Source organism: Cucurbita pepo, chromosome 2 (assembly GCF_057944985.1).
Source record: "Cucurbita pepo subsp. pepo isolate OVF chromosome 2, ASM5794498v1, whole genome shotgun sequence".
Lineage (NCBI taxonomy): Eukaryota > Viridiplantae > Streptophyta > Magnoliopsida > Cucurbitales > Cucurbitaceae > Cucurbita > Cucurbita pepo.
Window position 1 is genome coordinate 6564152 of NC_141799.1, and position 72089 is coordinate 6636240.

At 37.2% G+C, this 72089-nt stretch overlaps 3 protein-coding genes, 1 long non-coding RNA gene and 1 pseudogene across 6 annotated transcripts; 3 read left to right on the forward strand and 2 right to left on the reverse strand.

Annotated features, from left to right (window-relative positions):
• Positions 1-9680: 9680 nt before the first annotated feature.
• Positions 9681-11945, forward strand: LOC111785994 (putative rRNA-processing protein EBP2 homolog). Its single transcript, XM_023666353.2, has 2 exons — positions 9681-9884; positions 10899-11945. The coding sequence occupies exon 2, from the start codon at positions 10906-10908 to the stop codon at positions 11812-11814; it is 909 nt and encodes a 302-aa protein (XP_023522121.2). The 5' UTR covers positions 9681-9884; positions 10899-10905; the 3' UTR covers positions 11815-11945.
• A 1580-nt stretch (positions 11946-13525) lies between these two features.
• On the forward strand, positions 13526-15370 carry LOC111788881 (uncharacterized; annotated as a pseudogene). Its single transcript, XR_015420063.1, has 2 exons — positions 13526-13650; positions 14763-15370. The product of XR_015420063.1 is annotated as an uncharacterized LOC111788881 (transcript).
• Positions 15371-16153: 783 nt separating this feature from the next.
• Positions 16154-18735, forward strand: LOC111786473 (Restriction endonuclease, type II-like superfamily protein). Its single transcript, XM_023666723.2, has 2 exons — positions 16154-17869; positions 18155-18735. Exon 1 carries the CDS (start codon positions 16413-16415, stop codon positions 17322-17324), a length of 912 nt encoding a protein of 303 aa, XP_023522491.2. The 5' UTR covers positions 16154-16412; the 3' UTR covers positions 17325-17869; positions 18155-18735.
• Positions 18736-48154: 29419 nt separating this feature from the next.
• On the reverse strand, positions 48155-48902 carry APC11 (anaphase-promoting complex/cyclosome 11; the record flags this gene model as incomplete). Its single annotated transcript, XM_023667802.2, has 2 exons — positions 48155-48459; positions 48779-48902. Coding segments are annotated over 2 exons (240 nt in total), but the record flags the coding sequence as incomplete, so codon positions are not given.
• A 72-nt stretch (positions 48903-48974) lies between these two features.
• On the reverse strand, positions 48975-50147 carry LOC147793432 (uncharacterized). Of its 2 annotated transcripts, none has more exons than XR_015419557.1 (3): positions 49867-50147; positions 49121-49739; positions 48975-49010 (listed from the first exon to the last, which is right to left on the reverse strand). It is a non-coding gene; the product is annotated as an uncharacterized LOC147793432 (long non-coding RNA). The 2 variants fall into 2 exon arrangements; XR_015419562.1 differs by having other exon boundaries at positions 49262-49739; positions 49867-50146.
• Positions 50148-72089: the final 21942 nt, after the last annotated feature.

A 72089-nucleotide genomic window follows, 5' to 3' on the forward strand; every position in this document is an offset into this window, starting at 1 on the left:
AAATGGATAGGAGTGATAACTGATCAGAAACCTCTAGTTCTCCCATGAAGCTATAGATTCTGTTCACACAACTTGCAGGCTAAGAACACTTCTAAGGTACTTCACTTGCTGTGGTGATCTGTTAGACTCCTAGGGAAGGCATAGATCTAAACTCAGTGACTTGTCACTCTAACCATGAATCCCGAGGCTTATCATTATAACGATTCCTAAACATTATCATAGTGTGCAAACAACAAGCATTAACCTAGTGTGCAAACATCAAGAACTAGATATATCAAACATGCTCAACGGGGCCATAACATCCATCATCACCCGGAACGCAGAGTTCACAATTTTCTCATCCTCCTTTCATCATGCATAAGTAGATACATACTAAGTGGAAGCATAAACCATGGTTAACTTTTCATAGTACATACAATATGCCACCTAAGCTCATAACATGGAAAAATCTAGTCAACTAAGGTAATTATTCTAGCATGCATGCATACCAGAGCGATTCCTATAAGCATTTCTTCCTAAATTTTGTGTGGTGACTTACATGGTTGATGCGTGCCCTTTCACTAGCGTTTCTATGCAAGTAGGGTGTCCAAAACTATTGATTTTTCTAAATTAAGTCTCTATTCACATAAAAACATTGTTAGAATTGGAATCGAGACGAAAATCGGGCAAACATAAGTCAAACAGGTTAAAAAGAGCCTTACATACGTCGGCCACGCGCCCTCATGCGTAGGGAAAACTCCTACTCGCAAGCGGCACGCGCGAGTACCATAAGCGGGCGGAGGTTCTGCAATCACGGGTCAGGCACTCTGGTTTGGTTTGATTCGGGTCAATGATTCAATTCACTCGGGTGGCCCGCGGGTTGGTTTAGGCCGACGGGTTGTGTGTCGAGTCGGATCTACTTGCAGATCTGGAACCGGTTAGGGTACGTAGGGGACACGTGTCTCCATTTTGCTGGGGCCGCATTGCTCCAGTCGTCATCCTACGTGTAGCTCCAATCAATGTCTGACGCATGTCGCTGCCTTGCCAAGTTGCGCTTCACCGGTCACCGGTAGACACCAACCCAACCTTTATAGTCTGGATTGAGTTGATCCAAGTTGTTAGGTTGTCGGGTTGAATGTACATCCTTACATAAATGTATCAGGTTTTAAAAAAAGAATAAAGACTGAGTTGGACATACTTCAATTGAAATCATAATAACCTATTTGTAGCATCTATTTACCTCCGGCTTCCATATTTATTTTAAGATAAGAATTGAAAGAGGATTTCTTCTATCTAGGAATTAAATTTAAAAAGATTAATCTAAGTACGCATGATTCTCTTGGGCCTACATGTCTCTCAGCTGTTAACATCATCCTTAAAATTACTTTCATTTGGAGTTGGCTTAGATCGAACATTTTGATCTTATGTTTTAAATTTTCTTAGTATTATTATTTATTACCAGTTAAGATTGAGAAGCTCTGATATTATAAAAATTATTAGAAAATATTTTAGTAACCAAATCCAAAAAATAATATATATTGGAATGTTAGCTCCTCAAAGTAAATTAAAAAATTGTTCACTAAATTCAACCAACAAAAGCTTGAAGGTGAAGCCACAAAAATGGCTAAACCAAACCATGAAAATACTCTAACTTAGCAACAAATTTAAGAGATAGTTATATTTTTTTTAATTTTATGTTTGATTCGATGAAATTGACAAATCAAGCTAAATAAAAAGGTCAAAAGATGAGTTGAATTTAATTTGGCATCAAATTATCTCGTCTCCTACCTATCACAACCATACTTTCTCAAGATTTTACAGAGCCATTGTGTTACATTCACTCCCATTAACAAGCAAGTCAACCAATCCAAATTTGTATCCCCATTATCACGAACTATGTATACTCGAAGCGTCTGGTATTTTAAAGTAATTTGCTATCAAGCAAACAAGGGACAACTTGATACACATCATCCTCACTCTATTATTTTATAGCCTTTCAAATCACTTCCCTAAACCTCTACTCTTTTTTCTTCTCTATATAATTAAAATGGTCTCTCTCATGGATCATGCCCATACCCTGAAATTCTTTGTTTTAATAAACCCCTGTTGCCCCATAACACCCACAAGCACCCACATTGTCTTCTTCTATCTTCCCCATTTCTCCTCTCTAAATCTCTTCTTCTTTATATATACTCATACTAAAATCCTTTTCTTCTTCAATGGGAAACGGACGTGAAGTTTTGGTGGCAATATGGTTGCTAATGCTGCTTCTCTGCGTGGGCTTCACCCATGCCTCAAGATTCAACCACCTCTTCAATCAAAAGCCTCTCAAATTTAGAAGCAATTCTCCAAGCCTTGTCAATGGCTTCCTTCCAAAGGCCTTCCCAGTTCCTCCATCTGGCCCTTCCATCAAACACAATGGCATTATCCCCTTCCACTACTATCCTTGCTCCCCTTGACACCAACCTTTTTTATATTTCTTTTTTGGAGAAGAAAATGTTATTGATGGAAATGGAGAAGGAATGAATTTTGTATATTAATAGACTTTTATTTATGAGTTTTTTTCTTACTTTTTGGGTTATGGATGGTTATAATGGATTCAGATGTCCCACCTTGGTTGGGGAGGAGAACAAAATACCATTTACAAGGGCGTGGAAACTTTCTCCTAGCAGACGAATTTTAAAGCCTTGATGGGAAGTTCGAAAGGAGGACAATATTTGCTAGCAGTGGACTTGGGCCGTTACAGTTGGTATCAGAGCCAGACACTGGACGATGTGTCAGCCTTCTCGCTGTTCCCCGAAAGGGGTAGTCACAAAGCAGTGTGTCAGTACAGACACTGGGCCCCAAAGGGGGTGGACTATGATGTCCCACATTGGTTGGAAAGGAAAACAAAACACCTATAACAGTGTCGAAACTTTCTCTTAAAGCCTTGAAGGAAAGTCCAAAGAGAATAATGTTTACTAGCAGTGGACCTCGACCGTTTCATGGATAATGAAATGAAATGTGAATCAATGTCTCTATCTCTCTTTTGTTATGTTTAATTTTTGGTGATATGATATGATATTTTGATTTTCTGAATGATAACCTAACTGATATTTACGTGAAATGTTTGCAATGTCAGAGAAAAGAGTAGTTTGGAGGACACCTTTAGTACCACCTACTTCCCTACATAGATAACACCGACACAGATATGCTTATTTTTTCATTTTACCCTATTTATTACAAGAAATTTATCAATTTTAAGAGAAAAAAAAGTTATAAATTGTATATATATATTCATAAATTAAGAATAAAAAGGGATGAAGAATTATGGAATGAATGTGCATGAACATGGTCGAGAGTGAAAGAAGATTGAATGCGTGTAAAAACAAAATTACCTTTTCAACTGTTGGAGGTGACAAGAACGACAAGACATATTACACATCAATAAATAATGATTTATTTTGTGTTGGGTGACGTATGATGATGTCAATATATTGTTTTGTCTTTGCTTTGATCCTGAATTTGTGTTTCCATTTTTGTTTCACCCCTATTGGGCTATATATAAATAGCTCAGTAAATGCCTTTTTACTTTACCCACTTCCATTTCTCTACTCTCTTTACTTTCCATTTTCAACCATTTCTTGTGTGGAAAGTTACATTTCAAAAGTACCATTTGAGTTAAATATACGACCCCGACTAGGGATCGAGATACAACCAAAATACAAACAAAAACTATCACCTAACTAAAACAAAAACTAGACCAGAGACTAAGAAGGGGTACTATTAGGTCTGAGTTTATGTCCCTAATAGAACTAATAACGTACCAAAGGGAATAGAAAATGATCTTGGCTCTAGTAATAACATTCATGACTACTAATAGGCATGATAAGCTATCTCAAGTTCTCCTTAATGTCGTGGTAGTAAACTAGGTACTTAACGACATCTTAATGGTTATAACGTAAGTTCTTGTTTTCTAGACTTTCTAGACTAGCTCATGAGGCTAATCATAATCTATGGGCACTAAAGTTCAATTCTTTGACCATAACTCTTGATCCATGGGTGCTCGATTCACTAAAAACGTCTTGACATGAGTGAAACTATTCTAGCTTTGGTGTCCTAATCTTATAATAGTTTTCTTTATGCGGATTTAAATTTATATATCACCTAACTCTTAGTTTCTGAAATCAAAGTTTTAGCATGGCAGAAATCTTCGTATAGCATATAGCAGGATGAAAATCTTCCTATAGCGGGTAGCATTTAGTACTCACGTGAGGAGCATATTGATCTTTTGGCATGCAATTGTAATGCCCCAATTTGAATATTTGGAATATATATATATATATATATATATATATATATATATATATATTTTGTAAATGATAATAATAAATAAATCGAGCGAAGGGAGCTTGAAGACGTTTAAATCGAGTGAAGGGAGAAAGTCAAGAGGGGAAATGATTACAAAGTCGATATCTTCCTTGATTCTCCATGAAACTTAACAAAACTTGCTCCATTGGATTCGCCTCGTAGAAATCTATCAATTTGGTAAAATTCACAAACTCTATCATGGTCTGTAGTGTTAACGATATTTAGCTTTGAATTATGGTTTAACATATGTATCATTATATAAGAATATCTAGATATTTGTCTTCTATTACGAGACATCATATTTGTCCTTTTATTATAAGCAAATATCTAGTTCTCGTATCATTTGTAATTTACCATAATTTTCTATTATGTAAATGATTATAAATAGACAACTTTTACTGCGGAGAGTGATTTTAGCAAATATTCTTAATAAGTCTGATCTTTTCTTCTCTATGGCTTCCGAATTCTCTTATCATCAACAGTTTAATTTATATGATCACCCTCAAACTTTCTTCCTCCAATTATCTTCCTTGTAAAAGCTAACTTCTCCCTCTCCGGATAATCATTAATTTTCAAGATCTAAAATAGTAAATATATGAAGGGTCCCTTGCCTTGTTGATGATCAGCAATAATATTCTTAATGCAACCAAATGGTTTAAAAATTTACCAAAATTTTCAAGTATCGCTCACAGGCCATGTGTAATCCAAAAAAATAATAATGTTTTTTTAATGAGAACAATATAGACCGCTTAGAAGGGAAGGAAATTTAGAGAAAAATATAAACTTCTTTCCAATTTCTCAAACAATTTTCTAATTTTAAATTCAGATTTGATAATTCTAAATTATCATAGAAAAATCTTTAAAAAGATAAATCTACTTCATTAAATTCTACAACCAAGATTTAGGATTTAACTTAATAATATCTCATTAGATAATGATTTTATTAAATCTAATTTACTCGAATTACATCTCTAACAAATTCAATTCATACCTATTTCTATATTTTTCTATAATTCCAAGTGTTACATGTTCCAAGGACGTTCGTCTTGGGATTCTTAGTTCATCTGCGACCATGAACATAGTCTTATGCTTATGAGGTCTTAAGTTATTTTTCTATCACACTGTTCACCACTTTCCATTAGTATTTCACAATTAATTTATCAATAATTCAATAAATGTGAAATACGGCTCTAAAACGGCCTTAGATACCTTAATCAGGGCCGAAAACAGGTCTAGGACGGTCGAAACAGTGGATATCGAGCTGAAAACAGGGGAGCTGAACCGAACAGCTGCAGGGAGCCGCCGAGCCGTTTGCGCCGAGCCGAGCCGAGGGACTGCCTGCGCTGCTGCGTGCCACGTGGTAAAGCAGAGCGTGCCACGTCATGCGGTGAGCGTCGGGTCAAGGCGCGGATCGCACTTCGGTTCGGGTCGACTGCTGCAGAAGGCTACTGGGTCGGGCTAGTTGTTGGTCCTCGGTTTACTGGATTGGGCTGCAAGCGTTTGAGTTGCTAGCCAGTTCGATTGGACTGTGAGTCTGGTCTTAGGTCGGTTCAGCTGAACCGTGGCTTCTTGGCTGGATTGAAGTTTGGGCCACTGTAGTTGGGTTGGGCCGAAGGTAGAGGCCGAGGGGAAAGAAGTCGGGTTGCTCTATCGGGTTTTGGGTTCGAGTTGACCCGGATTCGTGGATCTCGTCTTCCTTACCCGACTTCGGCCGATTTTTTGGCGCGTTTTCTCTCTCCTTCCCGCGGCGTTTCCATTGTCAATTTCGGTCCTCTTTCTTCCTTTTCCTCTCTGTTTATCGTCCTCTTTCCTTCCTCGAAGTTTAGTGGCCCAAAAGTTCCTAAAACCACATATCTAAGAACGTTTAGGAAAACCCAATTTTCTTACATCGGTTACAGACGACGGCGCTTATGAAAATGCACAAAACATACTCTGAGTTATTGTGCTTTCGTTAAGGATCCTTCTCGGGGTGGTAACTGAGCCTTTGGCGTCGATTTTTGGGTGGTTTGGGCTCGTCGGAGGAACTGGAAACTCGCCAAATCTCTCTTTCTCTCTCTGTAACGACCCGAAATTTTCTACTTAATTTAAGGTCGCTACTGTATACATACCATAAACATTGAATGCGGAAGACTTCATTTAAATTCCATCAAACATAACATTTAACTTAAAAACACAGCCATGGACTTACGTGTTTCGAAAACATCTTTAAAACGACACAACAAAAGACCCGAAATAAAATAAATAAGCGTTTAAGTTTAAAACATCCTATTCTATCCTAAGTCTAAGAAAATAAATACCACTATCCTATGCATGTGCCATGATCTCGAGTTGCGATGCCGTCGTCAGCCGTACAGGAATGCCTTGCCTTAACCTGAAAAATGTAGTAGCATATGGCCTGAGTATTTAAAGAAATACTCAGTAAGTGACCCACTATTGGAGTTAAATGCAACAATCACATGCAATGAAATGATGGGACCTATCTTTCATTTTGTTTCGTTTCATTTCGTTTCGTTTCGTTTTGTTTTCCCTACGGTGTAATCCTAACAGGTAATCGTGGACGTGTACCATATACTCTACACGCAGCCCATACGTGCGAGTATGGGCTCACCAGCTAATTCGCACACCGCTGGGCCACTGTCCCTAGCCGGTGGGCATGCTCTGGGGCCCACTGGGACCCGTTAAAACTAAAACCGTCACGGCAGCGCTATGCAGGGCATAACGATCGTTGTCCTGCCATTTGGATGTACGCGTCCGTACCCTCGTGATGGGATAGGGGTATCTCCCCAAATGCATGATCACACAATATGCATGAGGTCCCACTAGTCCTACAGTCATCATTTAATGAACATAACCCCGTGTCACGTTTTCATGCTTACATGTCATTCTCATTCTCATTTCGTTACATATCATACATATTCCTAGCGGGGTTATGTATCATGCAATTTACCGTATTTCATGTCATACAATTCATTCAGTTACATTTCATTACCCATACAATAAGCCATAATCGTACAAGGGCCACACATCGTCACATGCATTCATATCATATCAACTAAGCAGCATAAATAACATACATTCACGTTCACATGATTTCGTACTTAAGCACAATAATCTAGCATACAATGTATCATATCATAACCAAGTCATAACGTAAACACTTCATAGTCATATCGTTCTCTAACTTACCATAGCCTTAACATTCTTATACCTATCGCAGACATATCATTACGTGACGTACCTTAGTCATGTCATCACCAGAACGTATCCTAACGCCATCGTTCTATCAATCTATCACAAACCTATCCCTTTCTACCCATAACCTAACCGTATTCTTTCATCAATCTCTCCTATCCATAGCACTCCGGTATGTAACCTAACCTTAACGTTTCGTGAACGTATCTTACTCCTATCGTACATTTTGTTTTGTGCATCCTTCTCGTATCCTATCTCAAACATCTCCTAGAGCACATCATACCATAATTATTATCATACAATCCACATATTATATAACATAACATAACATATAGGAAGCATATCGATCCACAGACAATTCACACATATCAATATATATGACACGTGCAGAACCACAGGTCACGTGTCAACATCAAAAAATAACCATGCCGATAGTAAGGTCACTTACCTGGCTAGCTTAAGTCGTTGTCACAAATATATCTTTAATGAAAGTTCGATTCCGTCCTTTGAAATCCGAGTCAACCTATATGAGTTCATGACATCAGTTTCAAGTTTGAACTCTATAAAATTATTTCTCTAATTTAGATTGGCCAGCGTAAAATTCTGATATTTCGGGTTAGACAAAATTTAAAGGAGCTCACTCTACTCTGATATTTCCTGTTTTACTGTTAAATCCTGTTCAACAAATCTTTCCTCAATCTTTCCTCTTCTTCTGTAATTATTTTTAAGAAGGTATTATTCAATTTCGTTAATCTATTCTTACTTCCAAATCTTCCTTTTTTATTTTTATTATTATTTTTCTTTTCAGTTAACAGTGTTCAGTATTTCTATCTCTATCTCATTTTTTTTTCTTATTTCCTTATATTCTTTCCTATAATTCATATAAAATTACAACCTAAATCATTGCAACAATTTAGTAGATCTAAATCATTGCAACAAAGTAGATCTAAAATATAATTGGTTTTGATTTCTTAAACTCATATAGAATTCTTTTCATTTAATCTCTAATATAAAACTAAATAATTGTAACCAAATTAATATTATTTAATAAAATAAAAGAAAGATTTAATGTACTGACCTCTTCAAATGACATATCTCCTCCGGGTAGCTAGTCTGCTTAAACCTTTTGTTTTCTTTTTCTATTTGTTTTAGTAGGAAGGAAGAATTCTGGGTAAATCTGCATTGTTTTTACAGAAAAAGATTCGTGATTTGTTGCAAGATTTATTTTTAGGGAAGGAGTGGTGAGAGATTAAAGGAAGGAGGAGGGATCGGTTACTAAATGTTTTTCTTCTTTTAATTTTTATTTATTTCTTTATTATTTTATTATTTTAACTTTTTTTTTTTTAATTATTTTTATTTGTTTATTTCTTTATTTATTTTTGGGCTATTACTCTCTCTCTCTCTCTCTCTCGTATTTTCATTCTTTTCTCTGTTTGCACGTATTGTGATTAATTCTGGGAGTCGTGGGCAGAAGGCTGAGCGAGGTGTGGCTGTCGTTTCGCGTGGGGTTCGTGAAACTCGGCAACTGAGATTTTTTTTTTTTACTTTTTCTTTTTCTTTTTCTTTTTCCCGGGTTGTTACAATTCAGACTAAATCCGCCGAATTGAACTAAACATCATATCAAACTAAATAAAATTGCTCAGACAAAACAACTCACCAAATCAAAACTACAACAAATCAAAGCAACATGTGTAATCTCTTGTAGTTGTGAATCTAGGGCTTACGACATTCAAGCATTGAGTGTGCATCAAACGATCACCAAGGCACGATAGCGATCAATGCTGATAACGAAGGGGGTAGCTAGAGGCAAACTGGTTGAGGTTAAGAATTTGTCCATCAATATAATTAAAATGAAGTCATGGCAAGCTTAGCAAACTTTTCCTTGAATCATTCTTTGAAAGAACATAAATCATCCTTCCATAAACATTTGGTATATGGAACTAAAATCAAAATATAAATTTTTTTTCAACCTTGGTAATAAAATTAATTTATGAGGGTAAAAATGGAAAGGTAAAAGTTTTTCTATTCTAACAAAATTAATTTTTCAAAATTATTAAATTAAAACATATTATGAAAATTAATATAAATCAGCACACACTTTTTTTTTTCTTCTTTTAATTAAAAGAAAAAAAAAAAAAAAAAAAAGAAAGCAAAACTGAGCCCACTTCTTAAAGCCCTAAATTTGCTCCCCGCCACTTCTTCTTCTTCTTCACCGCGTCTCCTTCTCCGTTTCAGCAGCTCAGTGTCGCCGACATCTCTCTACCGTTCACTGCTGCCACGGGCGTTGTCTTTTTCCCGCTCGTGCCGCTGCAGCCGCCCTCCTAGAAGTTTTGACACTGATTTTCTACCCCCTTGTTATACTGGTATCTCCCAATCTCCATCTATGCTTTTCATCTCATTTGAAAACACATAAATTCCAACTTGTCTTATGAAGCAATGGAGGAATTGTTTAATTCTGCTTTTTTTTTTTTTTTTTTTTTTTTTTTTTTTTTTTTTTTTTTTTTTAAATAACAATAGCTGAATAGCAACGGAAAAAAGAAAAACATCCTTGCGGCAAATTGGAACTGGTTTGTGTTGGGCTGTTCTGTTTCGGACATGAATCAGTCATCCAGTTTTCTTTTAATTCCTAGCTTGATTGACCGAACAACTGAAATTTTATTTATATCTGTATAATTTTAGATTATTGTTGGGAGAAGACATTGCTTTGAGTTTATGGAAATAAGGGTATGAATAGACATATTTTTTATTGGAATACAAATCAATCACTGTGAGAAGTTCGAACGTGATTAAAATATGAGTTCGAACATATAATCTTTGTGTTCTATGAATGTGGATCATTTTTCTTCCATAATGTAAAATTCAACCACTTAATTTAAAATATAATTAAGCCAAAGCAATGAAGGACTAAACTTGTCACAAAAAGATTCTTCCTGTGCCTTATGTATATATATATATACAGACTAGTGGAGAATGTGTTCTAGCTCTGCATAAATTGGCTCTTTCTTAATTAAATGCTAGTAGCTCGTTCTTGTATCGAGTACCCATTGCTATACAACTAGGAAATTGTTAGTCTTTGTTAGCCTGTATTTGTATTTTGTATGGCTTGATTTTTAATCTACAAATAATGAATATTGTGGTTGCAATGCTGAAATAAAATAATCCTAAGTTTGATATTTAGGTCCTTTCGTGTTCATGATAATGGAATTAGTTGCCTATGATCTATGCAAAGTTCACTTGGCTGCAAATGTTACTTGTGTAATTGCTCTTTAATGGGTCAGAGTTGTGAAATAATCTAGAATTATTATTCTCTCGTATTTTTGGATAGAATTTTATAAGTTTAGAGGTCAAGCCTTGATAATGGCCATTGTTGTGGATAGGTTTTAAATGGGTGTATCAGATAAAGATGTGAAGTTCTTAAATGAGGATACAATGGAAGATGATGATCTTAGTAACGAGGATTCGGATTTTGAATCTGAATCTGAATCTGAATCTGGGGAGGAAGAGGAGGAGGTAAAATTGTCTGAACCATCAAAGACTGCAATATATAATGCTGATGGTCTCCTTGATAAGCTTGAAGATATTAGCTGGCCGAAAAACGTGGAATGGATACACAGGCTATGTCTTGATATTGATCAAGAAAAAGAGGTGGATGTGAATGATGATCTAGCTAGAGAACTTGCATTCTATACACAGGCTTTGCAGGGGACGAGAATGGCCCTCGAGAAGTTCCAATCTTTAGGTCTCCCTTTTCTCAGGCCTTCAGACTATTATGCAGAGATGGTGAAGACAGATACTCACATGGGAAAAGTGAAAGGTCGGTTGCTGGCCGAACAGAGGAAGATGGAGGAAGCTGAGGAAAGAAGGAAGGCTAGAGAAGCAAAGAAGTTAGCTAAAGAGATTCAAGCTCAGAAGCTAAAGGAGAGGGCTAAGCAGAAGAAAGAGGAGATTGAATCGGTTAAGAAATGGAGGAAGCAGAGACAAAAGAGTGGTTTTGCTGGAGGTGATAAAGGTGGTGAGATGGAGTTGTCCTTTGAAGATGGAAAGGCGTTCGAGAGATCTGGTGGCAAGAAGAGGCCCGGGGTGTCTCCTGGCGATCGCTCGGGAGGGAAGGCGAGACACAGAGACGGAGGAAAAGGGATAAATCTGAAGAAAAAGAAAGATTTCAGAGATTCCAAGTTCGGATTTGGCGGGAGAAAAAGTTTGAAAAAACAGAACACGGCCGAGACAACAAATGACATTAGGGGATTCAACAACCACAGTTTGTTAAGCAACAAAAGAAGGAAGAGGTCATAGATTAGTGCAGTAATTTGGTTGAAATTTAGCTTTTGGAAATTTTGATTATGTAATCATGGGTGCTTTTGTGATAATCTTAAACTAGAAGATGTAAAAATCTTGAGGCTTATTATTAACTTGTTTTTCTTTTAGTTGTTGTCTTAACATGGAGCCTTAACTCTCGACATGGTTAAAAAGTTCATCACTAACTTACATGTCGTACTAACATGAATCGACCACACCATGCAAATCAAAGAGAGTTTAAACCTCATTCAAACACCTCACTTAATTATAACACCACATTCAAACTATATTGTATGAAATTAGTTTGAAATTTCATGATGTTATCTAGTAAACTTTTCATATCTACGTACTCTATAGTAATGAAATTTTCCTTCGTCACTACCATTTTCAGTATCCATAGCAACCTATAAGATAATATCATCTACCGTACTTCCCTAGTATATATTCGTTGGACAACTTACTAGTATTTGTTTGTACATTCTTTTCCATCTTTATGGTTATAATACTATGTCATTTAACTATGTTTCAAGACATCCGACTGAAACATCTAATATTTTTTTAGTAAAGTCATTTTTTCATGTGTATACTAGTGTTAAGTAGCCTTTCGCAGATAAAATTATGTTAAACCTAAACATGCTCCAAATCATCAATACATCAGGTAGCATTCATATTTCATGTCTAATAATTATAACATGATATAGAAACATCATATATTATATTTCATAGGACATGCCTGACGGTGACGCGACATTTGCTGTAAGGCCATGGAATACTCTAAGCCTACCTTTTTCTAACAATAAAATGGCTGATACATGCATGTTTGGGTACTTGATTAACAAAGTTTAGAAATAAATATGTTATCGCCCTAATTAGTGACTTGTGTATAAATGGCTTCCCTGCTACAAATCAGAATTCAATTGATCTTCGTCACTGTGAAACCAAATTGTAAGCCAAGAATTCTCTCTTTCTCGTTTATCTGATTTCATGATTGTTTCTCGTTTCTTGATCGGTCTTAGATTTTGAACTCTGCCTTGATTTTGACTTTATTTCTCTCTTATTTGTTATTGTCGTGATCGATTACAAGTTATTGACGCTGTCCGTCTCTATAGGCTTCTATTAATCTTCAGGCTCCATTTCTGATGGATTTTTGTAGTTTCGTTGCTGCGACGTTCAGATCTTTGGATTTTCTTCTCGACTACTCGTTTGTTTCGGACATTTTTCTCAATTGCATCTTTCAATGATCTGAAATGAAACATTAGGACAGTCCCTTTAAATATCTCTATATTTATACGAAGAAGTTAATGACGGCGAAGAATTTATGATTTCCATTTTATTATTTCTCCCCATCTAGTCCTATTCGAAAAGGCTGGGATATTCGTGGTATCCGTTTGTGTTTAATTGTTTGTTGCGTTTCGTATTTGCTAATGGTAGTTTAAAGCTTTCGATTATTTATTAGCCTTTTACAGATCATAAACGGTGGAGTATATACAATAATCCTCCAAAATACTGGAGTTTCTGCCTACTGCCTAAATCAACAATTTGCAATCAAGTTTTTTGCAAAACGTATCTTTAAACATTAATCGGATTTCAGATATTTAGTTTTTTGTTTCCTGTGACAATGAGCTCTCCCGTTCCCTGCTTACACAACTGGCTAGTAGTAACTATTTGTATTCTATGATTTTCTAAAACTTATCTTACTTGTATAGGATCTCTTGTTGAGGATATAAGTGAAAAGGGGGAACTAATTGCGAGCAGAGAAAATGTCCTTCGGCAATGGAGTGAAATCCTGTGCACAGCTGCTGAAGTCTTCATAACCATTGTTGGTGAAATCAGGTTTCGTTACCTTGTTAGCCGTGATGCAGATTTACTTCAACTTATGTTTTACAATTCCTGCATATGCTTGTTAGTTGCAATAATCTTTCTGAAATTCATAAGAGTGTAGTTATAGCATACTCTGACATGATTGTAAATAAGGAAACAAGCAAACCATTAATTAAAAATAAGTGATGTGAAAGAAATTGCACAACAATGACAGTAATAAAAAGGACTCATTGAAGCAATGAACATCGCCGAAGATCTATGCGTGGGAGAAGATTAAAGCATCGAACACCATGGAGTTCTAAGAAAATAAATCTGAACAGGATAACAAGTTCCTACGAACAAGTATTTATGGATAGCTCTGCTAAAATGGCTAAGTAAGACCTTCAGCAGGTTGTGATATAGGCTTTTTTGCCTATTATTACTTGGGCCTTCCTCTTGGTAACGTTCCTGTAAGTTTTTTGTTTCTGAGATCTAGTTGTGGAAAAGGTCAAAAAATGCTTCTCCTCGTGGAAGGGGAGTTTTTTTTTTTTTTTTCCTTCTTTCTAACGGAAGTAGTCAAACTTTATCTTATCTGGTTTGTTTTTAGTGGAATCTCAACTTTCTTGCTCCATTTGTTTAGGGTTCTCGTTTTGTTCAACAAGAGACTAGAAAAGCTTATAAGTGACTTCTTACGAGAAGGGGTTGATGAGGTTCGAACATTGATTTAGTCAAGTGGGAGGTTGTGGCCAAGCTGTTCGATCTTGGGCATTTAGATATTGGTAATTTGAGGGATCAAAACGAAGTCTTGTTGGTTAAATGGTTGTGGTGCTTTCCTTGGGGGACTGCACCTTGTGGCATATGACTATTGTGATACTGTATACGAAGTCTTGTTGATGTTTACTTCCCCTGAAAATCATGGATAGAACAAATTTCTAATTTTCTAGTCAATGAAGGATACTGTATGCTTTCATATTGGTATATTTTTTAAAAATGTATATTCTAGTAAACGTGTCCTTGCTGCATCTATGTCCTAGTATCTTAGAAGGCGATGTGTTTCATCGATAATTGTCTGTTCATTTCTACTAATTCATAGGGTTCATATATATGAATTTTTAAATCCTAAAAATGATGGTTTTGTGGCACAGCTAATCGAGGGTTTCACTCAACTGGTGTGAAGAGAATGGGAGGACATGCACATGGACACGATGAACCCTACTATTTGCACGCAAAGCACATGTACAACTTGGATAGGATGAAAAATCAGAAGTTGAGCATGAGGCTTGGAGTTTTCACTGCATTCAGCATAGGTGTGGGCGTTCCAATCTATGCAGTCATGTTTCAGCAAAAGAAGACGGCCTCTGTATGATATTCTTCCCTCAAACAATGTGTGCAACCCAATAAGAAACATCGGTTGCACCTAAGTCAGTCGTGGAATCCCGTGTGAATCAGCAAGGATCACCTTGCAAGTCTAAATAAGGCGTTTCAAATAAGAAAACTCTGTTTATTTTTTTTTTCTTTCCCGGATGAACTATATAGCCAAGAGAAACCATGAACCAGAATAGAAGAACTTGCCTCTTCTCTCCTCTCCTTGGTTTTATCTATAAACCCTCATTTCAAATGCGGGATAGATACTCAGAAAGTCGATTCTGTTTTCCTCGATAAGTCTTTTCATCAGAATTTCATTATATTCCACATTTTGATCCAATCTATTTTACTACCCAAAGATTTTTTATTGTTTGGGTTCGTTCATTCATTCCTTCCCTCCATTTTTATTTAGTTTGCCCCTAACCATTTTCTTTATATCAAGGAATATGATATGTTGTATGGTTGGAGGAAATGATAACCTTGTAGATTTTCTGTAGTTTCTCTTAAGCTAATTTATCCCTTCCTTTTGTTTTACAAATGTTTCATTTATTTCAACTTATATATTTTAAGATATTATCACCTTTTAGAGGTAGAGGTATAGTTAAGAATTGAACTTGTTCATGTTGTGAGAGCGATCTTGAAGATAGATGACTCAAAAGGTTAGTGTCTATACAAATACCACAACACGGTGCACCTCCTTTTTCGATGCTTAATCATAACAATTATATATTGAGTTACTTTTTGAGAATTTTTCTAAGAAGCATGTGAGTGAATACAACAAAATATGTTTAAAAAGAATCAGTGCTACAAACGAAACTAAGTAGAGCATTACATAAAAAAAAATAAAACATGTAGAAAGAATCAGTGCTAGAAACGAAACTAAGGATTAAAATTTTATTTTTTTATTAATCAATAATCTAATTTTATCTTCCCATACACATGGCATTGAGACATGATTCACCATGGTTCCTTATTTTAAAATTTAAAATTTATGTGAAATATTTTTAAAAAAAATTAAATTAATTGATAATTTAATTTTTATTATTGAAATAAATTAAAATTCTTTTTTATATTAAAAAATATGGAAAGATGGAGAATTCAAATAACATATTTGAATAAAAATTATTTGAATGAGGAATTTTGTAGAAAAAAGAACGCGTGTTAGCATCCTAATTACCATTTGGCTCAACACGATGAGTAGGGTTTTATTCTACAAATTGAAACACAGCAAAGCCGGAGCAACAGATTTTCTCCCGCCACCACCGCCCTCCTTCCGCAACAATCTTCTTCTTCTTCTTCTTCTTCATTCCGGTTAGGCTCCCCATTTATGCTTTCAACTGTTCTGCTTAATTGTGTTATTCAGCCTTTACCTCCATCTGAATTGAGGCTTCCATAGTTTCTTTTGGTTGGTTTGATTTCAGAAACCGTCGATGTTCAATTGCAAAAACATATTTGCACGCACTCAAACTATTAGGAACTGGTCTAGATGCAATTTCAATTCTGCTTCTTCTTCTTCTTCTTCTTCTTCTTCTTCTTCTTCTTCTTCTTTCAAATTCGAAACCGGAAATTATTATTCTGTTCTTCAGTCCTCTAGTTTTCAGCATTGGTTCAAAAATTGGAAAGAACTTCGGAAGCATAAGTTAACAGCAAGTACTTTTGCTGGGGCTATTGGGTTTTGGCCTCGTCGAAGGGCACAGTTGTGGTTAGAGAAACTTGGGGCAATTGACCAGTTTTCTGGTAATCTTGCAACTTGTTGGAGTAACATGAAAGAAGAAGAGGCCCTTGAGCGATATAAGCTGATTACAGGGAACTCTGTTTTGTTTCCTGAGTTTCAAGTCTATGAGAAAGGAAACTCTGAATATGATTGGTTAGCTGCTTCACCTGATGGTGCAATTGACAAGATGGTCTATGGATTGCCCTCACGAGGTGTGTTGGAGATTAAGTGCCCATTTTTTGATGGTGATATGGCAAAGGCTTCACCATGGTCTCGAGTTCCTCTTTACTGTATTCCTCAGGCTCAAGGTTTGATGGAAATAATGGATAGAGATTGGATGGATTTTTATGTTTGGACTCCTAAAGGTAGTAGTTTGTTTAGATTGTACCGAGATGCCGAATATTGGGAGGTTTTGAAAATTGCTCTGTACGATTTTTGGTGGAAGCATGTTCAACCAGCAAGAGAGATGTGTAGTAAATATTCCATTACAAATCCCCTCATTGAGCTGAAGTCTCTTAGGCCATCACCCAAGCATGAGTTGTGCAGTTATATAGTTTGTGAAAGCAAACGGGTTGTTGATAATTCTGAGTTGCTCTTGCGTGAATTTAATGGAAGACTTCAAACCTGATGATTTCCAAATATTTAGTTCAATGGCTGAAATTGTATTTAGGAATCTGGTATTTAGAGTTTTAGAGCCTGAAGGAGTTCTTGTTAACATCAAAAGCCGGGGACCAAATGGAAACATTGGCAAAGCAAGCACAGTTTGGCTTTGACTCGACATCCTACTTTGCTTTCTTGTCGAGAGGGTTCCTGTCACAACCTAATGTTGGCCCCTGGCCACCCCACTAGGAAAGTTAACGATTTACAAGTATTGCCTAGACCTGCACCGAACATGCCGTGGCACATGTCACACTTCCCATTCTCTCTTCATTGGAACGCAAGGACATGGTAGCAGCGGTTAGCTTCACTGTACAGCATGAAGGCCAAAGGGCCGGGGGAAGTAAGCTTGATGGCTTTCTGTTTGAAGTCTACTGATTTAAAAAATCTCAAGGTTACTTCTTTCCTATTCTGTTAAAAATTCTGTGTGGCAATAGAGTGGAGACGATCTCCATGTTTGGTAATGGGTTTTCTGAAAGTTGCCCTGTTGGAGCTTGGATGAGGTATCAGTTTCAAGTAAGATTTTGTTTCATTTTGTGCCCAGATTGTATTTCATTTATTTATTTATTTATTTATTTATTTTAAATGTTCTATAAGATCATTTGTTCACATAAGCTTAAACGTTCACTATTTCATTCAACTGCATGTTCTGTTACTGAGTCTGAGTATGGAGTTTGTTCTGCACCCGTATTTCCCAATGGTGGATTTTTATCTTCTATGATCTTTTATGGTAATTGGGCATAATTCTTCTTCAGTTGATCAAAAGAGAGTTAGGTTTGAAACTCTTTTGTGTCTGAACAGGCCTCACTCTTTGTCATCAATTGGATTGCTTGAAGAGTATTGTCCAACGTTATACTGATCTTGGTTTTCAGTTTATGCGGCCTTTTTCAGCTGCTCAAATAAGAATAGTTCCTCTTGAAGTTTTACGGATATGCATGTCAACGACATTGTTTTTGATGCGGTTGTTGTTCCAATAGAAAAGCAAGGATTCTTTGGATCAACGCTATCAAATCTACTATTTGGAGAGATTTTGGTATGAGAGGAACTCAAGGATCTTTGGTAGCTAAAGCTTGTAATACTCGTGGTAAGAAAGCTTCGTGTAGCTCCTTGGTAAGGTTCTTTCTAAGGAACCCTTGGTAAGGTTCTTTCTAGGGTTCCTTATTCCAGTTGCAAAGCTAAAAAAGCCTTTCTCCTTGCTTCTTATCTTAGAAAACAATCATAAAAAACAGGTCCAAAAGGAACTAAAAGTGAAACAAGAATCTATGGTAAGATTATAAGATATGAGTGGAGTAGTGACTAAAAATGATTATTTTTATTTTTTTGGATTGTGAATTATGATTGATCTTCAGTTCAATGAAACTTCTTAAAAACTATCCCATTCAGGATACTCTTTTTTTTGGTGGACTACAATATTGTATGATGGCGGAAGTCAGATTGTTTATCTATTTATTATTGTTTGTGGGAGTTACCTTGTAGTGTAAATTCCTTAGAGAGCTTGGTACAGGGTTTAGTTTGCCTTTTGCTTCGAATCATATTAGAGATGTTTCCTACTTGTTTCTTGGTCTAATGGTAGCAGTCTTGATCAAGTTATTGTCTTGTTTCTCGTTTTTTTTCTCGTTTTGTTGGTTTGGTTCAGTTTGTTTCCACCTCTACCATCATCCAAACGCAAAACAATTGTTGTATTATCGAATATTTAGACCACAGAACTCGTGAAACTTCTACCATTTTTTGTTCTAAAAAATGTAAATTATCTTTAGTTGCACTAAATTCGCCATTGACTCTAGATTGACGAACATGATAGGTGCCTTAGTTGTACTACAACTTTTGCCATCAACAACTTTCTACGACAGAAAAATAAGAACAAATTTTTTTATATACCTAGTCATAAATCATAAATGTATTGAAGTATTTCTTTCTACTTTATTTTTGGATTATTATTTTCTGTATGAAGTTAAGGTCCACAAATTTTATAGAGATCAAAAGCTTTAATACTATATGATATCGGAGACAATAAAAGAATCGGACAAGAAATCCCTTGTAAATTATCATTAACTCAAAGGACTATGTTAGATATGGATTACCTTTAGGTCAATCATGTAGAAATATAGAATAATTTCCACACTCCCTACGTTGAATCCCTCCACAAGTTTGATTTCCCTTGTTTGAAAATGAGCCTAGAGTCACATTTTCTCAAACAAAATGGTACTCCATCTCAATATGTTTTATGTGAGCATGGAACAATGGATAATGCACAGGTAGAAAGCATAGAAGTTGCCACCGAAGATCTGGGGCTGTTGTTGATGGCGCTCGAAGGAGAATCTATTGTGCATATCGATGGAGTTGGGAGAAGTTAACGTGGAGTAAGTTTAAGAGAATTGTTAACATTTATTAACTTGTGGAACAAATTTATGAAAATGGTTAGTGCTTTTCTTAGAGAATTGTTAGCCGTTACTAATTTATGGAGCTAGGAAAATGGTGAGTGCTTTCTCCCCTATAAATATTCACAACAACAAATCAAATTGAAAAGTACAATATCTTAGGTTTTTTTAGTATATAAAGTAACTCTCCCTTCAAGTTATTCTTTTTTGCTTCGGTTACTTGTTTTGGTGTGTATCAATTGAAGGTGAACACCATCTGGTATTAGAGTAAGATATCGAGACAAATGTCGTCACCACAAAAAATTGCAGGAGGAGATGTGACAACACTAAAAAGTAGAAAGGAGGGGAGTGTAACACTCTAGGGCCTCTTACTCACGAAGAGTATTATGTAGCATGGTAGATAAAAACATGTGTTAATTTATAGGCACAAGGTGTGTGGATGCCATCGAGCATGGTGATAACGTCAAGGAACGTAAGGATAGGGTAACTCATGCTATCATCTACCAAGTAGTTCTGGAGGACGTACTTCTCATGTTGGCAGAGGTAGCATGGGAGACGTTGCAATGCGTATGAGTGTGGAATGGGTCAAGGAAGCAAGGTGTAGACCTTGAAGAGCAATTTTGAGGTTATCTGCATTAGGATAGTGAGTCGATGGACGACTTTTCCATGAAGTTGACAATGATCGTCATCAACATCTGTTCATTAGGCGACAAGGTGAAGGAGATCTTTATCATCAAGAAGTTCCTTTGAGCTATTCCCCTGAGATTCATTCAAATTGTTACCTCCATTGAGCAAAAGTAAAATGGTGTGGTTGAGAGAAGAAAATGTACCATAATGAATACTGCAAGAAACTTACTCAAAATCATGCAAGTCCCGACAGTTTTTTAGGGCGAGACAATACGACATGCAGTTTATCTTCTAAATTGTTTGGTGACGAAGACCTTGGGCACTCGTGCCCTTTATTAAGTATGGTTTGATAAGAAACCTCACTTCGAGCATCTAATAGTTCTTGACTATGTAGCACATGTTTAGACTGCAAGGCCATATATCAAGAAACTTGATGATAGAAGCCAAAAGATGGTGTACTTAGGTGTAGAGGATAAGATGAAGGCGCATAGACTATATGATCCTCAACCTGAGAAATTTTTTGTGAGTATAGATGTCGTATTTGAAGAAGAGAATAAGTGAGATTGGTGCAGCATCGACGATAACAAACAAACTGTTGCGAGTTTACTATTCTAGAAGATGAGGGAGATGTGGCAGATTTAGAAAGCGCACTAACACCAATACCAACTAGTTCACACATGTCATCATTGGTGACACGAAAAGGTGAACCAAAGCATAAGATGGTGTCAAGCTAGAAGAGTTGGATCCACAACAGATGATGAACCAAAGAAATTTCGTTCCCTCACTGAAGTTTATGTAGATACATTCGAAGAAGAGTTGGATCTAGATGAGCTAGTATTGTTTGCTATCGAGGAGCCAACAACTTACCATGAGGGAGCAACTGAGACGACATGGTAGGAGGCCATGAAAAAAGAGCTTGAAGTTATTAAGAAAAAACAAGACATGGGCCATCACTGACTTATCACTTGATCACAAGGCTATCGATTTGAAGTGGATGTTTAAGCTAGAGAAGAATAAGGGAATGTCATCAATCACAAAACCAGACTCATGACAAATGGATATGTGCATTTTCAAGAAGTTGATTTTAAGGTTTTCGCGTTGGTGGCTGGACTTGACATTTTAAGGTTGATTCTTGCTCTCACAACTTAACATGGGTGGGAGGTCCATCAATTGGATAACAAATCAGCGTTTTTAGATGGTGACCTCAAAGAAAAAGTGTATGGTACCCAACTTGAAGGTTTATGGCAAGCGCAAGTGCATGGAACAAACACTTGGACAAAGTTTGAAGTACTCACAAGAGAAAACAAGCTACAAACTCATTGTTGGCTTATATGTCCGATGACTTGATAGTCACTAGTATAAGTGTGGAAGGCATCAAAGAGTTTAATAAGCAAATGATTAAAGAATTTTAGATGATTCACCTCAAGTTACTCACACACTACCTCTGATATTGAGGTGGACTAGAAGAAAGATTGCATCAGCTAAATCAATCAACATATGCAACAATTTAAGATGGTAGAGAGCAACTCGACCAAGTATCCCATGGAAGCAAAGTTACAACTAAAAAAAAACTTTTAAGGAAGTTTGGTGAATCCTAACGAGTATAGGGCCGTCATCAACCGTTTGAGGGACTTGACTCATATTCGTCCAGATCTTTCATATGTTGTCGGAATGGTGAATAGGTACATGAAGAAGCTTATATGAAACATCATTAAGTGATCAAGCACATTCTCCGTTGTGAATGGAACCACAAACTATGTGCTAAAGTATTAAAGAACGTGAGGACCTAAAGAACTAGTGAGTCTTACTTATATTGATTTAGTCAAGGACATCCACAAAAGAAAAAAAAAAAATTGGAGGAATAACATTTTAACTCAACAAAAATTTGATGACTTGGCAATCTTAAAAGGAGTGAATTGTGAGTCTTACTTATGTCATGCCAAGTTTTGTGATTGAGAAATTTGTTGAGCCAAGTTTTGTGATTGAGAAATTTGTTGAGAAAAGTGATTGGAAGTGAGCTAAATGCAGTAACTCTCTATGTCGACAATAAATCTACGATTGCATTGATGAAGAATCCGATATTTCACGAATGCAGCAAACATATTGACACTCACTTCCACTTCATTCATGAGTGTATCAAAAGTGATAGATTATTGTGGAGTTTATACACACCATAGAGCAACGTGCAGATATTCTCATCAAGGCCTTATCATGACTTAAATTTGCAAAGATGTAGTTACTCAGAACCTCAAACAAAATCAAAATTATGGAAGAGATTGCGAGTCAATAAGTTTGACTCTGTAAAACAAATTATTAACTTGTGGGGCAAATTTAGGAAAAGGGCTAGTGATTTCTTTGAGACGATTGTTATTAGTTATTAACTTGTGAAAACCGAAGAAGTAGTGGAGAAGTCCAAAATCCTTGATAGCTTATTTTGTATCTTAATTGAGAGTGTTATTGACCAAGAAATTATTACCGAGAAACTTAGATTCAGACTACTTTAATGATAAAATATCTCAAGCAAGAACACTTCACAAACAAGATTGATCATATCAAGTTTGAATGATTCTAAACATGCAACCTAAACTAGATAGAGTTGCAAAGAAATTTAGCCATGGACTAGAGGAGAGTACAAATGCTTTTTTTGCTACATTTTTCAAGTCTACCTTACAAAGACAACGTATATGACTTTGTATAGTTTCAAAATGAGAACCTTTGGCCTTCTATGAGGTATTTCCAGAGTTGGTAACATTCATATTTTATGATCATAATTAACCACTATATATATTTTGTGACGCCCCGTTAGGTTTAATATATATATATATATATAACAAAATAAAGAAATGGTTTAATATATATATTAAAATATAAATAACCAAAAAAAAAAAAAAAAAAAAAAAAAAAAAAAAAAAAAAAAAAAAAAAAAAAACTGACCACCTCTCCTCTAATCTCTAAGCCCCTCCCCTAAAATACCTCCCTCATCCCTTCCCTTCCCTATTTATTCCTTCAAAGACAAGGTGGTAAAGCTGCTAATTCATTTACTGGACTGTAAAGACTGAAGATCGATGAATGAGACTGAACCGGACCCTTCTCTCTGTCTTCTCCTTTCCCGTAAACAAAACGGAAACTGAAAAAAAAAATTTGGAGGAAAAAAAATGCATATACAATGGAGAGGTCATTAGACAATAATGATGGAGAGATGTTAGACAATAATGGAGAGATACAAAGAAGGCAGATAATGAGATCGTAGACAAATAAAAGAAGAGAGATGTCATTCGAAAATGTTAGTAGTTAGATCTTTTCATTTTCTACGAAGAATATTAGCGATTATTTAGATTTAATTTAGAAATTTAGAAATTATCTGTTACAATAATCTCAATTAGAAATTATCTATACAGTCCATTAAAATTTGTCAAAAAAAAAAAAAAAAAATAGATAGATAAGAAAGAGAGGAAGATAGGGAATAGGAAGATCGGGGAAGATAGGGAAAAGGAAGATGGGGAAAACAATTTCAAATAAAAAAAAACGAAGATTTGGAAAACAGGATGAAAAGAGGAAGAAAAAAAAATGAAAGAAAGACCGAGAAAGAGAGGAAGATTAGGAAAACAGATAAAAAAAAAATAATAATACATGGAAAGAGAGGAAGATAGGTCCCATCATTTCATTGCATGTGATTGTTGCATAACCCCGATAGGGGGTCACTTACTGAGTATTCTAGAAATACTCAAGCCTCGTGCTACTTTACTTTTTCAGGTTAAGGCAAGGCACTCCTATACGGCTGACGACGGCATCGCAACTCGAGACCATGGCGCATGCATAGGGTAGTGGTATTTATTTTCTTAGTCTTAGGCTAGAATATGATGTTTTTTAAACTTAAACTCTTATTCATTTTATTTAGACTTTTGTTGTGTCGTTTTAAAGATATTTTCAAAACACGTAAGTCCATAACTGTGTTTTAAGATAAAGGTTATGTTTTATGGAATTTAAATGAAGTCTTCCGCATTTAATGTTTATGGTACGTATACAGTAGCGACCTTAAATTAAGTAGAAAATTTCGGGTAGTTACACGACCATAAGACGCGTGCGAAGCCACTTGCATGTGCAATCAATCAGCACACAATTATAACCAAACAAGGTCAAAGCTACTACGACTCCTTAATGCTAGCGCTACTTAATGCTGCTCTCTACAATTTAAGTCTCCCTAAGAAGTTCAACAATAATAAATTAAAATTACTAGGGAAATTGAATGAGCTAATTTTGCGTAAAGTAATTTTAAACATACCCCTAATAATTTAAACTAGCTAACTTAATTACTCATAAAAACTTACTCCTAATAATTTAAACTAACAAAACCTAACCACGCATAAATAATTTAAACTCTCAATTTAACTAGCCAAAAGTAGTCATACTAACATTAAACGCCTTAGAAAATGTATTTTTCGACTGATTTTAAATTGTTTGAGTGAGATAATAAAATGAAGTGAGGTACCTCACTCTTATAGTGTGGAGGTTCAGTCAACTCCCTATTTCTCAATTTAGAGCAACATGACAACTTTTTTTTTTTTTTTTTCTTCTAATTTTGGGTTATTACATTTAATGTTGAAAGAAATTTAATGTTGAAAGAAATTGAGGGGTTGACATTTAGCCCTCTTGCAAATAATTACGAAAAAGTTGTCCAAGAAGGACAAAATTTGGAGTAACGTAATAGTTCCAAAATCATTTTTAATCATAAAATGTTTTTTAATTTCTCACTCAATTAAACACTTAATTTAAGCACCATTTCTAAAGTCAACAATTTCTTCATCACCAAATAATCATTTTGACTACATTTAATGCTTACACAATTTGATTGGTTGCCATTTAATTTTCTCATCAATTAATTAATTAAGTAAATAAAATAAAATGACTTTAATTTTATTTTTGATATATAATATTATTTTAATTCCACAACTAAGACTTTTTGTATGGTCTAATTCAACGCTTTGGTAAGTCAACGTTTAGTTGGGTTATATTAATATTTAGAATAAATTCACAATTGGATGAGCAATCAAGCAATCACTCAAGAAGCCTATATAAAGGGTTAAGAGAGTTTAATTCAAAACCCAATTTTGTAAGCAAAGATGGGTTCTTTTTCTTCTTTAATCGCCACCATTGTCATTGCAGTTTTGGTGGCTCTAAGCTTGGCTTCCACAATAACAGCCAAAGGCTATGACTGCAAGTTTCCTCCACCGCCGCCACCACCCTCACCGTCACCACCACCACCAAAGTTCTTTATAGCACCTCCTTCATTTCCAGCACCAAGGAGACCACCGCCGCCCCCACCACCAAAGAAGTCACCACCTCTACCGGTACCAAAGAAGTTTCCTCTACCACCGTCGGCACCAATAGAGCCAGCTCCTCCACCACCACCATCACCACCATTACGAAACTCGACTCATTAACCAGGGCGAAAGAAGTCTCCTCCACCTCCAACACCAATAAACAGGTCACTAGGTCGCCTCCTTTCCCGCCACGAAAGAAGTCTCCACCGCCTCCTCCGCCGTCTCCTTACTATTATTAGGTCAACGTGTTGTCACTAAGTGGGACTCTTTCATCCTTATAGCCTTCATTTAGTATACTATCAATAAAATTATATCTTTTGTGTTTCTTCATGTAAAAGCACATCTTCCTATTCCTATGGTAACACACATGAATCAAATATTATTTAAAGGATTAAAATAGCATTTATGAACAATTTTCTTATTGGAAGACACATGAATGAAATATTATTTATATGTGAGTTGTGCTAAAAATAATATATTAAAAGGTTAAAATAAACTCGATTTTCGAGCTTTCAAATTGGATCAAGATGAAAAAACATAAAGACCAAAGTAAATAAAATAAAACGTCAAAATTTTGTGCAATTTAAAAAAGCACACAAAACCACAAGTAGAAGACAAATTGAAATCAAATACAAAATTAGTGTTGTTCAAAATTATTTACAAATGGGGAATGTGTTCTCGATACAAATTCAAACAAATGTAAAAACTACAAAATACATAGACATTGATGTCTTTGAGCTATAGCTCTCAAGAAATCCTCTATCTCGACCCGTGATCAATAGTCACTTAAAAAAAAATGACGAATAGGGGAGTAAAAGTATCCTATTTCTAGGCTCTCGTCACATTCTTATCTTAGTAAATTACTATATATATATATATATATATATATATATATATATTCTAAACTCTAGGATGTTTGGGCCTAATCTCTATAGCTATTTAAGTATACAAGGAAACCTCAAAGTTTTACCCTTGGGGTCTATTTAGGTTCTATTTAGGTTGTTCATCATTTTTGTACTTTGATTTAGGTAACTTGCTTTGCCAATGCCAACCTCTTGGGTTGAGACATTACCTCAATAAAATATGGTAGGCCTAAAACGACGGTAGGGGCACTATTGGGTCTTACCTAGAATGTTGTGGGGTATTGAAGAAGATAGGAGGATGAGACTCTAGTGACATTGTTCACACTACTAGCGGCCTAGAGAGATACCTTAGTCGTTCTTGGGTGCCGTGGAGGTTTATTAGGTTTTTAGGATGTCTAGGAAACTTAAAACACAAACTCTAAACTCTAGGACTCTTTGTTCTAGCTCCTTCAGGCTTTCTTAGTCTGGAAGCACTAGTGTCTAGACCTTTAATTGGCATTCATGATCTTTAAGTGCTCAGACTACTGGAGGTGTTACTAACCCTAGGTCATCATATAATCGACCTATCTTTCGCGCCTTAGTTTTATGTCTATGTAGACAACTATGCTCAACAAGGAGAACATGCATTCTATCACCTGGAGCTAACATACATTCTAATTCCTTCATGCAAGCTCAATGAGAAGATAATGTCCATCAATCACTTGAAGCACATATCACAATATTACATCCTCCTTTCTAACCCAATTAAACATATATAACAACATGCATCTCAAAATCTTATTTTAGAGGCATTTCTATAATTTTAGACAACATACATGACATTCTCAACTAAAACTACTCATTTGATGCTCTATTCATGTACATTCTAACAACCTAAGACAGGATATGATAGCATGCTTGTTCGTTCTAGCAATCCCTACAAGTATTGCTCGAGGAGAGTCTGAATGGTTACTCACTTAGATGATGTGTGCCTTTCTAGGCTCGTTTTCCACTAGTTAACTACTCAAAATTTTCTGAAATTCCTCTAGCAAGACCTAGTTCAAGTTTAATTAGGGTCAGAATTGAAATAAAAGTAAAAAACAGTCGAACGAGAGTTGAAATGAATGGAAATTAGCACTTCACGTGCCTTCATAGACTTCCCACATGTAGGCAGGATATCTCATGTGTGGGTCTCACGCTTGCATACGCGTGCGCTCAAAAATGCATTGTGCTCCAAGCAGGTCCGAGTTTGAGCTTTAGCTGTAACACCTGAGCTCCGAAAAAGTATTAAATATATTTTTTTTTCTATGAGTCCAAACTTTTGGAATTTTATTGAGAGTCTTGAAAGATGAAATTTGAGAGAGTGTAGAAGAGAAAAATACTTGAAAAAGTCCCGCCCTCAATTAGATAAGTGAAAATTGAAATTTGTGAAAGGTAAAAGAAAAGACAGGCAAAAGAAAGAAAAGAAAAGAAAGGAGAAGGAATAAAAAGAAAGGAAAGGAAAGAGAAAAGAAAAGAAAAGGAATAAAAAGAAAGGAAAGGAAAGAGAAGAGAAGAGAAAAGAAAAGAAAAGAAAAGAAAGAGAAATGAAAAGAAAAGAAAAGAAAAGAAAGGAAGGAAACCCTAGAGAGTAGGAAGATAACCGCCTCCTAACTTCGATTCCGACCACAAGAAGCCTAATTCCGGCCAAGATCCTTCATAGAAACTTGCGATATCCCACATTGGTTGGAGAAGAGAACGAAACATTTTTTATAAGGGTGTGAAATCCCAGCAGACGCATTTTAAAGTCTTGAGGAAAAGCCCAAATAGGACAATATCTGCTAGCGGTGGATCTGTGCCGTTACAAATGGTATAAGAGCAAGACACCGGACTATGTGCCAGCGAGGAAGCTGTTCCTCGAAGGGGGTAGACACGAGGCGATGTGCCAGTAAGGACATTGGGCCTTGAAGGGGGTGGATTGTGATATCCCACATTGGTTGGGGAGGAGAACAAAACACCAGGGTGTGGAAACCTTTTCCTAGGAGACGAGTTTTAAAGATTTAAGGAGAAGCCCGAAAGGAAAAGCCCAAAGAGGACAATATCTGTTAGTTGTGGACCTAGTCGTTACAGTTGGTTATTTATAGGAAATGAAATGTGATAGAAGACTTACAATACAAAGCCATAATATGATAATGCCCCCGAACATCGAATATCAATGCAAAGAATGGAGAATACTTCATTTTGTATTTGTTTGAAAAACTTTTTTGTTCTATCCAACTAGTGAATACTCCTTTTGTAATGTAAATAGATAATGAAGTTTCAACGGGAATGGAAGTTATGGTATTTAATGTGCCATAAAAGAATTCTTGTATAGATTTAACTAAAAATGAATACTTTAAATAAATTTTTATCAAAATATAATTAATGATATAGTATTTAAATAATAAAATGATCCAATCAATTTGTTATAACATAATATTATAGCGTTAAAAAATAATGTTATAATAAGTTAAAGATAACCTAATATTTTTAGCTATATTAAACATATTATAGATTTAATAAAACGCTATAAAAAAAATTATATCAATGTATATAAACTATAGTTTTATGTTCTATTATAGCATCTATTTTAGCTCTTTTAAAAAATGTTATAAAAGTCTCGTACTCTTAATAACATGGCTGTCACAACGTATGGAAAATGCTATAAAAAGTTTACGATAGCATTTTTCGTATACTATTGTATCCTTTATTTCTTGGAGTATCACTACCCTTCAAATGCCCAAAAAAAAAAAAAAAAAAAAAACAGAAATTATGTTCCTGATTGACAAGTATGGAAAATTATGAATCAAGTATTATTTATGGAAACTTCATGCACCACTTCACCTTGCAGATGTCAGACTTCGAAAACTCCAAATGGTTCTTCCTAACTCGAGTCAACTCGTAACACATAATTTTGTAGATAAATAAATGCTTGCTAAATCTTTTTAGTCTTTGATCATGTAATAGATCCATTGAATATTTGAAACACGTGATTCTTATCGTCATCAAATTAGAAGAGTCATCACCTACGTCAAAAGAACTAAAGTCAGAACATTGAAAGTAGGATGTATTAAAAATTTTCTTGGAAGATCAATTTTATAATCATTGTTATTAATTCTTTCAAGAAATTGATAAGGGTCATACCCTCCTAGACGTAACTTTATTTTCCTTTAAAATGAAAATCGCTCCTTGCGAAAATGTATCTAAACCCGATCAGTGGGATGAAAAATAAGTTTCTTTCGTCATTTGTTCATTCTTGAAACAACTTTGAGATTTTATTTTTTTAATTCTCTATCACCTCTTTATACGAGGTCTTGACCAAATATGGTTTATTTATGACAGCTTCACTCACAAAAACATTAGAAAGAATAGGAATCAAAAGGGGTAAATGGATTAATTTATAGATATATTAGTCCAAGATTTATATGATCTAGACTTAACTTCTTTACCTTTAAAACATTAATTACAAAACTTATAAACGTCATGATTTATTTTTTAGCCAAAAGAAGGGATCATGCAACAAATTGTAACTTATATTAATCCCAGAATGTCCTATTGAGCCACCTCATGTACTTCTTTCACAAGTAAATCTTTTATAAAAAGTTTACGAACACCAAGTTTACTTTTCTTGAACATAAATTCACGGAACACATAATAATCATCCAGAGCTTTTTTCACAAGACAAGATGCAAGATGCATTAAAGTTCTTTTCAAAGTGTAATTAAAACTGACTTAACATGCTCTACATGCTTAAATAAAGTTTTCAAATAAATTAAAATATCATTCAAAATACACAGCATTTTTTCTCAAACGTTCTCTCAAAACATGAACTAGTGAGCACATTAATGTACTAGGAATATTAGTTAACCCAATAAGCATAACAAATTATTCATACCATCCAAACTTTTATTTTTTATTCCTCTCGCATTCTAATTTGATGATATCTAGATTTTAAATTAATCTTAGTAAATAGACATGAACCATGAAATTCATCAAGCACATCATCTAGTTTAGGAATAGGATGTCGATACATTATATTAATTTTGTTGATGGCTCTACAATTCACATACATGTGTCAAGTTCCATCTTTCTTTGGCATCAACAAGACTAGTACAGAATGTGAACTTAAACATTTTCGTGTATATAGCTATTTTCCATGAGCGCCTCCACTTGACTCTTAATTTCTTTAGTCTCAATTGAATTGACTCTGTAAGCTGGTCTATTAGGAATGAATGAAATCTATTTTATGTTCAATACCTCTAATGGGAGGTTGTGAATGTTTGATTAATCCACCACACTTAAATGGTGGGAAAGTTATCTTATTTATAATCAAATAAATTACAATGATATGAAAATAGTAATAAATGAAAATAACAATAAAGGGAAAGATACCTGTGGTAATAAGGCAAATATATAATATTTGCCTTATAATAAAACATCAAATATAATATATATATAAACTATAATTTATTACTAAATATCCTTAACACCCCACCGCAAGCTGAGCGTCGGATTTGAACGAACGTGAAGCTTGGATCTGAAAAATTCAAAGAGGTTGAGAAACACTTTTCGTGAAGATGTCAACAACCTGGTTTAGAGGAGGCGTAGAGAAATACTTTCTTGGCCATCGAAAATTGCAGAGGGATCGCCGCTCAACAGCGATGCTGTCTTGGCTTCGGCGAGAATATGTCTAACCCATGAAGAGGGATTGTCGCTTAGCGACGATGATGCCTTGGCTCTGGTGAGAATATGTCTAACCCCAAGAAGTAGAAGGGGAAACCTAGAGCAAGGGATAAAGACAATGTTGAAGCCGGAAGAGTCGCCACATTGGGCGAAGGAGCCAATTTTGGCGAGAAGGGCGGCGGCAACTTGGTTGGCGAAGAGGCCAGTGCGGCGCCCAGATTCCAAAGGTAAATCTCTGCAGAAGGTCGATGGGCTTATCGAGATTCTGTATATTTTCGAAGAGAACGCTGATGAAGATCCTAAGATTAGGGTTTTTGTGAAGGATGAAGGGAAAATTGGGAAGAAAATGAGAGAGGCTATGTTTGGAAAAGATGAGGTTGTATATACAGAGTATGGCGAAGGGTGATTTGGAGGTCAAAAGAGCGGAGCCGAAGAGTAATCAATCGGCTCCGCCTGCGGCAGCCATGGAGACTGCGCTTACAGCATCAAAGCCCGCAGGGGTGGTGGAGAAGAAGATGAGTAGGGGATTCATAAGCCATTGAAAATAAAGGATCGGGGTTGCTAAACCGAAAGGGCTCTGATACCATGTGAATGTTTGATTAATCCACCCCACTTAAATGGTGGGAAAGTTATCTTATATATAATCAAATAAATTACAAGGATATGGAAATAGTAATAAATGGATATAACAATAAAGAGAAAGATACAAGGATATGGAAACAGTAATAAATGGAAATAACAACAAAGGGAAAGATACCTATGGTAAATATTTGCCTTATAATAAAACATCAAATATAATATATATGTAAACTATAATTTATTACTAAATATCCTTAACAGAGGTAATCCTTTAGGTCCTTCATCTCGGGACACGTCTTCAACATCTTGTAAAAGAGATTGAAACACACTAGGCAAAGATAAGTTGTTATCATTAGAGGTCAAACACCCTCTTGTACTTAAATACAAAGATGATTTTTTTTCCTTTTGTGAAAACATTTCACTTCTCACCTCTACGACTCACTTTTTTTTCTTTCTTTTTTTCTTTTTTCTTTTTCAATTTCACCTCTTCTTTAATTCTTCTTTCCACTAATTTTTTCTCTAATTTTTTTCTCATTTTTCACTCCATTATTGTTTTTCTTTCGATTCTTCTACCTAAAATTTTTTTTTTCCCACTCTCACTTCACTTGATCAGCAAATATGCATAACTTAAAGGTACCAGAGTAGTTTTTCTACTTTTGTAAAAGAATACATATTCAAATAACCATCGTACATGACCTTCCTATCAAATTTTCAAGGTCGGCCAAACAATATGTCTCTAGCAAGTATTTATAACATATCACAAAGAATTTCATATTTATATTTTTCTAAAATAAAAATATATTAAACATTGAGAAACTAACTTTATTGTTCCACTATCACAGAGTCGTTGAAACTTGTAAGGCTTAAGAGGGTGTTGGGTTGGAATTTGCAACCTTTTGATCAACATGGTACTTACTACATTAGTGCAACTTCTACTATCAATAACAAGACTACAAGGAGTCCCCTTAACTAAACCCCGTGTGCAAAATAGATTATCTCTTTGGTCATCAAAATCGTTCTCCAAAACTCGAGTTTTAAGAAGTCTTCCTGTAACAAGTGTCAAACCTCCTCATTCTCCATGATTTCTTTGTCAAGTAGTTCATCTTGATCATTTTCCTCACCATTTCTGACAAATTCTCCATTCTTAATGATTATGACTTTCTTGTTAGAACAATCACGACTAATATGACCAATTCTTTGACGTTTCCAACATTTTGATGTCTATTTTTTTCTCGAATCTCCTTGTATTCCTTCACTTTCTCCTTATCCTTGGAGGTCTCAATTTTGTCTTTTTTTGTCAAGCTCATAATTGTCTCAAAGCTTGAAATCTATCTTTTCAATATTTACATTTTTTTTTCCAAGTGTTAAAAGAAGTAGACTTAGAAAGAGCATACCACTTGGAGTTCTTCTCCCAAGTTAATTGCCCTTCAATTTTGAAGGCAAGGTGTAAGAATTTTTGCATATCAAAGTACACTTGCATATCTACTTAATGAGCATGTTGTCGGTTCAATCCACCAAAAAATTTAGCAATTATATCCTCCTCGTCTTCATCAGTGCATGCTCTATTCATAAGAGTCACCATTTCTTTGTAATAATCTTCTACACTTTTGAATTCTTTTGTAAAGTATAAAATTTTTGCTTGAGTGCTCGAGAATAATGCTTAGGAATGTACCTTTTCCTTAACAATGTATTATTTTTCTCTCACGGTTCAATTGGTTCTTCATAATTTCTCCTCTACTTTGATTTCAAACATGTCCACTATATAATTGCATAATCAAGTTTTAGCTTCCTTTCTTCACTAAAATTGTAGCAATCAAAAAAATGCTCCATTTCGCTCTCACATTAAAAATTCTCCTCTAGATCAAACTTCCCATAAAATGTTGAAATTTTGAAGCTTTACTCTCCTGACTCTTCTTTCTTCTCTTCTCTCATATTGGTAATCCGTCTTAACCCTTCATAGAGACATCGAATGTTGGACATGTCAAGGAATTGGTCATATTAGCTGTGATTGTCCTAACAAGAGAGTCATGATCATCAAGAATGGACAAGTTATCATAGATGGTGAGAAAAGTGACCAAGATGATCTAGTTGAAGAAGAAGTCCAGTAGGATGAAGAGGAATTGGAAGATGGGGGTCATTTGGCAGTTCTTACAAGAAGACTTCTTTAAACTCAATTTATAGAGAATGATGTTGATGATCAAAGAGACAACATATTTCACCAACGATGTTTAGTCAAGAACTCCTTGTAATCTTGTTATTAATAGTGGAAGTCGCACCAATGTAGTAAGTACCATGTTGATCAAAAGGTTGTAAGTTCCAACCCAACACCATCTTAAACCTTACAAGTTTCAAAGGCTCAAGGCCAGTGGTACAATGAAGGTGGTTTCTCATGCTTTAATATCTTTTACTTTGGAAAAATATAAAGATGAAATTTTTTGTGATGTGTTTTCAATGCTTGCTGGAGACATATTGTTTGGTCGACCTTGGAAATTTGATAAGAAAGTCATGTATGATGGTTATTTGAATAGGTATGCTTTTATAAAAGATAGCAGAAAAACCACTCTTGTACCTTTGAGTTATGTATTTGTATTTACTGGTCAATTAGATTTGGAGGAAAAAGAAAAGAGTTTGAGGGAGAAGAATCGAAAGAAAAACAAGAATTGAGTGAAAATTTAGAAAAAAAAAATCAAAGAGAAAAAAATCCAAAAAAAATAAGAACGAAAAAAGATATGATATTGAAACAAAAAAAAAGGAAAAAAGTGAGTTGTTTGGCTAGAGTTGGAGAGGTGGGAAGGGCAATGTTTTCACAAACAACCATCTTTGTACTTATGTACAAGAAATGATGTTTGGTCTCTAACGATAACAACTTGTGTTTACCTAGTATGTTCCAATCTCTTTTACAAGAATTTGAGGATGTGTTCCAAGATAAAGGACGTAAAGGACTACCTCCTATTAGAGGTATTGAGCATAAAAAAGACTTCAGTCGGGGAGCTGTTATTCTTAATAAGATAGCTTATAAAGTCAACCCAACTGAGACTAAAAAAATTCAGAGGTAAGTGGAGGAGTTCATGGAAAAAGGCTATATACGAGAAAGTTTGAGTTCATATTCAGTACCAATCTTATTGGTGCCAAAGAAAATGGAATGTGGCGCATGTGCGTGGATTGTAAAGTGTTAAGGATAGTTGACCGTTCATTATAAGGCAAATATCTAGATATTTCCCTTACATTACGGCTTACCATATCTTCCCTTTTATTAAAGGCAAATATATTGTATTCATTTATTATTATTTCCTTTTACTGTTATTTCCATATTATTTGTAATTTACCATATTTCTGTATTCCGTAAATGATTATAAATAAGAGAACTCTCACAACCATTTAGGTGTGGTGGATTCAGTAAACATTTACATGGTATCAACCCTGGTCCTTTCTTCTCTATGGCTTCTGAATCCTCTTATCATCTTCTTCCTTTCAATACTCTAATCCATATGATCACCATCAAACTTTCTTCCTCCAATTATCTTCTTTGGAAAAGCCAACTTCTCCCTCTCTTTGAGAGTCAAGACATGCTGGGCTATGTTGATGGAACTATGGTTCCACCACCTCGCTTTGAACCAGAAACCTCCTCAACACTCAACCCCAAATATTTGGCGTGGAGAGCAGTTGATCAACGACTTCTCTGTCTCCAGATCTCCTCTCTCACTAAGGAAGCCATGGTTGTTGTTGTTGGAAACTGCGTTCAGCCATCATTCGAAAGCTCGTGAACTGAGACTCAAGGATGACTTGCAGTTGATGAAATGTGGTACCAAACCTGTTGCTGAGTATGCCCATGCCTTCAAAAAAATTTGTGACCAACTTCATGCCATTGGCAGACCCGTCGAGAACATTGATAAAGTGCACTGGTTCCTTCGTGGACTCGGCATCGAATCTTCAGCTTTTTCTACTTTTCAAATGGCTCTCACCACTATCCCCTGTTTTGCAGATTAAGTCTCTAAAGCTAAAAGTTTTGAGTTGTTCCAGCGTTCCCTTGAGTCCTTTGACTCCACTCCTACAGCATTTACAGCCACTAATCATGGTCGCACCAATGGAAGCCACCCTGTTTCTTTTAGCAACCAGCGAGGTCGTCCTTATTCTCACAAAAACAACTCTTCCAATTGAGGACGAACCCACGCAGGTCAGGGTCGTCAACCCCCTCACTGCCAAATATGCCACAAAGAGAACCATTATGCTGACCGCTGCAAACAACGGTATGTTCGACTTGATTCTTCTCATGCTTACCTTGCTGAAACCTTTAACACGTCATGTTCTATTGCTGGACCCGATGTTGTTGATTGGTTTCTGGACACTGGGGCTTCGGCCCATATGACTGCCGACCCATCTATTTTGGATCAGTCTAAAAATTACACGAGTAAGGACTCTGTGATCGTAGGAAACGGTGCATCCCTACCCATTACCCACACCGGTACTATTTCTCTTGTTCCAAATGTTCACTTGTTAGATGTCTTGGTTGTCCCTCACCTCACTAAAAATCTTCTTTCCATAAGTAAATTAATATCTGATTTTCCTCTCTTCGTTACATTTACTAATAATCTTATTACTATCCAGAATTGTCAAACAGGAAGGGTGGTGGCAACCGGTAAAAGAGATGGAGGGCTATATGTGCTGGAGCGCTGCAACCCTGCTTTTATTTCAGTCCTTAGGAACAAATCTTTACGTGCTTCATATGATTTATGGCATGCTCGTCTGGGTCATGTGAATCATTCTGTTATTTCTTTTTTAAATAGAAAAGGTCATCTTTCTCTTATGTCTTTATTGCCTTCTCCATCATTATGCAATACTTGTTAGCTTGCGAAAAGTCATCGATTGTCTTATTCTCGCAATGAACGTAGGTCGTTTCATGTGTTAGATCTTATTCATTGTGATCTTTGGGGTCCTTCTCCCGTCAAATCAAATTCGGGTTTTCATTATTATGTTATTTTTATTGATGATTATTCTCGATTCACTTGGCTTTACCCTTCAAAATTTAAATCTGATTTCTTTGTTATTTTTCTTCAATTTCAAAAATTTGTGGAAAATCAATATTCTTCTCGTATCAAGGTATTTCAAAGCGATGGAGGTACCGAATTGACTATCACTTGTTTCAAAACTCATTTACGTAATTCTGGCATCCACCATCAACTCTCTTGTCCATATACACCTGCTTAAAATGGTCGTGCTGAGAGAAAACATCGTCATGTGACTGAGATTGGCTTCGCCCTTCTCTTTCACTCTCATCTTTCTCCTCGTTTTTGGGTTGATGCCTTCAGCACTACAGCTCATATTATCAACCGGTTGCCTACTCCATTTCTTGGAGGTAAGTCACCCTTTGAACTCCTTTATGGCTACACCCCACATTATGACAATTTTCATCCCTTTGGTTGTCGTGTTTATCCTTATTTGCGTGATTATATGCCTAACAAGCTTGCTCCCCGCAGCGTTCCTTGTATTTTTTTGGGTTATAGTCCTGCTCATAAAGGGTTCCGCTGTCTTAAACCCGCCACCACTAAGCTATATATCACCTGACATGCTCAATTTGATGAAACTCACTTTCCTGCTATCCCTAGTGTCACGGTCCTACATTTTTTACCGTGCGGCGTCGTGATCTTGACACACTCACGACTAGCCTTGAGGGAAATTAAGCCCCATATATATTTTTCGCCCCGGCTTTGTAGCTTCGTCGGACCTTAGGCGAGGTTTGTCTTCGCCAATCGAGCATCGCTTGTGCGGAATCCAAGCTTGTTCAACCACACATGTCGCCTGCGCGTGCATGTTCAATCATCTGCGACACATCCAACTTGCCTCTACACTAGGCCAACTCATTCGGCTCGACCTTGCCTCTACTCGGGCCAAGGTCTCTCAATACAACGTCGCATCTCATCTTGTCATCTCGATCCCCATTGACAGGGTCCATATGTCTTGACGTCATCCCGAGTCTCGGGATGTCGTCGGCCATCATAACTCATTCGGTCATGCCATTGAGAATGGGCCCGCGTGTCGTTCATCTCATTGGAACTTCTCGAACATCCATCCATCCGGGTTCTATCAAGGCATAGGCCCTCCCGTGCCCATGCCGAGTCATTTACGGATACCGTACCAGATAGCGGGTGTATGTAGAAACCTCCAACACGCGGGCTAGGGCACAATACCGACACACCCGTGTCGTCCGGTACTGTCCTTCAAAAACCCATTTCAAAGGAAGTCACCTGAGACACTCGTCTCGGCACGCTCGCCTACACTGTGACACACGTATGTGCCACAGAGTAGCTCACTTAGGCCACAGGGCCCATGGGTGGTGGAGAGCTAACACCATGATACCCCTATAGTACATTTTGAGCTATTTTCATTCTACCAGGTGTAGACATGATTTTGGTGAGGTGTCATACAGTGTCGTGTATTGTCCGTTTGATGTCCGATTGATACCAAACTTGGCGAGCATTCATATTTCATATGGACGGACTTAACTCCGGAACCGCATGCCCAAATTCCTTCTGAAACCTCGACTTTTGAGGTTAAGGCCCGGGACCCTACCCGGCCCTTCAACAAGCCTATCTTTGCCCTTCATGTCTATTCTGATGTCTCTATCTTGCTTATGTCTCAACATGTCTTCAATGCCCACTTTGCGTGGTGGTGTGTTGGATGATGCATTGTCCTCCTCGATCGCATCATGGCACTCATCAATATTGGCCTGCATATGGCCGGATGGGCGTCTCTTGAGGGACGCCACTTTGCTTGTCATGGCGTGAGGGTCACAACCTACTCTCTTCATAGAATGGTTGTGACACCTAGCTCCCAGGCCCAACCTCTTTTCTCTATTCCTATTTCAAATTTCTTAGAACCACATCTTTATCATATTGATTCATCCCCCTACCACTTCATCATCGCACATTCCTCGATCCAGTTCATCCCTGTGTGATATTTGTTCTAACCTTGTGGATGAGTCTGTGCAGGTTGATACTTCTCTTGCAGGTTCCACTTTGCCACCCTCGACTTCTAATTCGACCTCTATTGAACCTACTGTTGATTCCTCTTTTTGGGGCACTCATCCTATGATCACACGAGCCAAAGCTGGTATATTCAAGACTCGTCATCCAGCAAATATTGGTATTTTGGGCTCATCTGGACTTCTTTCTGCTTTTCTTGCATCCACTGAGCCAAAAGAATTCAAATCTGCGGCTAAGAATCCTGCTTGGGTGGCTGCCATGGATGAAGAAATTCGAGTGTTACGACAAAATGATACTTGGACTTTGGTTCCTCGACCTGCCAACACCAACATCGTGGGCTCTAAATGGGTGTTTCGTATTAAACATTTTCCTGATGGATCCGTCGAGCGTCTCAAGGCTCGTCTTGTTGCCAAAGGTTATACTCAGGTTCCTGGTCTTAACTACACTGACACTTTCAATCCGGTTGTCAAAGCTACCACTGTCCGTGTTGTGCTCTCTATTGCAGCTACAAATAAATGGCCTCTTCGACAACTTGATGTCAAGAATGCTTTTCTCAATGGAACTCTTATTGAACGTGTTCATATGGAACAACCTCCTGGGTATATTGATCCTCGATTTCCCACTCATGCTTGTCTATTAAAGAAAGCCATCTATGGCTTAAAGCAAGCTCCTCGTGCCTAGTTTCAGCATTTTAGCTCATTTCTTCTCACACTTGGGTTTTCTTGCAGTCGCGCTGACACGTCCCTTTTTGTCTTTCATAAGCAATCTAACCTTATCTATTTGCTTCTTTATGTTGATGACATTATTGTTACCGGCAACAACTCATCTCTTATTGACAGCTTTACTTGCAAGCTTCATTCTGAGTTTCTACCAAAGATTTGGGTTCTCTCAGTTACTTTCTTGGTCTTGAAGCCTCGCTCACTCCTGATGGTCTATTTATTAGTCAGTTAAAATATGCTTGAGATATTCTTACTCATGCTCAGTTGCTCGATAGCAAACCAGTCCACACTCCCATGGTTGTTTCTCAACACCTGACTGCTGATGGTTCTCCTTTCTCTGATCCTACTCTCTATAGATCTCTTGTTGGCGCCCTTCAGTACTTGACTATTACGCGTCTAGATATTGCCTATGCTGTCAATTCTGTCAGTCAATTCTTGCATGCCCCTACTACATATCACTTTCTTGTTGTCAAACGTATTCTTCGCTATGTCAAAGGAACACTCCTCTTTGGTCTTACCTTTCGTCCATCCACTGTTCCTAGTACACTAGTCGCTTATTCAGATGCTGACTAGGCTGGTTGTCCCGATATCCGTCGTTCTACATCCGGCTATTCTATTTATCTAGGTAACAATCTCGTTTCTTGGAGTGCCAAAAAGCAACCTACTGTCTCACGCTCCAGCTGTGAATCTGAGTATCGTGCTCTTGCCACAACTTCTGTTGAACTTCTTTGGGTTACGCATCTTTTGCATGACCTCAAGGTCCCTATTTCACAGCAGCCTCTACTCTTATGTGACAACAAAAGTGCTATTTTTTTTAGCTCTAATCCCGTTTCTCACAAGCGGGCCAAACATGTTGAACTAGATTATCATTTCCTTCGAGAACTTGTTATTGCTGGCAAACTTCGCACACAATATGTACCCTCTCATCTCCAAGTTGCTAACATCTTCACAGAAAGTATTTCTCGACCTCTCTTTGAATTTTTTAGATCCAAGCTTCACGTTCGTTCAAATCCGACGCTCAGCTTGCTGGGGGAGGGGTGTTAAGGATAGTTGACCGTTCATTATAAGGCAAATATCTAGATATTTACCTTACATTACGACTTACCATATTTGCCATTTTATTAAAGGCAAATATATTATATTCATTTATTATTATTTCCTTTTACTGTTATTTCCATATTATTTGTAATTTACCATATTTTTGTATTCCGTAAATGATTAGAAATAAGAGAACTCTCACCACCATTTAGGTGGGGTGGATTCAGCAAACATTTACATAAAGTCATCAACAAAATCATTGTAAAGTATCGACATCTTATTCCTAGACTAGATGATATTTTTGATGAATTGTCTAGTTCATGTCTATTTATAAAGATTGATTTGAAATCTGGATATCATCATATTAGAATGCATGTATGAGATGAATGGAAAACAGTTTTCAAAACTAAGTTTGGATGGTATGAATGGCTTGTTATGTCTTTTGAGTTAAGTAATGCTCCTAGTACAACTATGCACTTAATGAATCATGTTTAGAATATTTGGGAAACATGGTATTGTGTATTTTGATGATGTTTAATTTATTCGAAAACTTTGCAAGAGCATGTGGAGCACGTTAAATCAGTTTTAATTACACTTAGAAAAAAGTTAACTTTCTTAGCTCCATAGTTGGTAAACATGGAGTAGAAGTAGATGAAGAGAAAATTAAAGCAATTAGGGATTGGCCAACATCAAAAAATACAAGTGAAGTTCGGAGTTTTTATGGGTTAGCTAGCTTCTATATGAAATTTATAAAAGATTTTAGCACGACAACTACACCATTGAATGACTTAGTGAAAAAGAATGTTGTTTTTAAATGAGAGGAAATGCAAGAAAATGCACTCAATGAACTTAAGAAAAAATTAACCAAAGCACCAATGATTGTCTTGCCTACTTTGATAAAACTTTTGAAATTGAGTGAAATTGAGTGTGATGCAAGTAGTTTGGCCATAGGTGTTGTTTTGATGCAAGATGGAAAACGCTTAAGGTATTTTAGTGAAAAACTAAATGGGGTAGCATTGAACTATCCTACCTATGATAAAGAATTGTCGCTTTAGTTCTCATATTGCAGGTGTGGTAACACTACTTTTATGGCCTAGAGAATTTGTGATCTACTATAATCATGAATGCTTGAAGTATCTCAAGGGTCAAAGCAAACTGAACCATAGGCATGCAAAGTAGGTGAAGTTTATTGAAACATTTTTGTATGTCAGTAAATATAAACAAGGTAAGGATAATATGGTAGGTGATGCATTATCTAAAAAGTACAATTTCTTTACTTTTTATATAGAGATGACTAGGATTTTGGAACTATTTATGCATCATGTCTGGCAATAAAAGCATTGGATGATTATTATGCGTTTCATGAATTTCTATTTAAGAAAAGTAAACTTTGTATTCTTAAATACTCTATAAGAAATTTACTTGTATAAGAAAAAACACAGGGCGGTGGCTTAATGGGACATTTTGGGACTAATAAAACTTATAATGTGTTGCATGAACACTTCTTTTGCCCAAAGATGAAGCACGATGTTCATAAGTTTTGTAGCCAATATTTTAAATGTAAATAAGCTAAATCTAGATCACAACCAAATGGATTGTATACACGTTTGAATGTACCTAACGAACCTTGGACTAATATATCTATGATTTTTGTTATTGGTTTGTCACACACAAAAAAAGAAAAAAAAAATAGTATTATTGTTATGGTAGACAGCTTATTTTATTACATGCAACAAGATGGGTGATACAAACCATGTTGCTGATTTATTTTTTGGGGAAGTAGAAAGATTACATGGAATCATCAAAATTATTGTTAGTGATAGAGATGTTAAATTTTCAAGACACTTTTGGAAAGTATTGTGTGGTAAATTTGGTACCAAATTGTTATTTTCAACTACATGTCATCCTCAGAATGATGAGCAAACTGAGATGATTAATAGAACATTAGGAGCGTTGCTTATGGGCTAATATTCCTAAGAATATTAAGTTTTGGGACGAATGTTTGTCATTTATAGAGTTTGCATATAATAGAGCAATTCATAATACCACTCATTATTCTTTTGAAGTTACTTATGGATTTAATCCACTTGCGCTCTTGATTTGCTCACTATTCTTTTTAATATTTTTGTGAGTTAAGTAGTCACAAGTAAGACATATTTGATCAAAACAGTGCACAAACAAGATTTCAAAATTGTTTCAAGAATTAACAAATGACGGAAGGAAATAATTTTTCAACCCGATGATTGGGTTTGGATACATTTTCGCAAGGAGCAATTCCCAACTCAAAAAAAAAAAAAAAACGACAAAGTTACATCCAAGAAGGGATAACCTTATAAAGTTCTTGAAAGAATTAATAACAATACCTATAAAATTGATCTTTCGAGAGAATTTTCAATACATTCTACTTTCAATGTTGCTGATTTGAGTCTTTTTGATGTAGGTGATGATTTTCCTGATTCGAGGACGAATCCTTTTGAAGAGGGGGAAGATGATAAAGATCACGGTGTTCCAACTGAACCTATTACACGATCCAAAGCCAAGAAGATTCAACAAGCATTTTTATTCTTCATCTACGAAATTTGACAAGCTCGGTTCAACCATTATTTCATGTCTTACAAACTGATTCGATTGAAGAAAGACCACTTGGAGCTTTAGAAGTGAATATTTGCACGATTGAAGTAGCGGATGAAATTGCTATAAATAGCCCTCGATTGATAATTTGTTAGAAAACTTTATTTATTATTTTAATTCCATAAATTCTTGTACTGGACAAAAGGGTGGAAAGTTACTCGTCAAAATAGCCCAACTTTTTTTAAGATTTATAGGGTAGTGGGAGTAAATTATCTCACTAATTTCTTTAGTGAGCATTTGAAGTATTTTTTTTTTCTTTTTTAAGATAAAGGGTAGTGGGAGTAAATCATAGTTTCTTTAGTGAACATTTGATGTATTGGAAGTTTCTTTTTGTAGGGAGAGTATAAATACCCACAAATTGCTATGTAAATGACAAATTTTTTTACCAATAAAATTGAACTCTCAAGTTGAGATTTTCCCTCTTAGAATTTGAGTTTTATCTTTGTCATTTCTAAGTTTTCAAGCAATCCTGTGGTAGATTGTATCTGAGTCATTCAATCAAGTTGTGATCAAGTTTGATTGTGGAGTGACTCAAATTAGGACAAGGTTTCAAATCTTGCTTCTAATCTGAAGAGGTATTCTAATTTTAGCATTATTGATCTGAATTTTGTATAAGGAGGTGTTAATTTTTTTGATTCAAGGGTTCTTGCTTCAACAAAAGTTGGGATCCTCATAGTTATTTGATCTTCTAGAAATGTCTTGAAGTTCCAAGTGGTTTTCTTGCATGTCACAAGACCCTGTTGAAGACTCAAAGTTGTTCATTGGATTCTAGTGCCGCAGATCTTCCGAACAATAGATCTCATCTCAAGGTGGACCAACTTTTCTATTCTCATACTTGGTAAACTTGTATGGCCACCGTAGTAAATGACTAGTATCCTGGGTTGAGGCACGACCTCATCATACCTATTCAGACCATATGGCGTATCTCTTTTGAACATCATATGTGTAAGGTTAGCAAGGGTCATAGTGTCACGCTGAATCTGGGGAGCATAAAAAAAATTATAATTTTTGAAATATAATGAAGAAAAGCTTTGTTAACTTAATGTATATATATATATATATATATATATATATATAATGGGCGGCATTGTGGAGGCATGCTATGTAATCCTTCATCACATTGTCAGTGAGATAATGAGGCAGAACTTCACAAAGATAATGAGAGTTTACGTTTTGCCTCACAACGTCACTCCCATGCAAAGTAAAAGACTATACGAATCTTCATCCCCCCTTCACGAACGCTTTTGCACAATGTAAAAGATCAAACTCCAACAACAAAAAACCATAAACCACACTAAAAGTGAACAACAAAATGACCAACTTCAATATAGTTTGTGCTCTTATTTGTAGGACCTGCTAGATCAAGCATACATTTATGTAGAAGCTTGAAGGCATATTCACTTGTTGTGCAATTCGTGTACTTATTTGAAACTCTTTATATTCTGTTCTTGATGTTTATGTTCCTTTTACTTCTAAAAGGCTGTTGAACTTGAGCAGGAAATATGGCTGAAGGGTGCTGTAAAACAAATAACATGCCCATATCAGAGGTGGAGGGACCTGGAGGACTCCTTTACTAATTGCAGATGAAGGGCAGTTCCATCACTTTGCTTGAACCTAGACTAAGCCTTCACCAACTAGCCTTGCTTCAACTGTCCCTGCTTCATCAATTCGTTTAATTTTGCATCTTACAACTTCAAACTCGACAAAGAATCTCCAAAAACCATTTTGCAAGCTACATTGTTTCTTTAGAATTTTCAGACTCAGGTTTTCCTTTTCAATTAGCAGCGGGAGTATGCACCATGTTTGTAGATGTCATTCTACCTCTTCTTTCCCAAAACAAGAATACTTTTCTTTTATGTTTAAATATCATGACACCCGAGTAAAGGAAGGGTACACAAATGAACTAAGACTACATTCAAATGAGAAGGATACTAAGGATAAAATGACTAAGAAAGGCTTAAAAGAATAGAAAGTCACTACCTATACCAACAAGGTACACCTTTTTTGGTGGCTCAATTATAAGAACTTCATAACTAAGCGTGATTTTCTTAGAGCAATTCTATGTTGGGTGACCTCCTTAGAATTTTCGTAACATGCATGTGAGTGATGATAAAGCATGCTGGAAGAACTCATATTTGTCTGTGGGGCTAGTCTTCCCTCTTAGAAGCGAGAAGTAAGTAGCATGACCATGTTGCATGAGATGCAAGGGAATGTCGTGGCCATTAGGTGCCAAATTCGTATTCCAAATCTTGGGCATGGATCCTTCCAAATGGTATTAAAGTCCTTGTAAATTGTTGTTCGAGGACGAACTAAACAGGAAACTAGTGGGCATGTGACACCCAAGTAAATGAGGGTACATGAATGAACTGTGACCACATCCAAATGAGAGAGATGTTGAGGATAAAATGACTAAGGAAGGCTTAAAAGAATTGAAAATTACTACCTATACCAATAAGGTGCACCTTCCTTTTCGAAGGCTCAATTACAGAAACTCTATAGTTAAGTGTTCTCTGTTTTGAACAATTTCATATTGGATAGCCTCTTGGAAATTTTCAAAAAATGCATGTGAGTGAGGACAAAGCATGCCGAAAGAACTCGGGTTGGTCTGTGAGTCTTCACTCTTAGAAGTGAGAAGTACATGAACATGTCGTAAAGGAACGTTAGGGCCATCAGGTGTCGAATTTGAATTCTGAATGTTTGGCATGGGTCATTACAAATGGTATCAAAATCATACCTCTCCCAGTAAGATGTGGTTCGGGGACGAACTTAGGAGAATGTTGGTGGGCATATGACACTCGAGTAAATGAGGAGCACATAAATTAACCAGGACCACATCCAAAGGAGAGCGGTCCTAAAGATAGAATGACTATGAAAAGGCTTAAAAGAATTAAAAGTCACTACCTATATCAACACGGTGTACCTTCCTTTTCCGTGGCTCAATTATAGGAACTTATTAGTTAAGTGGGTTTTATTTCAAGCAATTATATGTTGGGTGACCTCTTGAGAATTTTTCTAGGATGCATGTGAGTGAGAACAAAACATGTTGGAAGGACTTGTGTTGGTCTATGAAGATAATCTTCACTCTTAGAAGTAAGGAGTAAGTAACGCGAGAATTTTTCTAGGATGCATATGAGTGAGAACAAAACATGCTAGAAAGACTCGTGTTGGTCTATGAGGATAGTCTTCACTCTTAGAAGCAAGGAGTAAGTAATGTAACAATGTCACAAGAGAATGTTGGGGGCCACCAGGTGTCAAATCTAAATTTCGAATTTTGTTCTAAATCTTGGACATGAGTCGTTACACTAGGCCACACTAATGAAAATGAGCCTTATTAATGAAAATAACATCGGCATGCACATGAACAATAGGCATGTGGAAAAGTAGCTAATTTATTGAAATGAGATTTATTGGCACTATCTTTTGGATTGACAGGGGTTTGATATTATGTTGTTTTCTTTTTGGTTTGAAACGGCAAGCTCTAGCTGATACTGCAAAAGCTATATCATGCTATTGGAAATTTGTTTTGCTGCAATTGTCTGTCCTACAAGCTTAACTTTTGTGGGATAAGTTTGGAGCAATGACATTAGAAATTGAGGTCAATATAGAGGAAGCAGCTGAGCTTGTCAATCACGCTGAATCAAATAACTACAGGTAACTGGATATAAACTAATTCGAATCATGTCAAATAGAATTGTTGATTAATCCTGAACAAACAAGCTCATCATACCAAACTTATATCTTTCACCGATTTACGTTGCTTAGAAATGTTGAACCAAGGGCTGTAAGAACAAGTATTTCTCTTAGCAATAGTATGCCATCCGAAAGAATCAAGACCATGTATACTTGCAATTACCTACCGCCAAAGAGAGGATGACTCATGGAAAAATCTCCATCCCTATTTCATTTAACAAGATGCTTGGGCTTGCCATCTTCATTGCCCTCCCATAGAAAATCCCATCTTTTTCTCAATCACAGAAATAAATTTGGCAAGTTAAACTTAGAAAAAACGGAATTGGGTAAGGTTAATCTCCCTCCTCTAGAAAGCTGTCCAGTTTCTTCATCACCTTTTCAGAAGTGATTAAGGTATTTATAATTTTGAAATTTGGAATATGAAACCCTTTCAAATGACTACCCGCATGAGTGCTTGGCTTTACTAATGGATAGAGTTGAAAACCCTCCAATAACTCCAACACCTAATACTGTGGCAGAGATCAGGAAATTCTTGTAAAATTTGAACCTATAAGCATCTAGGAACATTGGCACTATATAGAATAGTATGCCATTGTCAATCTAGGGGTACACTGATGGTGATACCAGTTGCCATTGAAGATGATATGCATAAAAATTTGGGCACAATATCGCTGATCTTTGGAAGTTCTCTAATATCTCTTCATTATTTAAAACTGAAGATCACAATATGCTAAATACACAGAGAAGAAGAATGAAAAAAAAAAAGGGTAAACTAACTAATCAACCCCTAAACTTTAAGGATCAAAACCGTGATCAGAAACATATAATAAATCTAAAATTCCTAATAGGCTATTGACAAAAATGTCCAAGTTTGTGACAGAATCCAAACAATTGAAATAATATTGAAATATGAAAGATAAAAAAACTATAAGGTAACTAAAATAATTCAAGTTACGTGAATCCTCCCTCTCGTGCAATCCCACTCAGGCCTAAGCTGACTAAATGTGTTAATAATTTTATAAAAAAAAATACTTGTATGCATTTTTAAATCTAAACATCATATAATTCAGTATGTTTGAAAACATTAAAATAAGAGGAATACAAATTTTCCCCCAAAATATAATTCATTTCATTTATTATGAATTTGTAGCATCTGTATCCTAAATTGTTTAGATGTCTCTATGCTGTGTTTTGTTGTTTTTTTTTTTTTTTTTTTTTTTACTACTAAATTACCTGGAAAGAGATGAGGCACGTTTAAAAAAATGTATAATGAGCATAATTGGACAGAAAGGACAAGGGTTTAATGATTTTTTCACATATCATCTAAACCTGGTAGGATGGAACTTCAACCATGCACATTCCATATAGCCAACTAGAAGTGTTTAAAAATTCAAGCACACGAGAAAACACATGCTCTGTTTCAATTCTCAATCAAGTCATGCGCTGGACAAATGTAACGTAAATAAAGTAATACAATTGTGCTCTCACCCCTTGAATTGCCATTCTCTGCGGCACATGGGGCAATGAGCCTGAGAAGTCTGTGCATTCACCCATTTAAGGATGCAATGAAGATGGAAAGCATGGTTGCATGCACCCCAAACTGCATTTAAAGAAAAACTGAATGAGGGGTCTTTACCATCTTGTTCAAAGAAAAAGAAACGTTTAAAGAGAAGTGAGATAAGTAATCCAAACATGGTTATCAATCTGGAATTAGAACAGGGTGCAGCCTCATTTTCTTGTTAATTAAAGAACCAACTAAATGGTATTTTGAGCTCACTTGCATGTATGTGAGTTAAATACACACACACTCACACATGATATTAAGCATCACAAATCATCTGTGCTAAACTGTGCGGTGCAATTAATTATGGCAGGAAAGAAAGTATATGAGGTTAGGAAGACAAAGCTAGTTAACTCACTCAATGGGCAATCATCCCCGGGGAGTTTGCAATCAGGGCAACAACCATCAAAAGCCATCCTACAAATTCCACATGTTTCATCTTGAGCATTCCAAGTCCATGATGCAACAGCATGCCACCTATATTTTACAGAAGGGAATAGTTAATTTAATTATACTCAACAGAAGGAAATGTGAGAAAAGAAAAAAGGGAGCGTACTCTTTTTAGACACCAAACACGGTCGCAGAGGAGTCTGGGTCAAGGAAAATGTAATTGCATATATGGCAGATTAAAAGATACCAGTTCTAATGTGTTGATGCAGACAGAATATTGTGCAACAGCTAGCAGAGATATGGTACTAACATGTACATAGTTGGAATGGGGTAATTATAGTTGATCCAGAATGATGATAAAAAGGAGATCCAAAAGCACATGTTAAGACATCAACAAAAATAAGTCAGGGAGAACACAGAAAATTCCTCAGTGGTAAGAATAAAAAGATACCTGAAACTACGAAAGAGAGTAATTGAGCAACCACAACATTATCGCAACCATTAGGTTCAATGAACTGAAGGCCTTGTTTTGTAAACCTTTCCAGTGGAACCTTTTCTTCTTCCTATCCAAAATAGGGGCTTCATCACCAAGCCCAACCTTTTAGGATTAAAAAGGATTAAGATGAACATTAAGTTGTTCATCATATCCACGTCCAACTTTAATATTTGATCTTTAAGCTTGAAAACATATGGATCAATCAATTAATCAAGGGGCACAAACTAATGCGAAAACATAATTACTGATTGCTCAACATTAAGGAGGACAAAAACCAAAAGCCGAATAGTCAGATTCTGCTGCCTTTCAATTAGGAATAAGTACGACAGAGTCAATCAATATACAACAGATATGTAGAGAATGGACATGAAAACAGATATGCAATGGATACTCAAAATTTTTACTTTCATCTCCACTCCAGGGAAGCCAAAACCTGTCATCAATAAAGGTAATTGTAACGATACGAGTTTTAAAATTTAAAAAAAAAAACGCCTGAAATCTCGCCGGAATTCGCAAGATTTCCGGCGAGGCACTCCTTTCCTTTTGAGTCGCTGTTGTACCTGTGGGAGAGGAGCAGAAAGATTGAGGTGAGGAATCGAAAACGTCGCGAGGCTTCGGACCTTTGTGAGTTCTTAGGTAGGAGCGAACCAACGCCGGGGTACTTCGTAACAAGAGGGACAGACGCACCGCAAGGACGAACGGAAGACGGCGGTCTCAGCAACGGCAGTCGGGTTCCGCGATTAGGGCCTGTCGAGATTCTCGGGTGAGGAAGACAAAGCAGCTGATCGCGGGTCGGGTTCTTCGGGTACCCGCGAGATCGATTCAGCTGATGCCCGCTGTTTCGGCCCGTGCCTTGCAGTCCGCGTTCAGACACTGACTCTGGGCCGCGACCCATTCCGGCCCAAGACCAGCAATACCAGCCCGCGTCCAGAAGCCGTGCGCCGCCAGTGACCTTCTCGGCTTGTCGGCTCGGGGTACTTCGGCTGCGTCGGCTCGGCTCCGTTGTATTCTGCGGCTCGGTTCGGTGGCGTGGCTCGGCGGCTCGGCTTAGCGGCTCGATATACAAATAGTATACCGATTTCTAGGTTTTCAACCCTTCCAGAGCTGTTTCCGCCCTTTTTAGCCATCTGAGGTCATTGTAACTGTTAATTGCTAAAAAAAAATTATGATAGAAACTTACCTTGATACTAAACATAAGGTCTAGTTGGGTTACATTATGAAAAGTCGATATATGTATATAATGTGGTTTGATAGCAAGTAGTTAGGCGTTGGAGTTAGCTTATCGCAAGTGACTTCGGCCAAGGCCATAGAGGTAACTTACTATTGGGGTTAGTTTATGTATGATGGTGCGTGCCCTGTGGCCTTTGCATGCACCATATTTGTTGTGAAATGTCGATGTATATCATGCCGTATATTTTTGTTGGAAAACATCGATGTATCACGTTGTACCCGGCCAAAGCCAGACCCAGGGGGTTTGTATACGAACCCGCCTGGTGGGCTCACGTTATGTACGTGGGCTGTGTGTGGAGAAGTATCAGACATCCACCCTATCCAGATAAAGCACGGGCTTAAGGCTATGTAAGGAAATGGAAGACAGGTCATGTTGTTGCATGTAACAGCCAAAAAATAAATAAATAAATAAATAAAATTATTATAAAGAACAAAAAAAAATTATTATTATGTAAAAAAATAATAATAATAATAATAAATTAATAAATAAGTAAATAAAAATAATTATTCCCTCATCTAAACAGAAATACCTACGTCAAATTTATAGGAGATGGGTTTGCAGAGATGATCAAGATTTACATGGGAGAGAGATTTGAGATTTCTCTTAAGTTATATCTCAGATCTCTCTTTTTTATCAAATTATTTAGTTTTATTTAGCAATTTACCGGGTTAGAAAGATTCGTCACGATCAAATAGAAGAAAAAATAGAATCGATTAAATTGGCCAAAACAATTGCTAATCTGAAAAGGTAGCAAACACAGTTAAAGAAGAAGGGTTAAACAGATTTAACGTATCAGAATTTCTTCTCTCCCCAAAAACAAACACAACAAAAAAAAAGGGTTCAGATTTAGTTTTGGCCGTGAAAAAGATTTTGCATTTAAAGAGGTCAATAATTTTCCTTTTATTTTATTTCATGATATTAAAAGGATTTTACATTTAAGTAGTTTTCTTTTATATTATTTAATGATATTAAAAGTCATCCTCAAACACAGAGGATAATGAGGATAATTAAAAGAAGGGAAATACAGTAAAAGACAGGGAGGGAAGATTGTGAATATAATTGAAATTATATGGAAAATGTTAAAGAGTATTAAACACGGTAAGAGAAAATAGAATATCTGAAAAAAATTTAATGGGTATTAAATGGTTTATATGAAAATAATACTATAACAAACGTATATAAATATTTCAAGACCTAACTCAGGCAAAGACTCTAACGTTCGCATGAAGTATAACACATGGATCAATATAAATTATAGAAACAATTTTGTAGAAATTCAAACTCGGAACTAATGTCATGGGCTCACATAGGTTGACTTGGAGTACAATGGGCTTTCATTAAGGATAACGACGGAATCGAACTTTCATTAAGGATATATTCGTGACAACGACTTAAGCTAACCAGGTAAGTGACCTTACTATCGGCATGGTTATTTTTTGATGTTGACACGTGCCCTGTGGTTCTACACGTGTCATATATATTGATATGTGTGAATTGTCTGTGGATCGATATGCTTCCTATATGTTATGTTATGTTATATAATATGTGGATTGTATGATAATAATTATGGTACGATGTGCTCTAGGAGATGTTTGAGATAGGATACGAGAAGGATGCACAAAACAAAATGTAACGATAGGAGTAAGATACGTTCACGAAACGTTAAGGTTAGGTTACATACCGGAGTGCTATGGATAGGAGAGATTGATGAAAGAATACGGTTAGGTTATGGGTAGAAAGAGATAGGTTTGTGATAGATTGATAGAACGATGACGTTAGGATATGTTCTGGTGATGATATGACTAAGGTACGTCACGTAATGATATGTCTGTGATAGGTATAAGAACGTTAAGGCTATGGTAAGTTAGAGAACGATATGACTATGAAGTGTTTACGTTATGACTTGGTTATGATATGATACATTGTATGCTAGATTATTGTGCTTAAGTACGAAATCATGTGAACGTGAATGTATGTTATTTATGCTGTTTAGTTGATGTGATATGAATGCATGTGACGATGTGTGGCTCTTGTACGATTATGGCTTGTTGTATGGGTATTGAAATGTAACTGAATGAATTGTATGACATGAAATACGGTAAATTGCATGATACATAACCCCGCTAGGAATATGTATGATATGTAACGAAATGAGAATGAGAATGACATGTAAGCATGAAACGTGACACGGGGTTATGTTCATTAAATGATAACTGTAGGACTAGTGGACCTCATGCATATTATGTGATCATGCATTTGGGGAGATACCCCTATCCCATCACGAGGGTACGGACGCGTACATCCAAATGGCAGGACAACGATCGTTATGCCTTGCATAGCGCTGCCGTGACGGTTTTAGTTTTAACGGGTCCCGGTGGGCCCCCAGAGCATGCCCACCGGCTAGGGACAGTGGCCCAGCGGTGTGCGAACTAGCTGGTGAGCCCATACTCGCACGTATGGGTTGCGTATAGAGTATATGGTACATGTCCACGATTACCTGTTAGGATTATACCGTAGGGAAAACGAAACGAAACGAAACGAAATGAAACGAAACGAAATGAAAGATAGGTCCCATCATTTCATTGCATGTGATTGTTGCATTTAACCCCAATAGTGGGGTCACTTACTAAGTATTTCTTTAAATACTCAGGCCATGTGCTACTACATTTTTCAGGTTAAGGCAAGGCATTCCTGTACGGCTGACGACGGCATCGCAACTCGAGATCATGGCACATGCATAGAATAGTGGTATTTATTTTCTTAGACTTAGGATAGAATAGGATGTTTTAAACTTAAACGCTTATTTATTTTATTTCGGGTCTTTTGTTGTGTCGTTTTAAAGATATTTTCGAAACACGTAAGTCCATGGCTGTGTTTTTAAGTTAAAGGTTATGTTTTATGGAATTTAAATGAAGTCTTCCGCATTCAATGTTTATGGTATGTATACAGTTGTAACGACCCTAAATTTCCACATACTCAGAGTCGCTATTAACGTCTCATGCTCATCTATAATGCGGAAATATAACTCTTACATGAACATAGTTGATAACGTAAACTTCAAAAAAACGTTTAAAACAACTTCTTCTCTGGAAAACACAGTCATGGTCTTACGTGTTTAAATATGAAATACTGAAATTTAGAGAAAACAAAAACAAATACAAAATAATTTAAAACAATGAAATGCAGAACAACCTATTCAAACTTAAGACTAGAAATTTAAATATGAATCTACCCTATGCACGTAGTCTCTGCTCGCGATGCCGCCGTCCTCCGTACAAGTGTGCCTTGCCTTTACCTGAAAAATGATGTGGCACACGGTCTGAGTATTTCAAAGAATACTCAGTAAGTGGCCCCACTATAGGGGCCATGCAAATGCAAACACATGCAATCATGATTTAGGGACCTATCTCTAATCATCTTAGGGGTGGCCTCCAGTCTCGGACAAATTGGATGTGTAGTACTTCCCTAAACACGACTCACACATGCGAGTGTGAGTCCCCAGGGCGCTCGCACACCCCCTGGACCCTCTGGTCAAGCTAATCTGTAGCGACGTCCGAAGGTCAGCGGAACCCCATAGTGTCATGCGCCTCATGAACACCCTCATCTGTGTGCTTTCGCACCTGTGCGCATTCGCGCTCATCATAAGGTGCGTGTCCGCACTCATCATCTCTAGGGGAAGTAGCCCTATGCTTATGAACATACAAAATGCATGAGGTCCCTCTAAATCCATCGTAATGTCTCTTCTGACACAACCCTCTAGTCTCATCTCTTTGTTACTCTAGGTAACGCATACTCGTGGATATTTATATTAATATCATTTTCATGCTCTTAGGGTTGTGTCATACGTCGATCTAACGACATGATGCAATATGGCACTCATCATCATCTAGCATGCTCAATATGGAAAACATCATATTAAGGTAAAAATCATGCAATCATCATACTCATCAAAATGCCACACCGTGCGTCAAACATATCAAGCGTCACTCAACAAAATATGTATATACCGCACATATCATCAAGCATCATAATCCACACATCATCATAACTCGTACAATTATTTAGCATATCCTATAGTAAGGCCACTTACTTGGTTGGCCTTGGCCGAAGTACTCCCTCAATAGCTAAACGTAAGCTCCCGTTTCGTGAGAGCTGCTTCCTACGTCGCTGGGGTTTGTTTCCTATCACACCTTTCACCACTTTCCGTTAGTATTTCACAATTAATTTACCTATAATTTAATAAATGTGAAATATGGCTCTAAAACGGCCTCGGATACCTTAATCGGGGCCGAAAACATATCCGGGAGGGTCGAAACAGTGGAAACCGGGCTGAAAACAGGTGAGCCGAGCCGAACAGCCGCTGGAGCCGCCGGAGGAGCCGCCGGAGCGTCACTGGAGGGAGCTGAGCCGTTTGCGCCGAGCCGAGCCTAGGGACTACCTGCGCCGCTGTGTGACACGTGGCGGCAGCAGAGAGAGCCACGTCGAGCGGTAGTGTCGGGTAGAAGCGCGGGTCGCAGGCTGTGGAAGGCTACTGGGCCAAGACTAATCGTTGGGCCTCAGCTTACTAGGCTGGGCCACAAGTGTTTGGTTTGCAGGCCGGCTCAATTGGACCGTGGGTCTAGTCTGGGTTGGTTCAACTGAACCGTAGCTTCTGGGCCGGTTTGAGGTTTGGGCCGCTGTAGTTGGGCTGGGCCGAAGGCAAAGGCCAAGGGAGGAACGGGCTGGCTCTCCCGGGTTCTGGGTTTGGGTTGACCCGGATCCGTGGATCTCGTCTTCCTTACCCGACTTCGGTCGATTTTTCGGCGAGCTTTCTCTCTCCTTCCCGCGGCGTTTTTGTTGCCGATTTCGGTCCTCTTCCTTTCCTTTTCCTCTTTGTTCGTCGTCTTTCTTTCCTTTCTAGGAGTTTTGCGGCCTAAAAGCTCCTAAAAGCCACAGGTCTAAGAATCGATTAAGAAACCTAATTTTCCGACCTCGGTTACCGACGATGACGCTTACGAAATAACACAAAACGCACCCTGAGTTATTGTGCTTTCGTTAGGGATCCCTCTTATGGTGGTAACAGGTCGTTTGGTGTCAGTTTGAGGGTGGTTTGATGGCTCGTCGGAGAAACTGGACACTCGCCGACATTTGTCCAAAATCTCTCTCTCTCTCTCTCTCTCTCGAAATTTTCTCTCTTTTCTCCCTTTGCAGGTGTTCTGAAGATGCTGGGTGCCATGGGCTGAGGGTGGGCGTGCTGTGACCGTCGTTTCGCGTGGGTTCCGCGAAACTCGGCGGTCGCCGAAAAACTCGCGGGTTTTCCGGCGACTGAGTTTTTTCTTTTTTTTTTTTTCGTTTTCTCGTTTTCCTTTATTTATTTATTTATTATTATATATACATATATTTTTTTTCTTTCTTTCCCGGGTCGTTACAACAGTAGCGACCTTAAATTAAGTAGAAAATTTCGGGTCGTTACATTGCATGTGTGTTGCACGTGATTTGCATGTGTATTGTATGTCTAGACCCAACAGTGGGATGACTTGATGAGTATTTCATAAAATACCCAAGCCACGTGCTACCCTACTTTTCAGGTAAAGGCAAAGCTCTCATGCACGGTCGATAGTGAACACTGAGGAGACTAGGGAAGATAGTATGGTTCATAATAGGGTCGTTGTCGTTTTTTGTCTTTTTTTTTTTTTTTGGAACTAAATTTATAGTTACGTTGAGTCGAACTTCAAGTTTTGAATTGATTATGTGGGTCCATGGGTTTGAATTTAAAATGTTTTTATGAATTTTCGTGCTTATAATTAAGCATGCATGGGTTAACGTCTCTAATTAGGTTATGAAAAATATGAAAATGAGAAGCATCACCGTAAAATGAAAATGGAGAAGAAGAGAGGAAAAGCTGCTAGTATGTCATCTAGTATGTCATCAGAAGCCAAGAATAACCAATAGTAAGACCTATAGGCATAATAGCAAAGTGTCAACACTCGAGAAACTTATCATCTTCACATTACACAAATTGGTACTTGCATTATAAAAGGTACGTAATACCGAAGAACGAGAGCATAAAATTCCAGGAAAAATTCGAATGCAATTCAAAGATCCACAATATTCTTTAAGCCCTAATTTGAATTGTTGTGAAGAAAGGCATAGATGGTGAGATGGAGTTTGAGAGAATACCGTTAGAAATGAGGCAGCGGCGTTCGCACTGGACGGGAACGGCCAGAAGGAGAATCTTGGTCGAGTGTGTACTTTCTTTGGTTTTTTCTTTTAAATTTGTGTTATTCAAATAATTTCATTAATATTTATAGTGGCGTCTTAATTTAATTATTAACGTTTAGTTTTAAAAGAATGATGACAGTTTTTAGTTTTTAGTTTTTAGTTTTGAAACCGGATTTATATTTACTTTAAGTCGAAATTCAAGTTTTGAATTGATTATGCGGGTTCATAGCTTTGAATTTAAAATATTTTTATGAATTTTCGAGTTTAAAATTGTTGAGAATGAGAAATAGAAATAGAATTGAGAAAATATGTACTATCATTAATATTGATATCCTTTAAATAGGATACAAGCTAAGAGGTACAAATGAGAAAAATATAAAATAATTAAATACTGAGAATAAAATAAAATATACCGTAAATCAAATCATAAATAAAGAATATTAAGATATAATATCTAATATATATTCTATAAATAATATATACTCTAAATATTACATCTCAATACTCCCCCCTCAAGTTGGAGAGTGTTTGTCAATCACACCCAACTTGTCTTTCAAAAAATCAAATTGATGTATTCCCAAAGCTTTAGTGAAAATATCTGCCAATTGCATTTTAGTCGAAACATAACACGGTTTGATGATTCCAGCTTGTAATTTTTCTTGAACTATATGACAATCTATTTCAATGTGTTTCGTACGTTCATGAAAAACTGGATTGGCTGCTATGTGTAATGTTGTTTGATTATCATAGTACAATAATGCTGGTTCAAACAGTGGAACTTTCAAGTCTTGGAGAATGTATCTTAACCAAGTTAACTCTAAATAAGTATTTTCCATAGCTCGATACTCGGCTTCTGCTGATGATCTGGAAACATTGGTTTGTTTTTTAGACTTCCAAGAAATAATTGAATTTCCAAGGAAAATGCAGAACCCAGAAATAGACCGTCTGGAAGTTCGACAACCACCCCAGTCTGAATCGCAATATGCTTGTAATCTCAAATTATTTTCAAATGGTGGTAGAAGTCCTTGACCAGGAGTACCTTTGATGTATCTCAGAACTCAAAGAGCTGCCTCCCAATGTGGTTTTCTTGGTTCATGGATAAATTGACTAAGCATACGAACTGAATACACTATGTCAGGCCTAGTAACAGTTAAATATATTAATTTGCCAACCAACCGTCTGTATTTACTTGGATCATTCAACTTTTTCCTTCTGTTGAAGAAAGTTTCAGATTTTGATCCATAGGAAATTTTTCTGGATGTGCTCCTGTAAGACCTGTGCCTTGAAGAATGTCTAGAGCATACTTCCTTTGAGACATAAAGATTCCTTTTCTAGACCTAGAAAATTCAATACCTAGGAAATATTTCAAATTCCCTAAATCTTTGACAAGGAATTTCTCGAGTAAACTAGTCTTGAGATGTTGAATTTCTTTGAGATCATTGCCTGTCAACAGAATATCATCAACCTAGATAAGAGCTGCAGTGAAAGAAGTACCTTTACTCTTGGTAAATAAAGAGTAATCTACTTTGGACTGAGTGTAGCCTGTATTTTGTATAGTGGTAGAGAATATGGAGAACCAATTGCGAGAATATGGAGCCGACATACTGTATTCTCCCCCTATCAGCGAATACCTGGTGGTAAAGATATATAGACTTCCTCGTCTAGATTACTATGGAGAAATGCATTTTGAACATCCAACTGATGAGTGAACCATTTTCGAGCAGCGACAATAGTGAGTAAGCAACGAAGTGTAGTAAGTTTCGCTGTAGGAGAAAATGTCTCTTTGTAATCAACACCTTCAACCTGAGTGTATCCCTTTGCTACCAGTCGAGCTTTATAACATTCAACAGAACCATCAGAGTTGTGTTTAATCTTGTACACCCAACGACAGCCAATAGGTTTATGGCTAGGTGGTAGAGGAACGAGAGACCAAGTATGATTACGTTCCAAAGCTGCAATTTCATCATTCATAGCCTGCTGCCATAATGGGTTGCCAACTGCCTTATCATAGATTTTAGGTTCTGTCTGGGCTATAATAAGAGCTAGAAAAGCACGTTGAGTAGGAGAAAAACGAGAGAATGAAAGGTAATGATGAAGGGGATACCTGGTGCCAATGTTGGGACTTGAGCTAGAGGTTAAATGATTGGCTCCAGAAGACATCTCATAATCATTATAATAAGCTGGAGGTTGTTTAGTACGAGTAGAACATCGGAGTGGAACTGATGTATCAGGTGGGATAAGATTATATTTAGTGGGTGAATCTGGTGAATCTGGAACTGATGAATTTGGAGAAGGAATAGAAGGGAAAGGAGGCGACGAAGAATAGAAGGATCAGTGATATGAACCAAGAGACATCAATCATACAATATACTTCAATGAAGATGTGAAGAAAATATTGTTGAAATTATCAAAAGATATTTCAATTCATGCCACATTGAAGAAGAATGAAGTTTCATGCTTTGAATTTTGGGTGGATTACAATTTAGAGTAATTTAGAGTTATTGTACTTCATTAATGTATTTAATTTACTTTAGGTTACAATTACATAATGGTTAATTATGACCATTAAGTATGAATGTTACAACTCTTGGAATGCCTTTAATAGTTTCATTTTAAAGCTATATAAAGTCATGTATGATGTATTTGTAAGTAGACTTGGAAAAATATAGTAAAAGAAGCATTTGTGCTCTTCTTTAGCCAATGACTAAGTTTCTTTGCAATTCTATGTAGTTTAGGTTGCATGTAGAATCATTCAAGCTCGACATGATCAATCTTGCTTGTGGAGTGATTCGAATCTCAATCAAGTGTTCTTGTCTTGAGATATTTGATCAACAAGAATCATTCAAGCTAGACATGATCGATCTTGCTTGTGGAGTGATTCGAATCTCAAACAATGTTCTTGTCTTGAGATATTCGATCAACAAGGTAATCCGAATCTTACCCCCCTTGTAGTGGATTTTCTTATCTTATCAATCAGAATGAATGTTTGAGTAGGGTGGATCATGAAATGGTAAAATGGGAGTTGAAGGAGCTAATGTCAAAGTTTGTGAAGCTGATGAAAAAGGAAAATCATCTTCACAAAATTTAACATGACGACTGATAAATAATTTTTTAGATTGCATGTCATACAACTTGTAACCTTTGTGACCACAAGGATATCCCATGAAAACACAAGGAATTGCCTGAGGTTCAAATTTTTGCTTAGGATGTACTACAGTTGCATAACACTTACAACCAAAAACTTTAAGATGATGAAATGTAGGTGGTCGTTTGTAGAGTGCTTCAAAGGGTGTCTTGTTAGATAACAATGGTGATGGTGTTCTATTTATAAGATAAACCGCAGTTAAAATGCATTCTCCCCAAAAATTAAGTGGAACCTGTGACTAAAAAAGAAGAGACCTAGCTACATTTAGAATATGACGATGCTTACGTTCTACGACTCCATTTTGTTGTGGAGTATAGACACAAGTGCGCTAAAATTCAATGTCACAAGAAGTAAAAAATGGTTGCAAAGATAGGAACTCAGTCTCATTGTCTGATCTAACTATCTTGATAGTAGTATGAAATTGAGTTTGAACGAATTTAACAAAGTTTACTAACAAATGGTGTACTAGAAAAACCCAAGTATATCGAGTAAAATCATCAACAACAATGAGAAAAAAAACGCAAACCAGAATGGGTTGGAATTTTATGTGGTCCCCAAACATCACAATGTAACAAATCAAAGGCAGAATGAGTTGTTATTGAACTTTTTGGGAAAGACAACCTAGTTTGTTTTGCTAAGGGGCAAATACTACAATTATGAGAAAGAGTAGCATTAATAAGATGCAATTGATCAGCTAGAAATTTAAAACGAGAAGGAGAAGGATGACCTAGGCATAAATGCCACAAATCAGATGACTGAGATACTTGATTTGCTAAAGACTTGATTGGAGATGAAGAAATATGATAGAGACCTCCGAATTGTTTACCCGAGTCAATCATCTTCCCCGTACCCAAGCCCTGCATAACACAAGAATCAGGACAAAAGGTCACATAACATTTCAAGTCATTGGTAAGTATGCTGATGGACATTAGGTTTAAATTGAATGAAGGCACACATAAAACATTGTTTAATTTAAGGTCAAGATTAAAAGAAACATTGCCGGTATGTGACACGTATTGTCCCTCCATTAGGCAAATTTATTGTAGATATGGTAGCCTTTGGTTCAGTCATAACAGAAGCTTTGGATACTATATGATCTGTAGCTCCACTATCGAGAATCCATGGATTAGAACTCGTAGAGTTAATAGATAATGCAGATACTGGAAACAAACCTGCAACATTGATGTTATTATCAGAATTACCAAAAGGACGATGATTGAGTGTAGATAAGGCTTGTACAATCTGTTGTAATTGCTCAGAAGAAAAATTTGGGATGGAATTAGGTGAATGTTCTTCTGTATTCAACTGAGAAACATCGGCCATATTTGCAGATGATCGATATCCTCGATTGTTGCGTTGATTGATTTGTACTGCCCTTCTAGAATTATTTTTCTGTTGACATCGATCTTTTGTATGTCCCCCCTTCTATCACAAAATTTACTGTGAAACTTAAGGAATCGACACTCATCAATTGTATGACCACTTTTCTTGTAGTGTTCACATGATTTATCCTTGGCGAATTTTGAATATGTTGCTTTCTTCTGCACTGCTGATGCAATCGAGAAATTCTTAGTAGGTTCAGAAGTTACCTGACGCTACATCTCTTCTTGTACAAGTAATGAATAGGCTTGCCCACATTAGGTAATGGAGTCATCATCAATATGTGAAATCTCACTGTTTTATAAGACTCATTGAGTCACATGAGTAGTTGCATCAACTTGTCTTCTTCGCGTTGATCAACATGTATTTGACGTTGATTACAGGTAAATGGTGTGCAGTATGCTTCCAATTCATCCCAGAGTGCTTTGAGCTTGGTGAAATATACTAACAGTGTCATGGTTCCCGATGACATCATTGCTATAGAACTTTGTATCTAAAAAATTGGTGGAGCATTCTTTTGTGAGAATTGATTGTGAAGATCAACCCACACTTGATGAGCTGTCTTGGCGTGAATAATACCCTCAGCGATATCCGCTTCAACTGAATGAGTTAACCAAGATATTATCATACCGTTGCACTGATTCCATAGTTCAAATTCGATTGAATTTGCATCTTGAGACGGTTCTTCAATTGTGCCATCAATGAAGCCAATTTTCTTTTTGGCAATAAGAGCATGCATAACTAATTTACTCCAGGATTGATAATTTGTTCCATTTAATTTGATTGGAACAATTAAATATCCTGGCTGATTAGAGTGATGAATATAATAAAGATGTGTTAAATCAACATCCGAAATTTTGAAGCTGGATTTGGCTGATTCCGCCATGGAGAAAATTTTGACATTTAAGAATACGAAGATAGGTGCTTTGATACCATGTTAAGAATGAGAAATAGAAATAGAAATAGAATTGGGAAGGTATGTATTCTCATTGATATTGATATCATTTAAATATGATATAAGGTAGCATGTACAAATGAGGAAAATATAAAATAATTAAATACTGAGAATAAAATAAAATATACTGTAAATCAAATCATAAATAAAGAATATTAAGATATATTCTATAAATAATATATACTCTAAATATTATATCTCAATAAAAATAAAATCCAATTAAAACATATGCGGCCATATAATGCACTCATATCAACTTCCATGGTCTTCACAGCGACCGCCATCAACCGTGCATGGGAGCCTTGTCTTTACCTGAAAAATTTAGGTAGCACGTGACTTGAGTTGTAATGACCCAGGCCCACCGCCAACAGATATTGTCCTCTTTGGGCTTTCCCATTCGGGCTTCCCCTCAAGGCTTTAAAACGCATCTGCTAGGGGAAGGTTTCCACACCCTTTTATTTGGTAGTTTGTTCTCCTCCCCAATCAATGTGAGACATCACAATGAGTAGCACGAGGCTTTTAGACTAGCATACGAAGTAGGCTTGGCATGTTCCACGGTCCAATTACCGATGCTCCATCGTTGTCAGGTACACCTTGCGTAGGATGAAGGAAGGACGGATATTTTTATGCTATACTTAATGTGGTTGGCTTTAAATGTTGCATGTCATGATACTGTATGATTTTGTGTTGTGATGTGATCTTGTGTCAATGCATATCTTTACGTTACGACATTTATGTTTTTCTTTTATCTGAATTATATTGTAGAATGTAAGGAATGTTATAAGTAAATCATAAACTTAGATAGAATCATTTTCTTGGTTTCTAGAACCATGCCGCAGAAAGGGCATAGAAGAGGTAGGAGAGGAAGAGGACGACCTCCCATTAGGAGAGGGGGAAGAAGAGAAGTCGAAAGAAGCTCTTCCCAAGAAGGGTCGACTATTGGGCCCTATGCGTTCGAACTACCTCCTGAATATGCACCTCCCCCCACAAGCTGTACCACCTCCTGAACACGCACTTCCCCCACCTCCTGAACACGCACCTCCCCCACAAGCTTTACCCCCTCCTGAATACGCACCGCCCCCTCAAGCGGCACCACAGGTCGGGTTAGATCCGCCACAAGATTAATGTTGGAGTCACTCCAAACGACAATGCAAACAATGTTGGCCACACAACAAGCCACGTTGTTAGCTACGCAACAAGTCGTGACAATGGCCACGCAACCAGCCAACGTGACGGCCACGCAACCGGTGGATGTGGTAGCTATAGAGTCGGCCAACAACCCGCAACTGGATAGGGGTGCGAGTTGGTTAAAAGACTTCAAACGGTATAACCCCCGTCCATTTGTCGGTTCAAAGGAAGATCCCACAACAGCTCAGATGTGGATCGTAAACATGGAAACGACCTTTGAATCAATGAGATGCCCCGATGAACATAAGGTGGCGTGTGCGACGTATGCATTACAAAAAGACGCAGAAGTGTGGTGGCCAGATAATAAACAGAGTATCAACCCGGGAGAAGGGATTACAATGTGGGAAACCTTTAAGGAAGCCTTCCTGAAGTATTACTATCCAAAGGAAACCCGTATAAAAAAACAACAAGAGTTTAACCACTTGACCCAAGGTGATCGCACGGTGGATCAGTATGATTAAGAATTCATGAGATTAAGAAGGTTTGCACCGTCATTAGCAGACACTGAAAAGAAACAGACGGAGAAATTTGTGTTGGGGTTGAACCCAAAAACCCGCCGCATGTTGGAGGCTTTTAACCCAGAAACTTACGAAGAGGCCCTGAGGACAGCCAAGGCCCTAGAGGAACCTCCGGAGGAGAACAACCCAGAGCCAACGGTTGTCACAGGAAAGAAATGCCCTGTCGAGGTCGGACCCACAGAATTCCAGCCACCGCTCCAGAGACCTCGACATCAGAACATGCCACCTTCTCCACCCCCAATAGCTCGATACCTAATACCAGAGAAACCCCTGTCCGCGACTGTGGAAAACAACATGGAGGTAGATGTTTGGCAGGCTCAGGTATGTGTTATGTCTGTGGTCATGCAGGTCACCTGGCTAGAGCTTGCCCTGCAAGGGGCACGAGAAATCCAAGGGAACCCCTTAGAGGACCGGTCATTCGAGAACCCACCATACAAACCCGCCCACAGACCAGGGCATATGCAACGACCAGTAAAGAGGCGGGAACGTCTGGCACCGTGGTGACAGGTACACTTTCTATACTAGGCCACTTTGCATTGACATTGTTTGTTTCTTTACCATTTGTTAAACAAGTAGGGTTCGTAGTAGAACCTTTAATGCATGTATTGTCGGTCGGTACCCCAGCAGGGGTAGACCTAGTCACCAAAAATAGAGTAAAAAACAGACAAACCATCCACGTAGACTTAAAAGTAGTGGATATGACGGATTTTGACGTCATACTAGGAATGGACTGGCTAGCCGAAAACTTTGCTAGCATAGACTGCCATAAGAAAGAGGTGGTGTTCACACCTCCAAACGAACTTACCTTTAAGTTTAAAAGAACCTTCACAGGTATCACCCCAAAAATAATATCGATGATGAAAGCGAGACGCCTGGTACAACAAGGGGGGTGGACGTTTCTAGCCTGTGTAGTAAACACAAAAGGAAAGGAAAAACCAATAGATACGGTACCCATAGTAAACGAATTTACAGATGTCTTCCCGGAGGACCTCCCGGGAATCCCTCCATCGCGAGAGGTAGACTTTGGAATAGAACTGGAACCAAGAACGGGACCCATCTTTAAAGCCCCATACCACATGGCACTAGCAGAACTAAAAGAACTTAAATCACAACTGCAAGACCTATTAGATAAAGGCTTCATTCGACCTAGTGTGTCCCCTTGGGGTGCGCCAATGTTGTTTGTCAAAAAGAAAGATGGCTCTATGCACCTATGCATTGATTATAGAGAATTAAACAAGAGAACGGTAAAGAAAAAATACTCATTACCCTGCATCGAGGACCTATTTGACCAACTTCGAGAGGCGACAGTGTTTTCCAAAATAGACCTTCGTTCAGGATACCATCAAATTAAGATTAAAAATGAAGATATACCGAAAATAGCCTTTCGAACCAGATATGGCCACTATGAGTTTGTGGTAATGTCTTTTGGCCTCACCAACGCCCCAACAGTGTTCATGGAATTAATGAACCGAGTATTTAAGGAGTGCTTAGACTCGATTGTGATCGTGTTCATAGACGACATCCTAATATACTCGAAAACGGACCTAGAACACCAAGAGCACCTCCGCAAAGCCCTAACTATCTTAAGGGAGAACAAGTTGTATGCCAAATTATACAAGTGCGAATTTTGGCTATGACATGTTTCGTTCTTAGGGCATGTAGTGTCTAAAGACGAAATTTTAGTAGATCCCACCAAGATAGAAGCTGTCACGAAATGAAAACGCCCAACTACGGTCACCGAGATACGAAGTTTCTTGGGTTTGGCGGGTTACTATCGAAGATTTCTCCAAGACTTTGCTAGAATAGCCTCGCCTCTTACCCAATTGACAAAAAAAGGCGTACCTTTCGTTTGGAACGATACCTGTGAGGCCAGCTTCCAAGAACTAAAACAAAGACTAGTGTCCGCCCCAGTGCTCACGGTTCCAGAAAGCTCTGTGGGATACGTGATTTACAGTAATGCATCCAAAAAGGGGTTGGGTTGTGTACTGATGCAATATGGCAAGGTTGTTGCGTATGTGATAAGATAAGGAATCAATACAAGGGGAATAAGATTCGGATTACCTTGTTGATCGAATATCTCAAGGCAAGAACATTGTTTGAGATTCGAATCACTCCACAAGCAAGATCGATCATGTCTAGCTTGAATGATTCTTGTTGATCAAATATCTCAACGCAAGAACACTTGATTGAGATTCGAATCACTCCACAAGCAAGATTGATCATGTCGAGTTTGAATGATTCTACATGCAATCTAAACTACATAGAATTGCAAAGAAACTTAGCCATTGGCTAAAGAAAAGCACAAATGCTTCTTTCTGTATATTTTCCAAGTCTACCTTACAAATACAACATACATGGCTTTATATAGCCTCAAAATGAAACTATTAAAGGCATTCCAAAAGTTGTAACATTCATACTTAATGGCCATAATTAGCCATTATATAAATGTAACCTAAAGTAAATAAAATGTCTTAAAATACAATAACTCTAAATTACTCTAAATTGTAACCCACCCAAAATTTATAACCATCAAACTTCATTCCTCTTCAATGTGACATGAATTGCAACCTCTTTTGATAATTTTGACAACATTTTCTTCACATCTTCATTGAAGTATATTGTATGAATGATGTCTCTTGGTTCATATCAGTATGCGTCATACCAACTAAAGGATTATGAGAAAAACTATCATACACATGATTTGGAGTTGGCGGCGGCGGTGTTCGCGTTAAAAATTTGGCGACACTACCTGTATGTGAAAAAACCCAAATTTATACGGACCATAAAAGCCTAAAATACTTGTTCACATAAAAAGAATTGAACATGAGACAACGTAGATGGCTAGAGCTGGTAAAAGATTACGACATAGATATCCAATACCACCCTGGAAAAGCAAACGTAATCGCTGACGCACTAAGTCGAAAAGCAGTACACTCGTCGGCCCTCATCACAAGGGAGCCACGAGTGCATACTGATTTCGAACGAGCTGACATAGCGGTAGTAACCAAGGAGGTTGCAGCCCAAATAGCCCGACTGACAGTGCCTCCCACGCTCAGACAGAGGATCATAGACTCACAACGTGAGGATCCAAGGCTAAAAAAAATCCTAGACTAGTTGAAAGTAGGCCCAATGGACGGTTTTTCTAAGTCAACAGCTGACGAACTATTATGTCAAGGACGTTTATGTGCCCCACCGGTGAGCGAAATAAAGAACAAAATCCTAACCGAGACACACAACTCACCCTTCTCGATACATCCAGGTGGAACAAAGATGTATCAAGACTTGAAACAACACTTCTGGTGGCGAAGTATGAAAAAGGATATCGCGGAATACGTGAGTAAATGTCTGGTGTGCCAACAAGTAAAAGCCCCTAGGCAGAAAACCGCCGGGCTACTACAACCTCTAAGTATACCGGAATGAAAATGGAAAAATGTTGCTATGGATTTTATAGTAGGCCTACCCAAGACAATAAAGGGCTACACGGTAATTTGGGTGGTTGTCGATTGTTTGACAAAGTCAGCACACTTCCTACCGGGTAAGGCAACATATACAGTAGACAACTGGGCTCAACTGTATGTTAAAGAAATTGTGAGGTTGCATGGAGTCCCGGTGTCTATTCTGTCAGATTGGAACCCTCATTTTACGTCGGCTTTTTTGGCGTGGACTCCAAAAAGCATTGGGTACCCGCCTCGACTTTAGCATTGCTTTCCACCCACAAACTGACGGTCAAATGGAACGATTAAACCAAATCCAGGAAGACATGCTTCGGGCATGTGTTATGGATTTCACAGGGAGTTGGGACACTAAACTACACTTAATGGAATTCTCGTACAACAACAGTTTCCAAGCAACCATCGGGATGACACCGTTTGAAGCATTGTATGGAAAATGGTGTAGATCCCCATTGTGCTGGGACGAAGTAGGAGAACGAGAACTAGTAGGACCTGAGCTAGTCCGCATCACCAATGAGGCGGTACATCAAATTAGAGCAAGGACGCGCATCGCACAGAGTAGGCAAAAGAGCTACGCCGACGTTAGGCGTAGGAACTTAGAGTTCGAACAAGGGGACCTAATGTTCCTAAAAATAGCTCCTATGAAAGGCATTCTAAGATTCCCACGTAAGGGGAAGCTAAGCCCCCGATTTATTGGACCGTTCGAAATTCTAGAAAGAATAGGTTCAATAGCTTACAATCTAGCTTTACCACCTTCACTCTCGAGCGTACACGATGTATTTCATGTGTCCATGTTAAGAAAATATATTACAAACCCTACGCACGTAATAGACTACAAACCCCTCGAGATCGAGAAAAATTTAAGTTATCAGGAGAAACCAATTAAAATCCTAGCCCGAGAAGTGAAAGCCTTACGTAATAGAAACATAGGTTTCATCAAGGTATTGTGGCGTATCCACCAAATCGAGGAAGTGACGTGAGAACAAGAGGAGGAAATAAAGGAAAAATATCCCGAATTGATCCAGGAGTTCGAGACTTTCGAGGACGAAAGTTCTTTTTAGGGGTAGGTAATGTAACGGATCAGATAAAACAAAAGAAAAAAAATGGAAGTTGTTGGCAAGATCGAAAACTCCGGCGAACGTCAGAGTTTTCGTTTGCACACGACCCACAAAGGGTGGCTGACGTCTGGGTCACCACGGAAACCCAATCCCGACCTTCAGCCACCCCCACGAAACCTGCAGAGAAGAAAAAAAAAGTGAAAACGAGAAAGATAGAGAAAATCCGACGAAGCTCCGGCAAGGCCAAACCCTACGAAATCGATGTCAAAATCTTTATTTTATGCGACAAAAGTAATCCCAGAGCCTTTTACACACATTAGGGGTAGATTTAGACGAGTCCTACACGTTGTACACCGTCAGGCAAGGGAGACAGAACGTCAGATTTTTGAACCCTCTCAGATCCGGGAGTGTGAGGTCTTTACGAACCAAACAAACACAAAAAACGGAATTAGGGGGAGAAGAAGACTCGGAAACGGAGAAAAAAGAGGGGAAAATGTATGTAGCAGTCTTAGTAGGAACCATGTTCAAAATGTGTTTCTGAAACACTCTTAGTAGGAACCATGTTCAAAATGTATGTAGCAGTCTCCACTGCATATCCCCAAAACGGATCGGGTAATTGAGCGAAACTCATCATAGACCTAACCATGTCTAATAGAGGTCTATTTCTCCTTTCTGATACACCATTTTGTTGAGGCATACCAGGGGCTGAGAGTTGAGACCTTATTCCATATTCTATCATATAGTCCTGAAATCTTAAATCCATGTACTCTCCTCCTCGATCTGATCGAAGTGTTTTAATAGTTTTACCTAATAGATTCTCAACCTCAGTCTTATACTCTCTGAATTTTTCAAGAGCTTCGGACTTGTGATGCATTAGGTAAAGATAATCATACCTTGAATAATCATCAATAAAACTGATGAAATATTCATACCCTCCTCGTGCTTTGACATTCATTGGACCACAGAGATCTGTATGCACGAGTTCTAAGGTTTCTTTGGCTCTATAACCTTTTTCGCAAAATGATCGTTTAGTCATTTTACCCTCAAGACAAGACTCACATGGAGGTAAAGAATTGTCTTCTAACTTATTTAGAAGTCCTCTTTTAACCAATCTCTCAATCCTATTGAGATTAATGTGGCCTAGTCTTAAGTGCCAAAGATAGGTATTAGGAGAAATCTTTTGTCGTTTATTTTGAGTTTTCAGCTGTTTTAAACATCTCAGTATTTAAAATAGCTTTTGTTTTGCTCGGTTTTAACATATATAAGTTGTTTTCTAGTTTTGCAGAACAAATATGAATACCTCTTTTGCAAATGAACACTTCATTGATTTCAAAGATACTTTATACAACTGTTCTAATAAACAAGAGATGAATATTAGATTTCTTTTCATTCCAGGAACAAAAAGTACATTATCTAATATAATGAATCTATCTCCAAAAAACAACTTTAAATTTCCTACTGATCTTGCTGAGACAACCTCTCATGTTCCAACCCTGAGTGTTATCTCGCCGTCCGCAAGCATTCTCCAGGAGCTAGTTTCCTGGTAAAAAGAACAAATATGATTAGTCGCCCCCTGAATCTAGTATCCAAGTTGAGTTGTCATACTCTACTAAACACATTTCTACAACGAGTAAATCATATTTACCTTGTTGTGTCTTTTCGGCTTTCTTCTCTACAAGGTATTTTGGGCAGTTTCTCTTCCAGTGCCCGTTTTCGTTGCAATGGAAACATTTTCCTTTATCTGCTTTTTGAACCTTGTTCTTGCGGTTAGTAGGAATCTTATTTTTCCCTTTTCCCTTCTTCTTCATCAAAACACTTTTAGAAGTTGAAGGTCCAGACTTATTTTTGGAGGACGATCCTCGTAGTAATTTCTTGGAGATAGCAACATTTGCTTCTCCTGTTTGTCCCTTGTTTGTTAAGAGGGACTGATAAGTCTGTAGCTCATTGAGAATAGCAGTCAAGTTATATTCTATTTTGTTCATAACCACATTGGTGCGGAACTGGAAGAAGCTCTTCGGAAGAGACATCATGATAAAACTGACTTGACTCTTCTCATCAATGACAGCTTCATTTTCTTCTGCCACATTGAAATGGACCATCATGTCCAGGACATGTTCTCTAACTGAGGTCCCTTCTTTCATACGGTAGTTGTAAATGTATTTTATGGCTTCATGTCTAAGGGAGAACGACGATTGTCCAAACATCCCTTTTAGAGATTCCATAATCTCTTTAGCAGTACCCATAACATCGTGTTTCTTAGCCAAAACATCAGATATGCTGGCTAGAATGTACACTCGGGCTTTGTCATTTGCCTTTATCCATCTGTCATATGCATCCCGAGCTGTTCGGTTTGCATTTGAGTTTGGGTTTGGAGGACACTCCTCAGTTAAAACAAACTTTAAATCATCAATGACCAGTATTGTGTTTAGGTTTGATTTCCAAGTTGTGTAGTTGTCGCCGTTTAATTTCTCAGAAGCGAGTAATTGTACTATTGAGTTTGTCATGCTGTGATATAAAGAAAATTCTATTAGTGATTTGACTTAATCCTGTTTAATCCAATCAGTTTTAGCAAATGTAATAATGTACCCAAATCATTATTAATTTGCAACGATACTTTAGTGAGTTAGAGCAACTGCTACCGAGGGGCAGTCAATCACTCATTCACTAAACCAAGACATTCTTGACTTAAACACTAATTCCAGAATAACTCCTGTTCCTATAGTGTTTTAGTTATCGCTATTTTGGTCAAGAATATACTTACTCTTAGTAATTCTTCGCAAGTGTGACCCACCAATTTCAGACCTCAGAAATCGGTCCCAACAACGCTATCGAATGAAAAAGCCAAAGTTGGGAATGGACCTAAGAAATCCTATCCATTTCTGGAGTTTGCGTTGTTCCGACTCCCATGTTACGACCCTCCGAATGGGTAGTTGCTCTAGGGCAACATGCAGGCGGAACATGGGAATCTCACGGTGCAACCTAGTGGTGGAGACCATAGGACGTGTTGACTTCCTTCTCCCACTTACTATAAATACTTTCTCAATTCACCTTGTTATTGACTCATGCAAATACCTTCCGAATGGAGGACGCTCCCAGGGCGACACGAGGCCGAGCATGAATCTCACGGTGTGAATTTTACAGAGAGCGTGATTAGAAAACGATGTATCTTATACACCTTTTTCCTCCCACTAAGTATTTTAGATGGTTGGGTATACTCATTACTTAAGTATATTCCGGCTAATTAAATATAACTTAAGTCTAGGTGATTTTTCTAAATCTTACATCACTTAAGCATGCTCATAAAACTGGGCTAACTAAGCTCAAGTACTAGTCCGATCTCCAGGTAGTAGGTGTTCCGTAAACCGTCAACTTAAGTACCTTCAGCCTTAGACAAGATCGTGCCAGGTGAACTTTCTCGTAACCGCAATTTTATAAGACATCGACCCTTTTTAACTGTTAAAATTGATCGTGCTCGGTTCTTAACCCTTAGTGAGCATGCACTTATCTTTATTATAGATTTTAACGTCTACCTCATTTTCTGACGTTGAAAATAACCTATAACATGTTTTATATAACAATTTATATAATCATCCATTCCATGCAATAATATAACAATTTATATCTATCACTCATGGAACCCTAAGACATGCATACT

Bases quoted from the DNA above. Each gene is read 5' to 3' on its own strand.
- LOC111785994 (XM_023666353.2), top strand. From the start codon at position 10,906: ATGGGTGTATCAGATAAAGATGTGAAGTTCTTAAATGAGGATACAATG.
- LOC111786473 (XM_023666723.2), top strand. From the start codon at position 16,413: ATGTTCAATTGCAAAAACATATTTGCACGCACTCAAACTATTAGGAAC.